The sequence below is a fragment of the Miscanthus floridulus genome, chromosome 14 (assembly GCF_019320115.1).
Source record: "Miscanthus floridulus cultivar M001 chromosome 14, ASM1932011v1, whole genome shotgun sequence".
Taxonomy (NCBI): domain Eukaryota; kingdom Viridiplantae; phylum Streptophyta; class Magnoliopsida; order Poales; family Poaceae; genus Miscanthus; species Miscanthus floridulus.
Window position 1 is genome coordinate 12,668,353 of NC_089593.1, and position 72,089 is coordinate 12,740,441.

Here is a 72,089-nt window from a genome sequence, read left to right on the forward strand (position 1 = left end):
CCTGAGCAGTTTGTTCGCTCTCCTCTCCATTCCTCATTTAAGAAGATGGAGCACGAAGATTATGACCGAAGGGGGAAAGGAAGATGAATGAGCAAAGAGACAAGGATCCACCTCGCTGTGGTCGAGGGAGGTCAACAGCAGTAGGCAGTAGTGCAGCTCCAAGGGGACTTGGTGACAGGGGGAGGCATGAGCAATACATTGAAGATGAGGAGAGGCTTGAGATGATAGGTCAGACCACTGATGCCATTCCTGACACCCCACAACATCTCTCTGAGTTTGATGGCAGATACATGAGAGATTTTGAGGGTGAGATCATCATGAGACCTCTAGATGATTCCTGCCAGCATGTAGTTGTCAACTATTTCAAGAGTTGGAAGCTGGTGGAAGTGGCAAGGGGGATCAATCCCTATGTAGTGCGCAAGGATTTGGGCATTGATTATAGATTCTAGAATGAGTTTCATTCCAACTTTTATACCACTGCCATTCTTGCATCCAAGAAAACCAAGATCATCAAGATACAGTATATTGATTGGGATGAGATGCAGAAGGAGGAGCCTGAGTTTGACAAAGTAATCAAAATTTGTGATAGGTTCTAGCTTTCAGACTTCATGGGTTTCCAGTATAACTGGAATGAGGAGGTCCTAGCATAGTTTCATGCCATATACTTCTATGACCAGATCTCTGATGAGATTCACTGGATGACTGATGGTCGGCATTACCGAGTCAACTTTGTCACTTTCAACCGGATTCTTGGCTTTGGAGAGGAGCACAGAGGTTACACTTACATTCATGATGTGCCTCGAGCTGAGATCCGTGACAACAATTATATGTGAGAGATAGAAGGATTGCAGATGGCAAGAGGAGTGGTCTACATAGCTTGTATTACATCCTCAACAACCTCATTAGGAACACCATCAACCCAAAGGATGGAGCAGCCTCAGATATTAATGGCTATGTGAGAAATGTGTTGGCTAGATTTGCTCCAGGTGGGGACAGGTTCAGTGTCCCTAAATTCATGTAGACTGAGTTGAGATTTGAAGTGGAGGATGGAAGGAGGGGGCTGCCCTATGCCCCTTACCTCATGTTCATGATTGAGAGGGTCACTGTATATTATTTTTGGAAGGATGGGATGCACACCGTCTATAAAATTGAGAAGACCCAGCCAGCTGCAGCTACTCAGGGAGCGGGGAGCTCTCATGCTCATGCAGATATCCTTGAATCTTCCCACTCTAGGTCTCGCAGAGGAGGCAAGATGAAGAAGTTTGAAAAGTGGTTGAAGGCAATCTTCGGCAAGTGCACCTATGTAGCTGACAGAGCATATGAGACACAGCTAGAGCAACATCAGCAGCGTGGACAGGACCTTCCACCACTTCCTCCTATTCCACCTCCTCCACAGTATGACCTTCTAAGTCTCTCCGACATAGTTTCAAATGATCAGGATGATGATATTAATTGGACAGACATCCAGGGAGATGACGAGTAGGTGTTGATCTTTCTTCTTTTCTTCTCTTTTTGGTGCTTTATGCCAAAGGGGGAGAAAATTAGAGGGAAAATCAGAGGGGTCAACAATTTTTCGACGCCATGGTCAGCAGCTACGCTTCATGTCCTATTCGAAGAGCGTTAGTCTTCGCTAGATGGAAAGTTTGAGAGTCGCTCAAAACTCTAAATTATGGAATAATGCTACTATTTGACTTTTTATGTGGGATATGGACATATATTAGTCTATGCTGTCGCTTGTGATACAATTGTGCTAGAATGTATATCGTTATATGTATCACATGCTGTGTGGTGTTTGTTCTGATCTGTGATGTTACAGCAAGTGCGGCAGTGCCGCACCCAGCTGCAACAACAAACTATGTTGTGCATAAACTATCATTTGCATCATGTTTTACATACCTGACACAGTATGCAGCACCCCACAGGAGAATTGATGTAGGGGGAGCCCCATTACTTTCACTAAAATGTGAATCTTGGCTTCTTATGCCAATTAGAGAATTCAATTCTCTATTCACATACTTAGGGGGAGGCTCTACACCCATGGCTCGAAAGTCTCAGTATTTATTTCATAACTTTTGTAAGCTCTAATTGGGTTGTCATCAATCACTAAAAATGGAGAGATTGAAAGTGCAATCAAGCCTTAATTGTGGGTTTTGGTGATAATGACCATGCAATTAGAGAACTAATGAGATTTATCGAGATGACAAGCAGAGAATTTATATTCGAGGATGCTACATGAAATGGAGGAGCCCCCAATTACAAATATAGATGGCTTCAAACTCAAAAGAGGTTTAAGATTCTTTTATATCTTGAATTTGAGTATAGGAAAAGTTGTACTATAAAGAGGGACACAATGCTTAAGCTGATATGTGCTACCAAGTGCTCAAACAATCATAAGCTTCCTCAGATTCACAGCCAAGACAGTCTACACTTCACTATTACCCTTGTTGTCTTGCGTGGTGCGAGCTCTGACTCGCCCGACCCCTTGGGTGCGAGCTCCGACTCGCCCGACCCCTTGGGCGCGGGCTCTGTCTCGCCTGACACTTTGGTCGTGGGCTCCGCCTCACCCGACCCCAAGGTCATGGGCTTCGGTTGGCCTGACCCTTTGGTCGTGGGCTCTGTCTCACCCGACCCCAAGGTCACGGGCTCCGGTTCACCTGACCCTTTAGTTGCGGGCTTCGGCTCGCCCGACCCTTTGGTCGCGGGCTCCATCTCGCCCGACCCTTTGGTCACAGGCTCTATCTTGCCCGACCCCATGGTCGTGGGTTCCGGCTCGCCTGACCCTTTGGTCCCGGCCTCGTCTTGTCGAACCTCTTGGGTGTAGTGTTCGTTGAGGACTGGGGGTATATATACCTTTTTCCTTTTCTCCCCAATGGCAATCTGCGATTTAAAGTGACCGTTGGGAGCTGGGGGTATATATACCATTCCCCTTCCTTCCCAACCCAACCAACGAACTAACCTGCTCTCTTCTTCTTCACTTCAGCACACTCAAAATAGAGCAGGAGCTCTCTCTCTCTAACTCCATTGTTGACCTCAAGCCCTCAAGCAAATCCATTGATTTCCCCATCAACCCTTTAGGAAAAAGGGTCTCAAACTCGATTAGAGAGCAGCTCCATTGATTCCCAAACTCTAAAGAGCACTTGGTTCACGTTTTGGCCAGCGGTTGTGTTTGTTACTCTTGGAGCTTGGCTCCTAGCCGGCTAGAGCGTCGCTCGTGGAGCTTGTCAACTTGTGTGGCAGCCCCAGGAGGTTTGTAACCATCTCTTGAAGCTAGTAAACTCACCCCTCATCTCAAGAGTTAAGTCTCTTGACTTGAGAATGAGGAAGGGCTAGAAAGCTCTAAGGCTTAGTGGTTAACCTCAACGACATGGAGGTAGGCAAGCCTTGGTGGCGAGCCGATCCACGGGATAAATCATTGTGCCACTTGTGCTTGATTTACATTACTTGCATGACATATTGTTGTTTTGGTGATTTCTAGAGTTTGAGGCTGATCTACTTGTGTGTGGTGTTCCCACCACTTTCAGCTGTCGATCTGTGATCTACTACCTTGCAGGAAGCTAAGAAATTTACCCTATCTAAATTTCGTTGGGTAGATTTTGAACTGTGAACTAGTATCTCCTGCAGGTGCGGCAGTGCTGCGCTCACAGAACGGCAGTGCCGCAGGTGAATTTGACTTCGATTTGAGTTAATTTTTTTACAGGCCTATTCACCCCCCTATAGGCATTCCAGAGATCTTACACACACGGGACATAGACTTATACTGATTGAGGTTGTCACACCTGGTTTTAAGGACAAACACGAATGCACATGACATGTATGGCATGATTAGTTTATTCATACATGCGACACCAATTACAATGATACATAACAGTGTTTATCACATAAATGACAACTTTATTACAAGAACATTACACAGAGTTCCAGCGATTTAGGGTCTCCATCTCCACAAGTGGTTGACCGAGGGTACACCAACCTAGCCTCAACATTGTCTTCAGCAAACATCATCTTCTAGTCCGAACAACTGTGTGGGGGTAGCAAGAGGGACAAAGAGAAGGGTGAGTACATCGAAATATACTCCTTAAGTGTAGGAAAGTATGACATGAGGCCAAAACAAGGAAATGATGATGACTTACTTTGGTTTACTCAAGCTCCTAAGCAACTCATCCTATATACTTAAACCTTAAGCACCTATTTAACTAGATGTGATAACCTCCAACACATTTAGATGCAAGAGACGGAGAGAGTGAGGGAGATTAAGAGAGGCAAGAGTGAGGATAGGAGTTCACCTCATGCCCCAAGAGACGTGCGTCGTGTGCCAGGCTGCGCGCGTCCCGGGGGTGCCGAGGACGTGAGATGGGGATGTGTGCCAAGCTATGCCACGTGGGACCACGTTGCTTGGGGCCACACCAGGAATCATCGGGGTGCCGCCAGAGTCATAGGCACGAAGGGAGGATGGAGGGGAGAGAGAAAGAGAGGGAGATTAGAGTTTATGGAAACACATGGAGGATTGAGATGAGGCTCTAGGGTCAAGGATCCGTGTGCCATGTGCGTGGCTATTTGTGAGGCGACAGGTGGGCGCGTGGGCCCACTTGTCATCTACCTTGAGAAAGCACACAAGAGATGCACATGGTGGGAGAGGGCGTGAACGCGTGGTCATGTGGCCACACGCGGTGCCTGGGGTCCCAGTGGTTTTCAGCTTCAGCCCTCTCCCTAACCGCTGCTGAAAATCATTTTCACCACCAGTTTTATTTTGAGATGGAAGTGATATATTATCACTAACAGTTTGAATAAAACCATTGGTAAAAATGCCGTTGAAAAAAAACTATTTCTATAGCAGTGACGTGACTGTTCAAAACAAAATAATTGAAACTATACCAAACGTTGGTTGCATATTGGGAATAAATATTAGAATAGAGGATGAAGTACCAATAAATGAGGTTTAAATGAAAAAAACCAATAGTATAAAGAACTCTTACACCGTCCCAAAATAACTCAAGCTAAGGTTTATCCTATTTCAAACCATTGACTAACTTTGACTAAATTTATAGAGAAGAGCACCAACATTTATTTATTGTACTAAATTTGTATAATATATAAAAATATATAATTATCATAATTTATTTGGTATTATAAACATTAGAAGTTTAGTTATTTTGGGGCCTGGTGCAGGAGAGAGTATCATAATAGAGCCACACAATCCTCTGCTCACGCAAGAATATATGTTTCTCATGCCGTTGTGCAAAGGCCATGCTTATGCAAAACTAGGCATTGCACGTATGGCCGGACTTCATAGCTGCTGTGCCTTTGCGTTGATACCTGTTCTACGTTCCAAAAGGGCCATAATTGTTGATTCATTCAAGCAGACAAGAGATTTGCCAGCCCAGCTCTACCTCGCTCCCGCATAAGTCGGGCGTAGGCCTGCTTGATCAGCCCATCTGCACAATCCCCGGCGCAGCCCAGATCAGGCCAGGCATTCTGCCTTGACTGGTAGTCGTCCAGTCCTTGAGGTCGTGGGTTGGTGTGTTGGTGGGGGCGAACTAACGCGCAGCCTCGCTGTCGCGGGCCTTCCACGTTTTTTCCTTTTTCCTTTTCACTTTCGCCCCGCCCGGGGAATCAAGACTCGACAGCTCCAGGTTGGCCATCGCCCACCCATCGTCGCCAGCACGGAGGAGGCAACTCACTGGGCGGCGTGGTGGCGAACCGGCCACGACGCGTCGCTGGCTGCACGAAAGGCCGGTTGCTTGACTTGATCCTCTTCTTGGGCGGCGCGGCGTCCTGTGCCGTGCTGCGTCCGCGTGTGAAAGACAGAACCGGCATACCCGATCTACATGGCCTACCGCCGGAAGCAGGGCGCCGCCGCCGACGATCGCCGGAGCTCCTATCCCCAGGCACGCACTCCTGCCCCTCCTCCTCCTCTTCCCCTGCCTGGTGTGCCCCGCTGGCTGGCTTGCTTGTAGTGGTGGCCTACCGTGCGGTTTCTTGGTTGCCGATCGAAATCTCTGCTAGTGCTACCCAAATCCAAGTCTGATCGAGCTCTGTTGTTTCATCGTACGCTGTCATCATGGTTACATACACGAACAGAATTAGGATCAGAAGAAACCAAAACTGCTTCGCCAAATGGATTGCTGATTGCTTGGTTCCTCCTAAAGTCCTCAATTAGATGGATGTTGTACCAAATCATGATGCGCATATATACCTTGTCGTTGGCAATCTGATACGCGCAATCGCATTGTTCCTGACACGGCACTAGATGCCTAGATGGCATGGCAAGAGCTAGCTAGCTCCAGAGCACCACGGTGAGTCCACAACACCCTCATGATCTGATACGCTTTGGTTGGTTTGCCTGTGCAGGACTCTGCTTCGTCGCATGGCTACACATCGTTCAAAACCGTCGAAGAGCCCAAGCTCGGGCTGTGGCAAACTCTGGCGAGCAAAGCCAAGGGAATCCTCGACGACGACGGGTTGGCGCATAAGAGTGAGGACTTGAGGAAAGAACGGCCTCGTCCTCGTAGCAACACCACTGCAGCATCCAGCAAAGATCAGGTGAGGCAGAAAGTGTATCTGAATATCTGGACATGCTAACAGTCACAAGTGGACTTGTCGTGTATGGCATTGTTGTCTCTCTTTCTTCAGTAACGTCCCAGGTTGCCTTTCGGTTTACAACTATTGCCATTTTCTGTAATTTTAGGCCCCTAACTCTCGCTGGTCATTTGAGAACCACTGGAAGGCCGGAGATGCTGCATCACGGATCAGACCAGAGGCTCTTTCTGCTTCTGTCAACCAGCTTAGTGGAAAAATAAAAAATGCTTTGGAAGTAAGTAACGTGCTTTTACTTAACTCTGTGCTTCTCTGTTTTTATCTTCTTCAGTCATATAGATGGCATAAACTTCTGGAGCCATCTGTGCATCTCTTTTTTTTCCCTCTCTTTCAGTCATATAGATGGCATAAACTTCTGGGTCTAAATTGATCACCTGTTGCTTCCTTTGTTTAACAGGAAGGGCTCACAATTGTGGATAATAAGACTTCCAGCATTATTGAGGAAACAAAGAAAATTCAAATTAGAAGGAAACCTGCCGGTTCAAGTTCTTACGTGCCAAATTCAGCAGTAGATACAAATACACTCAGCACTCCTAATGTTTTACTTCGTCAGCCTGAATCTGCTGCCCAGGAGACTGGACTGAAAGCTTCTCGCGACGTAAGGTGCCACATGCTTATATCTTGATGACAAATATATATTTTATTTTACATCTTCTATGCGGAAAACTAGAATTTTCTTTTACATACATGGGAAACCCTTCAACATTTCGTGGTCCTTATATTTGCATATCAACATCAAAATCTATGTTTTCTAGCGACTAGTCTTAAATGGGGGACATCATTAGTTTTCGGTATAGATACATGAAAGCGTGCATATATTTGTATTTTCTGCTCAGAGAGATTTCTGGTTCTTTTGTCCATCTACTGAGTTGTAAGTTCTTGATGATGAGACTTATGGATGTGAGTGCGGTCAAGACTCGAGAATTGTCAGGGATACCTTCTAATGTTGCCTAATGTTTTCTTATGATTTGTAGCATTATCAAAACATTAGCATTGTGACCATCTAATTAGCATAGTAAGCTCTTTTCTGTCCTTATACTGAATTAGCATAACTTTTCTTTCCCTAAAAACATAAAACTAAGGTGAGAATAAGCAATTTGTCCTTCTCGCTATCAGTAGATGAATTCTCCAGATAAGTAAATGGATGATTCCTCTGTAGTATCTAGTATCTACCAGCACTGATCCCTTTCTCTTCACCCCTATAAATTGTCTCAGGTTGCTAATGCAATGGCTGCTAAAGCAAAACTTCTACTCGGTGAACTGAAATCTGTTAAAGCAGATCTAGCTTTTGCGAAGCAGAGATGTGCTCAGCTAGAAGAAGAGAACAAGCTCTTGCGAGAAACAAAGCAGAAAGGGACCAAAACTGAAGAAGATGATGACTTGGTATTTTTTTCTGATCAAACCTATCTGTTATTATGTCGAATGTCTCTTGGTGAATTACATACATCTTGATTTTCAATTCATCAAGAACAGGTGATAGTTCACCACCAAACTGATAAGAGAATATTACTACATGGGAATCTTGGAATTAAATTATATAAGTTGTTATTAATGTTCATTCCATTTTTGAACAATTGCATGAATTTAGATTCGTATGAGAAGTTTGAGTCCAGTATCTCGTTTCATATTAACTATGAAAACTGTTGGTACTGTCACTTGTTGTTTGACAACATCTAAAGAGTATCACTGCATCCTCTGAAATGTGGTATATATATGTATATATATATGGTCTTGTACTTGTGAACCAGTGAGTGCAATCATTTTTCTCCACATCTACTGAATAGTCCCTCTGAACTACCCATTGCTGAATCAGATTCGTGTGCAACTGGAGACATTGCTGGCAGAGAAATCAAGGCTGGCACAGGAAAATTCAACATATGCCCGTGAAAACCGCTTCTTGCGTGAGATAGTTGATTTTCATCAATTCACAACACAAGACGTTGTCTCGTTGGATGACGGCGATATGGAAGACAGTGAACCAGAAGAAGACAATGACATCATATGTGCTCAAAATGTGTTGCCCGTGATTGAAGAAAATTCAGTAGATGAAGAACACTCCCCTGTCCCCTCCAGGCCAGAATCTCCATTGGTCAGCCCGGGAGATCCATCATCACCCAAATCCAGCAATTCTCATAATGCCTCAAAGCCAGATGCTGATGCATCTGATGTAGCATGATGCATGCGACTTTGGTGCCTTCACCATCTTGTTTGGGATTTCAGCTGGCTTTGGTTGTGAGTTGCGTGCGTGTGCATAAATTTTTGTCCATTCTTTGTCCACACTGGTGTGTAGTTGGAAGTTGTAACATATTTACAGGTTTCTGCCTTTGTATAGAGCGCATATAGTTTGTTTTTTTTCTCCATGGGGTGTTCTATGGAAAACTAACTCAATGCTGTCCGTGGGAGTTTATTGTGCATATATGGTTTGGTTCGCATGTAATTACCTGTGAATTTGACTGTTATAGGCCAAGTGAAAGAACATATGGAAGAGTGAGGTTGTTACTTGCATTGCATGTATCTTTTAGTTCTGGTGTGCCGATACCTTCATCTCATATAGATGAGTGTACATCTTCCGTGGTGTCTGTGCTGTCACCTGTTAGTCACCCATGCTGGTAATTTCAGCCCAACCTTTGTGATGCTGATCAATAACACACATACACAACCCCCAAATTCAGATCAGTGGATCTAGTGGTGGAGACGCCGTCAAAGATGGTCAGTGGTAGGCGGGGTAGGGGGAGCAAGGTCAAGTCTTGCACAACCATATCCCTCATGTGGGGAGATATGATATGCAGGGAGGAAGAAAGAAGGGTTGTCGTCGAATCAAGATCTGACACTCTAAAAATCATGGATTAAATATTTCCTTTTTTGATGCATCTACAATATAGTTTTATACTTATTTGAATTGTTTTGACTATTAATTTAAACACTTTAAAATCCTAAAATTGCTTTGCGACAGTGGTCAAACAAAGTTAATTATGCGCTTAGTAGTTTCATCACCAAAAGCTCTGGCCCATGCATGAAGGACGAAGTCGATGTCGAAGTAGCCAAATAAACAAAGAGGTTGATGTCGAAGGATCTAGTTACACTCCCCTAGATCTTTTGGTAGTCATAACTTCTTTGTACGAGAAACATGGCCATAGTCATCTCATCATGTGCAAGATGCTGTCAGTTCATAGTAATATTTGTTTGTTAACCATAACCTTTATTTGCACAAATGATGAAACTAACCAGAGTGCGCTACTAAGCAGCCAATGGGTGAGGCTGATAGTAGTTGTAAGAAGAGTTGAAATCATCGAGATCGAGTGTTTAAGTTGGGCCATGGTAATTAGCGAGGGAATGATAGAGTTTCAATGCAATCATCAACCAAGCCATTGTTAGTTGCAGACACGGCCAGAAAAGGTTAGGAAGGTAGATGACGCTTGAGGTAGTGATGCACCGAGTGAGGAGACTCTTTTTGCTATATAAATTTTGGTACCCACTCACCCAACGACATGAATAGTTTAGTTCAAATTAAAACGAACAAAAAAGGAAATATATAACAGGATTTGGCAAACATACACAAAGTTCGAGATTTGGCGCAGCGACTACTACTATGACAACCCTTCACTTGTATTCCGTGTTTCATAGTCATCTTCTGGCACTATGACTACTACAACACCCTTTCTCGTCTCAGTTCGTGGTACGGAGTATCAAACTTCGGGGTCACAGGTGATGTTCATTTCAACTTGATCATCATCGACTTCTCTTTCTTGACTCCTAATTCCATGGGTGAATTCTAGACTGAATTTCAAATTCTTGTCCTCCTCTTCTTGGCTGTCACAGGTTGCGATTAGTGTTAGGTCTACCTCTATGCGGACTTTGAGCTGCTGAGAACCACAGTCAGTGGTGCTTGCCTTGATCTTACCATACACGGCTTAGCTTCTAGAACCAAGCTCTTTGAGCTTCAACCTGACCTCAACATTGGTCTCAATAGCATGTTGGGAATCACTAAGTATGTGATCTCCAACTTGCGGCTAGGGCCTGCACAGATGGTCTGTGTGTATTCCTCAGGTTTATCATCGTCACCCCTCTTCGTTGGTGATGGCGTGCAGTTCTGGGACATCCCTGATTGCCTGCCGGATCTGGGCGAAGACAGACACATGTCAACATACCATGTCGAATACGTTCCAGTGATGCAAAGTTCTAGAGGATGCTGCCGAGGTCGGCCATCCACGGTGTGCTGAGGACGATGTCGATGTCGACGCCAAGGTCCACCACGAAGGTGTCGATCTTGAACGTCTTGGTGTCGATGTGGAGGGGCACATTGAAGCAGGCTCCTTGGCAGGCAATCTCATTGCTGCTGCCAATGAGTATCATAGTGTCGATGTGGTGCTCCATGAGACCAACTAGGCTGGCGAAGTTGTTGTCGATGATGTTGTGCATGTCGCCGGTGTCGACGAGGATGCGCACACCATGTTCCAGGAGAGCGCCTTCAAAGAACATGGTGCGCCACCCATGCACACCAGACATCTAGGCGCCCATGAGCATGATGAGGTCTGGCTAGACCTCCTCCATGTCATAGCCGTTGACGAGCGTGAGTCGAAGAGGTGCTTGCACTTGTGGCCGCGGGTGAACTAGTTATCATAGTTGAAGCAGAGACCCATGCGATGACATTCTGCCATCTCCTCGGCGATGAGGCGCTTGAAAGCACGAGTCGGTGTAGTAGATGGTGTCGTTGTTGCCGATGCTGGTGCGCGAGATGCAGTCCATGCTGAGGATGCCATTTTTTGAGGCAGTGGAGGACGGGCTGCAATACGTGCTGGTGTTGTAACTATTTTGGTGAGGTCAACGACGATGGAGTTTCATCGCTTATATGCCCTTGCCAGTGGCATAGCCTTCTCCATGTCCTGAGGATTCTAGAGCTCCATGTCTGTCTTCAGTGGCTCCAGCGGGCTTGCCATATAGATGTTGACTTGCTGCAGCTCGTCGAGGGGCTCGACGCGTGCCAGATGTGCCAGGCCCCCGTCCTGCGCAAGGATGCCAACTTGCCTAGCGGGTTGCACCAAGTTGAAGGGCCAAAGCACTCATTAACACAATGAACAAAGTATCGCCAGCCGATCATCGTCTTGTCCAGGGCCAGGCACATGTACCACCGCTGTGCTCCACCTGTCAAATGAAATGAGGCACACTAGACTTTGTCATTGTTGGGGGTGCACTAGCCTTTGAAGAACTGCTTGAAGCTGTTGATCCATGGAAGTAGATCCTCCTTGGTGTTATGTTGGAAACGACAGCTTATGGTAGTGGCATTGGGGAATCAGGAAGGATCTTAGTGTTGCAGTCAGGTAAGGAAGTGGAGGTGGCAGCAACATCTTGGGTGGTGCATGTGTCTTTGGTGGGATAACCAACAAATTGTTCGTCACCTGCTCCACAATCTCGAGGATTGTCGAGGACTTGGAGCTCTCCATCTTCTCCATGAGGAAGGCGCGTCGCACAGTCTCCATGGCATGTTTTGTTTCCTCCTCAAGTTCCTTTGCCGCGGCGTCATGCTCCAGCTTTGCCTTGGCCGCAACTGCGGCGTCAATGTCCTCCTTGTTGCCGGTGGAGTGACCATGCTCCAAGTTGCTTAGTTGTGAGTGTCAACGTTGATAAGGTGCTCCTGCACTATGTCCATGTGAGCACCCTGTCCCATGCGCTTGGTGAGGTTAGATCCACTAGCATGTTGCACTCTCATTTTTTAAACAAACTCTATTTTCTTTTATTTCTATCCATATCTAGTTCTATTGTTGAATTTTCATCTAATATTGACTCCTCCGGGCAGGAGGAGGCCGACAGCTCTAGGGGAGCCATCGGCCCCCTCTTGCGCGCGCTTGGGGCGCCTTGGACCAGGCCTCGGCTAGCCAGAGCCCTCCTTTTGGCCTTGCTAGGCCCAGTATGGGGCAGGGGATCGGCCCGTAACAAATATACTACACTCCTTCCCATTATATGTAAGTATCAGTGTAGTCAAAGTACACAACTTTTATACGCTTTCGCCAACAATATACATGAAAGTCTTTAGCTCGGTCACTTCAAATCGGGTCCGGCAAAGTTTCTATTAGAAGTGCCTATGTAATTGTATAAATTTTGTCTAGCACTATCGCTTGGAATATTGCACCTTAATGTGAGAGTTAAATTCAAGATGATGTATTCACATTAGATAAATTGAGCCATAGCATGTGACAATGATTTGATGGAAAACCTTGTAGCTAAACACTGGTCTTAACTGTTGTTTTTTATCTAAATTTTTAGTATTTTAGTTATCCCAAAATGAACAGACGATATGTTCAGATGAAACTGACACTACCTAATAACTAGGGCAACCAAACCAAATCATGCAAAAGACCTAATAATCTTACAAAAAGACCAAATCATCCCAAAATGAACACACGATATGATCAGCATTGCACAACTTGAGGAACAAAGAGGATTTTCACCATACCATGTCAGACCACAAGAAAACTGAGAAGCTACAAGGCCCTCAGCAATCTTGCTAATTTCCTCCTTCGACTCTCTCAGGCAGGCCCAATAATCTTGCCTTCCCCGTGTCCTATGGCTAGGTCTTTTCTGCTAAAAAAACATGGCAACCCTAGCTCATCTTGTGAGATGAAACTCAGGATGGAGGAGGGCATGGGAAGAAGAACGTCGCCGAGGTGTAGACCAAGGAAGAGAAGGTCTAAACATGGAGAAGAGAATGCCAATTGGTGGCAGCTCTCGCTGTGACCCAACTCTGTCTCTCCTCTTTACACGGTGGCTATGAATCTCGGTGGAAACTCCCGTCCAAAAGTTTCCCTTCATTATTGGTTTTCATTTCTTTATATAGGGTGTATGTAGACCCCACCACCTCTCTGTCTCTAGAACACGATGTTCACTTCTGAGTCTTGTTTCAATGGGCCATTCACCTGCAATCGGCGCACTAGCCTGGCCGATCGGCACCTGACATATTTTGACTTGTTCTATCTTTTGTGGTTTGTAATTTTTATCTTTACCTAATACTAACAAACATGCCCATGTATTGAATGAAACTTAATACGTTTTGAAATCGGACTTTATGTCATCAATAGACGCAAGTTGGGTCTATCCTAAATTCTGATTTGGTGGGGAATAGGGGTATGATCACTATTATTTAATCACAAGAGAACCAAGAAGGTAGTCTAACTAAAGAAGATAACAGGGCTAGTTGGGTGGAAGATAGCAGGGGTATGCCAAAGAAAGATGGGGATGGTACTCAAGAACCAAGAGGGGCCAAATCTAGATTAGTGAGAGAACTCAAAATACTTAGTTAACATGAGGATGTTACTATGGAATATCGAATGGGAAAGCAGGCTAGAGTCAGACAACTCAAGGAGTTAATCAGTAAAGAGAAGATTGACATTGTGGGTATACAGGAGACTATCAAGAAAAGTTTCTTTTACAATGAATTAAAGGGGTTCACTAATGGGGTTCCTTATATTTGGAATTGGATTCCTGCTTATGGACATTCAGGAATTATCTTAGTGGGAGTCAAAGATGATAGATCAGAAATAGAGGGGGTGGAATAAAGGGGTCTATTACTTGGAGGTGATGATCAAAGATAGGCTAGATAATTTTAGATGGGGATGGGTAGTAGTTTATGGACCTGCAAATCATGATTGGTCAGTAGATTTTTTAAAGGAGTTGGATATGGGTGTTATCAAAATTCTCACTTGTCTATGGTTATATAGGTGGGGATTTCAACTTAATTAGGAACTTCAAAGATAAGAGTAACCACCAAGGCAATCCTAGACTGATGAGGATGTTCAACAGTTTCATTGAAGATCATCACCTGAGAGAAACTAAGAGGACTTGACCTAGATTCACCTAGTCAAACAAATAGGAGCAAGCCATTTTAAGTAATATTGATACAGTTCTGGTGTCTACTGATTAGGAACAACATTTTCCATTGTCCACTGCTATTAAATAATGGGGCAGATGACAAGATGTAGTTAATGTCAAGCAATTTAGACCAATTTGCTTTCTGAATGTTAGCTTCAAGATCTTCTCTAAAATATTGATGGATAGGCTTACTAGGGTGGCTGAAAAACTGATTGATAAGTGCCAAACAACCTTTATCAAGGGAAGATATATACTGGACGATGCGCTGATTTTACATGCGACAGACACGAGATGAAGAGGAAGAAGTTAAAAGGAGTAATTTTCAAAATAGATTTTGAAAAGGCATATGATAGTGTCAATTGGGGTTTTCTAGAAGAGGTGTTGGTGAGAAAAGGATTTGGCAACACATGATTGGCTAGATAATGAGTACTGTACAGAATGGTAAAGTATGCATTAACATCAATGGGGTGAATGGACCATATTTTAAAACACATAGGGGACTAAGACAAGCAGACCAATTATCACCTTTACTTTTTAATTTAGTAGGGGACGCTTTAGCACACATACTAAACAAAGCAAAGGAAAAGAAACACCTTAGGGGTTTGGTTCCTCACCTGGTTCTTGGTGGTTTAACCCAGCTTCAGTATGTAGATGATACTATCCTATTCTTGGAGTATGATGAGCAAAACATTACAAATTTGAAGTTTTTATTATACTGCTTTGAATGGCTGACATGTCTTAAAATCAATTATCATAAATCAGAAGTGGTGGTACTAGGGGTTGAAAAGGAAGACTAGATCAGGGTGCCAAATATGTTAAACTGTCAAGTTGGGATACTGCCTTTGACTTATTAAGGGATTCTAGTGTCTGATGGTCATTTGGGGATTAGCTGTTTCAGTAGAATGATAGGTAAAATGGAGAAAAAGCATCAACCTTCGAAGGGGAAGAACATGACATCAAGGGGTAGACTAATCCTAACAAACACTTCTTAGTAGTCTGCCTATATATACTATGGGGATGTATAATCTAAAGGAAGGGGTCCACCAACAGATGGACACCATTAGAGCTAAATTATTTTGGCAAGGGGGCAGTGAGAAATCTAAATATCACATGGTTAAATGGGAGAATGTGTTTACCCAAGGACTTTGGTGGGTTAGGGATCATGTATACAAGGGTGTGGAGGATGCTCAAAGCTGATGATAATGATGTCTGTTATAACCTTTTGAAGAGGAAGTATCTTAGAAGGAAATCTTTCCCACAGTGTGAGTTTAGCAATGGGTCTCAATTCTAAAAGGGATCTATGAGAAGTCTGGGGTATACTTAACCAGATCTATTTATAGAAATAGAATGTTTAGAGGTGTTGTGAACAAGAGGATGATTAAACTCTGGAAAAACAAAGCTCCAATGAAAATATGAGTTTTCATGTGGATGCTCATTCAAGATAAACTACAAAACTGGGGTAAATCTAAAGAAAAAGAGGTGGAAAAGTGATAGAAATTGTTGTCTATGTGGGGGTACTAGAAACTAATGAACACATTCTTCAACTGTATCCTCGCTAAAACTATTTGAATGTGTTTCAAAGTGGCTTTGGGCTGGGATAAATGCCCAACACATATTCAGGAAGTATTTGATTTATGGATTGCTGTACAGTCTCATAACTATCATATTAAGTTGTTCATCTTTTCTATATACTATGGAGGATCTAGAATGTACGAAATAGAATGAGTATATAGAAAGTCTTTTGGGGGTCATCGAATGAAGAATTTGACAAATTTTTTGCTCTGTTATAGAAGTGGTGTATACTTTTGAAGGGGGAAGGTGCCAAGTTCATAGAAGACTTGCTCAAGAGAATGAAGACATGGCTACAAGATTTCTAGCAGCAAACTGAGAATTTAGAAGTTTTTGAACCATTGGAGGGGAGCCCCTTACCTATTTTTTTATATTTTTAATAACCTAGCCCAGAAATTCATCCCCGTGGGGATTTGACAGAATTTGGAAGTCAAAGGACTGATTTGACTAGAAGCTTAGTTTTATGTTGGCTTGTAGTTGTAGGCTCCATTAGTTATCTCTGCTGGCTTATTGTTGTTAGCTTAGTTGGCTCTTTTTTATTTTCAGCTGGGTGCTGCTTGTTTTCTCTCGCTGGCTGTTTGTGTTGCAAGTGTGGTTGGGTTTGGTAGGATCTTTCTGGCTTGTTTAGCGTTGTGAAGTTGTTGAGTGGTAGTTGGCGCTTGCTTGTAAGCTGGCATCCCCAGCATACTTAATGTTTTGTGTTGCTTTATAAAAGCAGGGTTTTTCTACATAAAAAATCTCATTAGCCATTGATTTCTTTATAGCCAAGAATTTCCTGTCTACTTCAAATGGAGTAGCTGTATATGACAAAATGTATTGGGATCCCAAAAATTTTATGGCCAAACTTGTCTAGCTTTGACTAAAAATAATAATGGTGGCCTACAAAATGTCTACCGAAGGCTGATAATATAAAATATTTCTTTGACTAAAATTAAGATGATGCCTTACCAAACTTCCAACCAAGAGGTGCAACCACCCCCATGCAAGCATTGATTTTGATGATGAGCATATTAATTGCTAGTGAATAACTTCATTGATGTCTTCCTCCTTGACCCCCTATATAAGATGCCCTGGCACCCTTCAAAGCCCCACAACCAAAAAATTATCAAAGGGGCAAGGCACAAGTCTTTCATCTTTTACATCTTCAGGTAATCGATTAGCGTATGATCTTCCATAGCCTAATGTTATAAATATCTATTTGTGTTCTTTCTCCTGCATAGTTGCATTTGTCTTGTTTCACCAAGCATGATATATCTAATGGCACCTATCAATCTTGGTCTTGTGTGTGCTTAGCCATGAGTTGGTGGAGGAATGATAAGAATGGTGGCTCTGGTGGCAATAGTGCGAGGAGGATGCCTGGCACTACCCACCGGGAGCATAGAGGTTAACCATGGCAATGATAATGAATTATCATCATCTAGCTCATGTGTATCATTAGATATTTCATCAGATGAAAGCTTGGTGCTAGTGCTCGCTGGTTGTAGATGGTGCTGGAGGTACTGCATGGTAAGCAAGAAGGAGTTCCCCACCTACATCAACTGCAAGCAGCCCTGCCCGGATCAGAGGGTCCGGTCCACCAAAAGACGACGCGCGGCCCGGCCAACCTGTTTGGAGTCCCGCGCAAGGAGTCAAGACAGATTTGGCGATCAAGCAAGATCCTGATCGGTTAGAATAGGAATCCTTATTCGGCCACCTATGGCAATTGTAACTGGCTAGGATTAGGTTCCAGATCTGTAACCCTGCCCCCCGGACTATATAAGATGGGCAGGGGACCCCTCTAAAAAACATCTCTCATTGACATACAGCAATACAATCAGACGCAGGACGTAGGTATTACGCCTTCTTGGCGGCCGAACCTGGATAAAACCTCGTGTCTGTCTTCCGTCACCATCTTGTTTATGGCTTGCGCATCTGTCTGCCGACAATCTACTACCTTGGGCATACCCCTAGGTAGACTGCCGACCATATTTCGTTGACAGTGGCGCGCTAGGTAGGGGGTGTGCATACTGCTCTCCAAGCAAACAAGATGGTCATCATCCCCGGCTTCATGGCTACACCGAACGGCCTCACGTTCACCATCGGTCAGATCACCTGGACCACCGACTCCGATGACTTCATCGCCACGATCACGGAGGAGGCGCGGATTCAATCTGCGTCGACCGCTGCTTCACCTGCATCGGCTACGGCTCCGACCACGGTGGATACAGCTCCGACCATGGGGGATCTGGCTCTGACCATGGTGGATCTGGCTCCGACCATGGTGGATCTGGCTCCGACCATGCCCGCATCGCCTTCAGCCACGCCGACAACCCGTCGTCCGCTTCCCCGCTACAAAGGGAAGCAGATCGACAACACCGACCTGCTCGACTCCATCGATCAGGTCGGCACCAAACTTGCTGAAACCCTAGCTCTGGTAAGTTCAATTCAAAGTGGACCTAATGAGCAGGTAACCGCTTCCCACAATAGATCTACCTAACCAACTCAGGCCAGTCGTCCTGCACGACTTGGTACAGATCTCGTGGTCATATCTACTCCTGAAGGGCGCTCCGCTCGTCGCCGGCCAGCCTCCGCGATGGGTCTCCGGCTCTCTAAGTACGAAGCCTCGACGGAGAACTACCAGGCCCAGCCCTACAGCCTGCAAAACGTTGCCTCCAACTACGCGTATAATGTACAACGCCGCTCGGATTTGTGTTTCATACATCGACCTCGGCCGAGGCCATGCAACTTCATCAACATGATCCGGATTGGAGATTATCAAGAAGGATCCGTCCACACAGTCCAAGAGGGTGACTCCAGATCCTCATCTGGCATCGCATCTAATGCCTTCGTCCACACTGAGCTCCAGCATCACGATGATGAAGGCGTCGAATACGATCTGGATATCCCAGACCACGCCCCGGGGTTCCCACAATTCCTGTCTTTCCCACCAAGACGAGGGGATTTGATCAATATTGTCAGTAATGACGAACCACCAGCAGTCGGTGAAACAGAACAGGAAAGGATTGCACACGAAGCACGCAATATTGACCGGTTTAATCACCGACAAATCGAAGCCGAAGCAGAAGAGGAGGCACGACGCATAAGGGTCCAGCCATGTGACCTCAACAATGCCTTCGACAGGGTGGGGGACAAACAGGTCTTCAGGATTCCAAGCGCCAACATAGCCGTTGCTATGGCGACAATGCAACGGCTACCCAATACCCCAGAAACTCAGGCAGTTCACGATGAAATACAAGCCTATCTGACGGCTACTATGGCCCAGACCGCAGAGATTGTAAATCAAGCTCGGGCTCCATCCGTCTCAGTCGAGTCAAGCCACAGCCGCCAGTACTCAAGTCGCTCACAGCCAGCCAACCAACGTGGCTCGCGCAACAATGACCCATCAGACAACCGTCAAGGCGGAAATGGTGGCCATGATGGTGGTCGAGATGACAACCGCCGACGAGAGGACAACCGCCGCAACGTCCGGGACGACAACCGCCGAGACAACCATGATAATCGCCGCGATAACCATGGTCGCAGGGCTAATCTAGATGGCAACCGAGATCGCCGCGATGACAATAACGATCTCCGCCATTACCTCGGAGGACGTGATCTACGCGATCGCATCAACCAGAGAGCCAACGATCGTGCATCCCACAAAAGCTATCGCCGTATGGAATATGATACTGCCCATGGCCCACTGGGTTTGAAGCAGTTTACTCCGCACCTTCGCCAAGTCATATGGCCCAAGAACTTCAAGCTCGAAAAACTTCAGAAGTATGACGGCAAGGAGAACCCCAAATTATGGGTCATGCTCTACGAAACCACGTGCAGATCAGCCATGGCTGACGAGCACGTCATGTCTAACTACTTTCCAATCGTTGTTGGTCATGCAGGTCACCAATGGCTGGTCAGCTTGCCGGCAAACTACTTCGATTCCTGGCAAGAACTCAAGCAAGCTTTCATCGACAACTTCATTGCCACTTGCGAGCAACCCGGCAACAAATATGATCTGCAGCGGATTCGAGATCGGAAAGATGAGCCGCTGCGCGAGTACGTCCGGTGTTTCTTGGAGATGCGCATCAAGGTCCCGTCAATCTCCGACAGCGAGGCAATCGAGGCTTTCATCACTGGCCTCCGCTTCCACGACACTCTAAGGGACAAGCTCCTCCGCAAGAGGCCTGAATCGGTCACAGCGCTCCTGGACACCGCTAAGAAATATGTGGATGCCGACGTCGCTAAAAAGATAATTATCGAAGAAGCAGCAAGGGTTCCACGCTCCGACCACCCCCCACACCGCGACGACTATCGTGGCAACCGTGGTCGGAACGACAATTTTGACCGCCGCAACCAGCGCAACGACTCCCGTGACCAGCGCGACCAACGTAATCAGCGGCGTAACCGCCATGACGATTACAGGGGCAAGCATGCTCGGGAAGACGACGGCGAGGTCAACACCGTCAAAAAAGGGGCGGACATCATAACTACGAAGAAGACTACGCCAAAGCATTGAAAGGGCCCTGCCAGCTCCATCCCAAGTCAAACCACACCATGGAGAACTGCCGTGTTCTCAAGTCTATCTACACGCGTCAACAGGCTCCAGATACGTCCGACAAGCCTAACGATGCAGGGGAACAGCGCAACGAGGACAACGACGATGAAGACGCAGATCCCCGTCACAAGTATGTCAAGCCAACCGATCACGTGCACACCATCATTGGAGGCAAAGTGTCCATCGAGACCAAACGAGAACGCAAGCTGCTCGCCCGCGCTTGCTTGAACGTGGCCAACACTGACAACCTCATCGCAGATCCACGGCTCCCTCCTTGGTCTCACCGTGAGATCTCCTTCAGCAGAAAAGACCAATGGGCCGCAATACCTGAACCAGAATGTTTTCCCCTGGTCCTCGATCCTTGTATCAATAAAGTTCAATTCAACAGAGTGCTGATTGACGGCGGCAGCTCCATCGATATACTGTTCAAGAACAGTCTGCCTGCCCTGAAGATAACCCAGGCGGATCTCAAGCCATACGAGGCACAGTTCTGGGGTGTTCTCCCGGACAGAGCTCTACACCTCTCGGGCAGATCACGTTACCTGTGTAGTTTGGGACCCCAGACCACTTCCGCACCGACTACGTCAACTTCATGGTCGCTGACTTCGATGGCACCTACCATGCTATCATGGGTCAACCATCGCTCACCAAGTTCATGGCCATACCTCATTACATGTATCTGGTGCTGAAGATGCCTACTGAGAAAGGAGTTCTAACTCTCAGGGGCAATGTATACACAGCTTATACATGCGAGGACGACAGCTTCAAAGTAGCAGAGGCTCACGACCTCTCTATTCGCATGGCCGAGACCATGCTCGACACCAAGAAGACCTCAGCCGACCACCTAGAGATCCCAGAGCTCGAGGCTCCATGCAAGAACACCAAGTCCAAGGAGCACAAGGTGATCTAGCTGGTCGACGGCAATCCCAGCAAAACGGCCCTTATCGGGGCCAACCTGGATCCCAAATAGGAAGACGCGCTCATCAGGTTCTTGAGGAGCAACGTGGATGTGTTCGCATGGAAACCTGCTGACATGCCCGGTGTACCTCAGAACTTGATCGAGCACTCCTTGAATATCAACGGCAAGGCCAAACCTATCAAGCAGAAGCTATGACGGTTCGCTCACGACAAGAAGGAGGTGATTAGGGCAGAAGTTACATGGCTTTTGGTAGCCGGATTTATCAAAGAAGTGTATCATCCGGAGTGGTTAGCCAACCCGGTTCTTGTACGCAAAAAGAATAATGAATGAAGAATGTGTGTTGATTACACTGATCTCAACAAACACTGCCCTAAGGACCCCTTTGGCTTACCTCGCATAGATGAGGTCATAGATTCAACCACCGGTTGCGAGCTGCTTTCCTTTCTCGATTGCTACTCTGGTTATCACCAGATCGCTCTAAAAAAGGACGACCAGATCAAGACATCTTTTATCATGCCTTTCGGCGCCTACTGCTACACGACCATGTCGTTTGGGCTCAAGAACGCTAGGGCTACCTACCAACGTGCTATACAGGCCTGCCTCAAAGACAAGATAAAAGACGACCTCGTTGAGGCTTATGTTGATGATGTTGTTGTCAAAACCAAGGAAGCACATACCCTTGTTGACAACCTGGAACGCACCTTTGCAGCCCTTAACACATTCCAATGAAAATTAAACCCAAAGAAGTGTATCTTTGGTGTTCCTTCTAGCATACTACTTGGCAACGTCGTCAGTCACGATGGCATACGCCCTAACCCGGAGAAAGTCAAAGCTGTCTTGGACATGAAGCCACCCAAAAAGGTGAAGGATGTTCAGAAGCTTACCAGATGCATGGCCGCTCTCAGCCGTTTGATATCAAGATTAGGCGAAAAGGGATTACTGTTCTTTAAACTGCTCAAGGCATCTGAGAAGTTTGAGTGGTCGGAGGAAGCAGATGCTGCCTTCACACAGCTAAAACAATACCTTACGTCACCTCCGGTCCTCACTGCTCCCAGAGAAGACGAAACACTCCTGCTTTACATTGCGGCGACTAATCGAGTGGTCTCCACTGCCATGGTGGTCGAGCGCGACGAGCCCGGCCATGTCTACAAGGTACAGCGACCAATCTATTTCATTAGTGAGGTGCTCAATGAATCCAAGACCAGATACCCACAGATCTAGAAATTGATCTACGCCATACTGATAACATCCCAAAAGTGGAAACATTACTTCGATGGATATCGTGTGGTGGTCATGACTGAGTACCCTCTGCGAGACATCATTAGCAACAAGGATGCGAACGGGTGCATCGTCAAGTGGGCAATGGAGCTATGCCCCTTCTCCTTGGAATTCGTAAGCCGTACTACAATCAAGTCTTAGGCACTCGTCGATTTCATCATCGAGTGGATAGACTTAAGCACGCCTACCTCTCAGGGGCCCGATGAGTATTGGAAGATGTACTTCGATGGTTCTCTCAACATCGATGGCATAGGAGCAGGAGTCCTTTTTGTGTCACCATCCAAGGAGCAGCTCCGGTACATCCTCAGGATTTATTTCCCAGCATCTAATAATGCCGCCGAATACGAAGCATGCCTACATGGTTTGCGCATTGCGGTCGAGCTCGGTGTTAAATGTCTCTATGTCTACGGAGACTCGGCTCTGGTCATCAACCAACTCAACAAGAACCGGGACACGACCAGTGAAAGGATGGATGCATACTGCAAATCGATCAGAAAGCTAGAAGGCAGGTTTTATGGCATCGAGTACACACACGTGGTCCGGGACAAAAATCAAGCAGCAGATACGCTATCAAAGTTAGGATCATCCTGAGCCAAAGTCCCACATGGTGTATTCGTCCAAGACCTGCTCACGCCTTCCATCAAGGAGGAAGATCCCACGGTCGCCAAGCCTCTAGACAAGCAATTGGTGGCTACGGTTCCAGCGTCGAGCACCACTGAGCCACCTCCGACCACGCATGAGCCTGACTGGAGAGAACCTTTCATCAGGTACCTGATAGATGGCAGCGGTTACACTGATCGAACAGAAAATGAGCGCCTAATGCGTCGCAGTAAGCAGTATCTGCTCGTCGATGGCAAGTTATGGCGCAAGAATGCAAAGGAGGAAATCTTGATGAAGTGTATAACCCGGGAGGATGGCGAACATCTCCTGGACCAAATCCACTCTGGCTCCTGCAGCAACCATGTAGCCTCGAGAACGCTGGTCGGCAAGGCTTTTCGAGCAGGGTTCTATTGGCCGTCAGCGGTAGCTGATGCAGAGAAGCTAGTCCGGCACTGTGAGGGTTGTTAGTTCTTTGCCAAGAGAATCCATGTACTAGCACATGAGATCCAGACAATACCAGCCTCTTGGCCCTTCACATGCTGGGGGCTGGATATGATCGGGCCCTTCAAACCGGCTCCTGGGAAATTTACATGTGTCTTTGTGCTAATCGACAAATTTTCTAAGTGGATAGAGTACATGCCTCTGGTACAGGCATCCTCAGAAAAGGCTGTTACGTTCCTCGACCAGGTCATCCACCGCTTTGGCATACCCAACAGCATCATCACTGATCTAGGTACTCAGTTCACCGGGAACGCTTTTTGGGACTTCTGCGATGAAAGGAGCATAGTAGTAAAATACGTCTCGGTGGCGCACCCTAGAGCTAATGGACAGGTCGAGCGGGCAAACGGTATGATTTTGGACGCATTGAAGAAGAGGATGTACAGAGAAAATGACAAAGCTCCCGAAAGATGGCTCAAAGAGTTACCAGCCGTGGTCTGGGGCCTCAGAACTCAGCCCAGTCGTAACACCAGCGTCTCACCATACTTTATGGTTTATGGCGCTAAGGCAGTCCTCCTAGCAGATATAGCTTTCAGATCAGCACGGGTAGAGAACTTCGACGAAGGCAAGGTCAATGAAGTACGGGAGCTAGAAGTGAATAGTGCAGAAGAGAAGCGGCTCGATTCTTGCATACGTACAGTCAAGTACCTTGCTGTTTTGCGCAGGTACTACAACAAGAACGTTAAAGAGCGGTTCTTTGTGGTCGGGGACCTAGTCCTAAAGTGGAAGACGAATCAGGCTGGTGTCCATAAACTCACAACTCCATGGGAGGGGCCCTTCATGATCAAGGAAGTCACACGACTAATGTCTTACAGGTTAGCTCACCTAGACGGTACGGACGTACCAAATTCATGGCACATCGACAAGCTTAGGCGTTTCTATGCTTAACTACTGAGATATGTACTCCGCTTGTACTTTCGATTTAATTCAATAAAGCTATTATGATTTCTCCGACCACTATGATTGTGCCACTTCAAATTTTACAGTTATTCTAACTTAGCCAGTCAAAGCCAACCACCATTCCTTCACAGGTTTTCAGAGCAGGCCCTGTCTCTGGTTCCTCTCAACGTGTGCATGGGATCCGCTCTCTACGCTATGGGTGATCGGCAGGTCCCCCCTGGTTTGACTTGTTTGCGTCTACGTGTGCACAGGTCACGCACCTCACACTCCGACCACATGCCAAATCAGGGCCATACAAACTTTTCAGGATGACGTGTCGAGTAAACTGGTACAACTAAACAGAACGCTAACATGTTCTCACTTAGTTACGCCAACACGAGTTTCAAGCTTAAATACGTTTTATACAAAACAAATAAGCTTATAATGATATACAGTTACGTTATTACAAGCTTGCCTGAAGAGGTACAAGTTTACAATAACACAACTACATCCTTCTTCTACAGCTCTAGCCTATCCTGTTGGCTGGTCGGGGCACGCGGCACCTGCTGCTCGCTACTTCCGACATTCCGCTCGAGTCTCGGGGACTCTTGTACTGGTCGAGCTGAAGAGGATGGTCCCGCCGATGCCTGGCTGGTCGAGACCGCAGGCTTCGCCGGTTGGCTCACAACTGATGGCATTTCCAGCTGGCTTGTTGATGCCGTACCCTGTACAGGTGTTGTCCTACCTCCACACAGGTTAATGTCGCCAATTATCTTTGAAGACAGGTCTAGCTGGGTCATCCGAAGCTCCTCAGCCTTGTCTGGATTTACCTCCTTCGGGTACCCAGCCTCCAGGCGCTTGAGATCGATCAGGGGGTAGTGGGCACGCACCATGCTTAGCACATGTGCGCCTGTGTACTCACCCGCCTCCTTCACGAACTCTTGGAACCATTCCCATGCCTTTCGGCATCTCTCGACCAGTCCGAGCTGCGGCGTCCTTGGCGCTTCCTCTGTAAGCGCTGGGTCGATAAGGTTGAGGACGGGCAAAATGCTAGTTGCCACTTCATGGCACCAGTTCTTCCATGTGTCCCAATCCTCGGTGATCTCTAGGCATCGCGCCTTCCAGCCATCATGATCTTTCATCACAGTTTCCAGATGCTTCTTGGCATTGACTTTCAAAACTGCAAACCACACAAGATATTAAAATGTCACGCCATGACAAGATAACGCGGGCAACAGAATGAGCAAGGTGGTCTGGAACACTTACTTTTCAGTTCCTCCTTCATCTTGGTTGTGCGGTCCTAGAGTTGCGACTGGTCGTGTGCCAGTTTCTTGTTGTCCTCCTTCAGGCGACCACACTCTACGGCCACATGGCTATTCTCCTCTTGGAGACGGACTACTTTGGCTTCTAAGCCTGCACTACAGCTGTTACTACCAACAATGCAACAACACGTGTCATGCACTTGCTGTGACAAAGTGACAACTTACTTGTTTTTTCCTGCTCTTTGTTACTGAGCTGGACGACCAGGTTCTGGTTCTGTGCCTCTTGCTCCGTCCTCTCCTGGTTGGCGGCTTCAAGTTGGTGGTGCAAGCATTCCACCTCGGCCGCCAGTTCTCTATTGCTTACTGTGATCCCCTCAATCTGGTCGAAGCACTTCTTTCGGTACCTTGCGGTCTTCATCAAGTCCTGCATATAAAAAAGCTAAGTTAGACAGTTTGACTGGATAGCAGGATCAAGTGGTCAAGCCAAACATACCTGGACTTCCATCACTAGACGTTTTGCCGCTCGTTCAACTTTCATGGTCTCTTCGACCTCTAGGATTTCCTCATGCATAACCCATTGGTCGTTCCGCCAGCGCGATACATATACATGTTGTCGCTTGTCCTGGGGACAGCTCAGGACCTCTTCTACTTCGTCCTCTTCGGCCTCTTGTTCGGGTAGCGGCGCTGATCTAGAGTTTGCAGTCTCTGCGATCACTATGGCTTTCCCACGGGCCGTAGCATCAGCAAACGTGCTCTGTGCCACCTCTAGCTGCTGCTCCTCGGTTCGGTCTGATACCCTTGGCGCCGAAGTATCCCCCTCAATAGGGTTAGTGCTTGGAGCACTTGTACTTGGCTCGGCTCTCCCCTCGACCAACTGCTCGGGGACTGTCATCTGGTCGCTCATCTGCTGAGGCTCCAGCGGACTTTCTGCTACAGGTTCCTCCATAACCAGCTGCTGGGCAGTTTTCTCTGCCATTGCTGGTGGAGCCATGCCGCACCCGGCTAGTTGGTTAGGATTTTTGGTGGTTGCCGACCTAATATATCAGAGATAAGTTCAGAAGACAACATTATTCAATATAAATTGTAAGCTTACATCAAGGTTACAAATACTTACAGCTTGGAACCACGGAATGATGTGGAGAAGGCGCATCTCTTTGTCCGTGCTTGCTCCACGTGCTCTGTGGGTGCTACCGGGTCTCTTTCCACTACCAGTACCGGTGCCGGGGCTTGATGCTCGACCCCTTTGCCGCTTGTCCTCTGCATTGCAGTGGTCGGTGATGCGAGTCCCACTGGCATGGAGGAGCCACCCTGCTCCATCGACTCCAGTTGTCTCCTCCTCTTTCGAGGGACGAGTCGAAAGATGTCTGCATCCTCTATTTCATCATCTGATAGCGTAAAGATGGCCTGACGACGCTTGCTGGCCGCCGGCCGCTTGCCAGCAGCCCTGGCCGTTGCCTCCTCCCCAACCCCAAGTACGGCCCAGTCGACGTCTTCGATCCTGGCGCTGGTCTGGGCGGTTGGGCTGGCAACTTGCGGCCAATCCACACTAGGGGGTGGAGACACGAACACTGCTGCTCTATCACGACCATTACTCTAGGAAACATAAAGGCAACAACACAGTAAGTTTCTGTTACAACATAACTCTACGGGTACAAGGCAGCATAATTTACCTTTGGGGGAGGTCGGGCTAGCTTGAAAGCGTGCTCGACGTCGCTCAACCTGACATAATTTGGATCAGCTAAGTTGAATAGCTCTCCAATCCTGGCTTTGACTTCTATCTTGTCAAGCGCCTCTTGCCTGGTCCTAGTTGGGTCTGCGCTACCTTGGTACTCGTAGCCAGGATGTACCCTCCTTTGGCAAGGTTGGATCCTTCGGCTGATGAAGTTCCCGACCACGCTCGGACCATCCAGTTTCTTCCATGGGATCATCTCAAGAAGTTCTGAGATCTGTTCCAAGTGCTCGGGCTTCTCCAACCAGCTGTTCTTCTTCTCCGGAATGAACCCCACGTCGCATAATGTGATCGTGTTCGGCTCTTTGCGGATGTAGAACCACTTCTTGTACCAGTCGTCCAACGATGTGTTCCAAGGGCAATGCAAGTACTGGGCCTTCATCCCGTCACACAGATTGAGGTACACACCTCTGGCTATCTTCGAGCCGCCGCTTCCTTTCTTCCACAGACAGAAAAGATGGCGAAAGAAGTCAAAATGGGGCTGGAAGCCACCATATGCTTCGCAAAGATGAATGAAGGTGGAGACAAGAAGAATCGAGTTGGGATGCAGATTGCAAATCCCAATCTCATAATACAAACAGAGCCCCTGAAGGAAAGGGTGCACTGGAACCCCAAAACCCCGCTTGAAGAAATCTTCGAAAACCACAATCTCACCTGGTTGTGGATCGGGGTACCTTTCTCCTTCCGGCGCGCGCCATCCTGCGAGTGCCTTGTTGTGGAGTACTCCCATGATGACGAGGTCTTCGATGGTCTGCTCGTTGCTTCTTGACTTCCACCACTCCTTCGCCATGACTCCAGCTTTCTTCTGAGCGTCACTCTTCGCCATGAATCCGCCCTTGTTGATGGAGGTGGATATGGTGGAGGGGTGATTGGTGATGATTTCAGAGGTATTAGGGTTGGCAAGAGGAAGAAGAAGGCTGCAGCGGCGAATGGTAATGGGGATTGGTAAAAAGTAACTTACCAGTTCTATATTATAAATAACCAAGAGTTCCGCCGTTTCGTCCGCCCAAGATTCTTGGGAGACGTGTGCACGCGCCGTAGATGGTTGTTTTCACAACCTCGAGATCTATGCCAATATACGTGCCCCTTCGTTACCAGTGTGCGCGCCTCTTCATTGCTAGTGTGAGAGGGCCCACACTGACGCACCTCCTTACAGGTGCCAAGCGACTATTTGCTTGAAAGGACAAGAAGGCAGTATGACGTGCTATACCCGTCTGCTTTTTTGACCAGACGTGTCAGATTGGACTTGATAGAGTAAGAAGATAAATAAATACACCAAATAATAGTATAAGTGCCATTCGTTTCTTCGCTGCATGTCTCATGCTCAGGGATGGTCCAGACCACTACCGTACTCGGGGACTGCTCCGACCACTACTGTGCTTAGGGACTGCTCCGACCACTACCGTGCTCGGGGACTGCCCAGACCACTACCGTGCTCGGGGACTGCCCAGACCACTATCGTGCTCGGGGACTGCCCAGACCACTACCATGCTCGGGGACTGCCCAGACCACTACCGTGCTCAGGGACTGCTCTGACCACTACCGTGCTCGGGGACTGCTCCGACCACTGCTGTGTTCGGGGACTGTCCCGACCGCTACCATGCTCGGGGACTGTTTCGAAGAATGCTCGGCGATTGCTCTCCTCGGCTACATGTGATTTGTACTCACATACAGTTGAGAGACATTTATTTAGACCTTGCTACAAGACTTATATTTTGTCTTCCAGCAAGCTCGGGGACTACATCAGTACGATGCACCTGCCGGTGCATCTCGTATTGATTGTACGACGATTGGATTCTTAACTCCAGTAGAAATTCTTTTTAGACCCTAGCACCACATGCCTGCGTCACCTACTACCAGGCTCGGGGACTAAGTGGGCACACTTCACCTTGCGGGGAATGTGTTTATTTAATCGACCCCTATGCTTTGACTGATTGTCGGGATTACTATCGTGCTCGGGAACTGTCCCGACCACTGCTCGGAGACCGCTCTCCTCGGCTACATGTGATTTGTACTCACATACAGTTGAGAGACATTTATTTAGACCTTGCTACAAGTCTTATACTTTGCCTTCCAGTAAGCTCGGGGACTACATCGGTACGATGCACCTGCCAGTGCATCTCGTATGGCTTATATTATGATTGGATTTTCGACTTGACTGGGAATTCTTTTTAGACCCTGGCACCACGCGCCTCCGTCACCTACTACCAGACTCAGGGACTAAGTGGGCACACTTCACCTTGCGGTGAATGTGTTTGTTTTTCGACCCCTACGCCTCTGGTGATCAAGGACGCTATGCTTCAAGACGCACTTACATTTCTTTTCAGAAATACAAGTGGGCACACTTCCCAGGACGGAAATCTTTTTCTTTTTTCTTAAGAGCACCATACATTCTTCAGACAACCTACTTCTCCGGTGACAACGGTGGTCAGAGATGTCAAGAACTCAAGCCTCACTGTTCGGAGAAGGTTAAAATGGCGTGTCGCAACATAATACATGGTGCTCGGGGACTAGCTATGGGGGTATTAACCCCTATACCCTTACGGCTAGGCTTGGGCTGGCCCAGATCAGAGGGTCCGGTCCACCAAAAGACGACGCGCGGCCCGGCCAACCTGTTTGGAGTCCCGCGCAAGGAGTCAAGACAGATTTGGCGATCAAGCAACATCCTGGTCGGTTAGAATAGGAATCCTTATCCGGCCACCTATGGCAATTGTAACTGGCTAGGATTAGGTTCCAGATCTGTAACCCTGCCCCCCGGACTATATAAGGCGGGTAGGGGACCCCTCTAAAAAACATCTCTCATTGACATACAACAATACAATCAGATACAGGACGTAGGTATTACGCCTTCTTGGCGGCCGAACCTGGATAAAACCTCGTGTCTGTCTTGCGTGACCGTCTTGTTTGTGGCTTGCGCATCTGTCTACCGACAATCTACTACCTTGGACATACCCCTAGGTAGACTGCCGACCATATTTCGTCGACAGCCCTGCCTTACCAGCTTCAGCAGTAACAGGAAGCATGGCTAGAGCAAGTAAAGGGGAGACCGACAAGCTAGAGGTCCTACCCACAGGATGCTCATGTGGATGGTTATTTGGACGTTATGTTTGATATTGAGGCATGCTAGGAATGACCTTCAATCGATCATTCATTGGACATGGTCTATTTGGTTTGTAGTAGGCTAGCTGGTAGAGTCTAAGCTTAGTTCCTTATATGCTATATTTTTTATGTTCTTGTATGGGGTGTGGACTAGGTGGTTCTTAATGTTGTGGTAATAATGATTGCAGTTGTCACAATGCTCTGATTATTGAGTTATTTTAAATATTTGCTTCAAACATGCTACTATGAATTTGAACAGGTTGTTGGGTTCTTCTATGATTATTTGGTGATGCCAACATGTCAAACTAGTCCAGTGAACATTTGTCATGACATATTACTATGAATTTGAATAGATCCTTAGGTTCTTCTACATTTATTTGGTGATGCCAACCTATCAAATTGATCCAATGAATATTTGTCATGGTATTTAATGGAATTTTGCATTAACCTTCTTCAAAAGATAGCCTATCAACAACATGATCAAATGTGTTGTTCCAGGTGAGAGCCATTGTGTATCTTTCACTCATTTCCATTCCATTTTGCTCTAGGAGGTGATAGATTGAGAAATAGTATTGTAATTCCCCAACCCATTAGTAGCCTATGTCGTTGAAGTTTTGGCTCATGTGGCCCAATAGTCATGTGAAGTTGTGGATTAGTCCCACATTAGTTATTTAGGTGGGTAACAGTCAACATATAACCCTTGTTGTTCCAACCGTAGCACCTTGGGTGTCATGACCCAAAGTCATTCCAAATGAAACCCTCCTCGGGAACCTCCTTGATAACCTTACACAGTCCCTCTTAACCCACGAATCACTTTATCATCCTCTCTAAAGGGTTCCTAGTACTCTCTACTAGGACAAGGACTCCAAATTCGCTAATCAACCTTATCGGTTCTCCCTAATCAACCTATCGGGTATCGATATTAGGGATACCCAAAGCAAGTAAGTTAGCGCCCACATTGACTTCCCTGGATGGCTCGAGATGTATTAAAAGGTCATGCCCGACCCCAAGGCCATGGGCTCTGTCTCGCCCGACCTCAAGGCCATGGGCTCCGTCTCGCCCGACCTCAGGGCCGTAGCTCCGTCTCGCCCGACCTCAAGGCCACAAGCTCTATCTCGTCCGACCTCGAGGCTATGGCTACGTCTCGCCCGACCCCTTAGATGCGGGCTTCGTATCACTCGACCCTTGGGTGTGGGCTCCATCTCACCCAACCTCGAGGCCACAGGCTCCGTCTCGTTTGACCCCTTGGATGCGGGCTTCGTCTGGCCTGACCCCAAGGACGTGGGCTCCATCTCACCTGACCTCAAGGACGTGGGTTCTGCCTCGTCCGACGGGGACCCATACCGCCGCCAACCACTCTAGGTCCAAGCGTATGGGCCTGGGTCAAAACTCTGATGCCAGGGAAGAGGCTGGCACACCTCGATGTAACCCGTGGCCATGACGGGCCATACCTGGGGATTCACATCAAGAATAGTGTCGGACGTGCTGGTGTTGTTCTGCCTAACCCTCGTATGAATGCTGACAGGCGCGTCAGTTCACCACGACGTCTGCCGGGACGAAGTGGAACGCCATGACTGACAGATGACGCCTGTGTATGGCCCCAGTGATGAACAGGGCCATGACATGGAGCTATCCCTGTTGACATCTACAGGATCAACGGGGCCCGCATGAAGGAGAAGAAGGATCCGGTAGCCCTGGAAGCCTTCTTCTCTCTCTCGTTCTTCTCCTTTTCCTTATCTGTAACCCGCACTTTCCCTTAGCATATAAAAGGGGAAGCAGGGCGCCCCATGAAAGGGGATTGAAATATGGACATGAGATCGGAACACAAGAGCACGACACGAGCACACGGCTGAGCGACAAGTGAGCTCTCAGCACCCGTTCACTCCTTCCACCAGAGACTTGGGATTCTCTCCCTCTCTTGCCTATTTATAACCCCTACTATAAACCATGTGCCGGTAACATGAGCAGCAGTGAACTAGACGTAGGGACGTTCTGCCCAAACCAGTATAAACCCTTGTGTCCTCCGAGCACACCATCCGAGCTAGACGCGCAAATACAACATTGACAGTTGGTGCTCCAGGAAGGGGCCTTTTGCACGTCTCGACGTCCACATCAGGACTCAGATGGCTAGTCACGGCATCAGCTGGGTCCTGAGTGCGCACGTGCGCTTTGGGAACCTAGACTTCATTGTTACGATGGAGGGAGAGTTGGCGCAGGTTCCCATCATCGTCCAACCTCTCCACTCCGCTAGCCACGATGCGATCGCCAAGGCGCTTGAGCAACTGCAGCTGCATGCATCGGAGGCCTGCATCCTTGGGAGCAACCAGCTCCTCAGCTTCGATTACGGGAGGCTAGAGCACCAGCTCAGCGCCTTCCTGGGACCCCGACCATCTCGGGAGGACCTGCACCATCTCACCTTCTTGTTCACCAACGTCATGACGCAGCTTACCGGAGGAGAGCCGCTCTCCCCAGAATGCCTCATCCGGAGCGCCCCGACAGCAGAGACCATAGGCCACCTTTGTGGCGCAGCACATGCCCCCATCCCAATGGATGACAAGTTCGTGGGGATGACCGAATATGTCGTGGAATCTTTCCACGACCTTCTGGCGGGAGAATTAGAGTCGCCCTCCGACTTTGACACTAGCAGGGGAGCCATCACCCCTCGTGAAAATATTTTATGGCAGATACCCCCGAGGGATACACCGAAAGCATCCACGAGGGAGGGGTCACCCCAACAGACGACCTCGATGACAAGGTCAAGGAGGATGCAGGGGCCCCACCTCGCCTACGGGTAGAGCAGCTGAGGGCACGACACCAAGAGCTCGAAGAAGCATGACTCTAGCTCAAGCAGGAATGTGCGGGGCTCGAGCGAGAGATCGAGCGCCATAGAAACGGTGGGCATGTGCACACCGTGGCCCGCGATGTGAACCGGAGGATCATCGAGGACGACGAAGCCTTCTCACACTTCACCCGGGCAAGCCAGAACATCACTGCCACGGCGGCCTTGCTCTGGGGGCTTTCGAAGCCCGCGACACCCGAGGATCGTCGAGCCCATCATGTGATTCGCACGCTACTTGAGCGTGCGATGGCGCAACAGGCCAAGAGCTCGCTGTCCCGACGATGCGAGTTCGATGCCAGCCAGCACACGCCCTCAGAGCAACCCGACAGGGACATGTCAGTCCACCAGGCGCGGTGAGGCGGCAGGCCGCGTGCCTCGGCTTTGGTGCTTGAGCGTCTTGGCCTCCACCGTGACGCGTGCGACACCCTAGATGCTCGTAGGCGTGCCCGCGGTGATGAGAGGGAGGAGGCTAGCAGCAGCTACCATCCTCGTCATGGCGGATGCTACAACAGCGGCGAGGACCGAAGCCTAAGCCCTAACTTGCCGAGACCTCAGGCCTTTGGCCGACACATCCTCAACGTCATCTTCCCACCGTAGTACCCATCGCTGACCAACATCCCAAAATACTCCAGGGAAACAAACCCTAGACTGTGGCTTGAGGATTATCGGCTTGCTTGCCAAGCCGATGGAGCGGATAGTGATAATTTCATTATCCGCGACCTTCCATTGTTCCTAGCCAATTCGGCGCGAACGTGGTTGGAAAACCTTCCACCCAACCGAATCCAATGTTGGGCAGACCTAAAATAGATCTTCGTGGGAAACTTCCAGGGAACCCATGTGATCTCAAAAACTGCCGACAGAAGTCCGGGGAAACTCTTTGCAGATACATCTGGCACTTCTCCCGGCAGTGCAACGAGCTGCCCAACATCACCGATGTAACGTCATAGGAGCTTTCCTATTTGGGACCACCTACGAGTCCCTGGTTCACAAGCTAGGACGTAAGGGCCCGTGAACCACCAAGGAGCTCCTCGACATTACCAACAGCCATGCCTCGGGCGAGGAGGCGGTCGGGGCGATTTTCAACCGCCCCAAAGGCAAGGCAAAGCGGGGCGAGGACGCCGGTGAAGGTGCCTCCAACCGCCCCAACAAGAAGAAGAACAAGCAGCGACGTGAGGGCTCGCTCATGGCCACTACCGACCGCAAGGGGGGGTCGGAAGCCCGCTGAGGGTACCCCAGACCACTTTGAGAAGCTGCTCGAAGGGCTATGCCCGAACTATGCTTTCTCCGTCAAGCACCTATACAAGGACTGCGTCCTCATGAAGCGGTTCTTGTCTGGAGGCTCCAACAAGGGGGAGCATAGGAAGGAGCCCAAGCCAACCGTAGACGCCGAGGGGTAGGACGGTGGATTTCCGACGCTGGATGGCTGCCTCATGATCTTTGGAGGGTCGGCGATCTATGACTCCCAGCGCCTCATGGGGTTCGGCTGCTACCTCAGGTAGCAGTTGAACAAGCCTATCGACATCGTCGGACTGGCCCAGCCACCGTCGCCGCCACCCACTACCGACAAGCATCTAGTAGGTCGCTCATCAACTTCCACGAGTAGAGAAACAACTTTCGGTTCGCACCCTTTAGTTCCGGTTGTGTTGGGATTCGGGACTAATGTGATCATTAGTCCCGGGTCTAAATTTTACATGCACTGAATGCCCTTTAATCCCGGTTGGTAACACCAACTAGGACTAAAAGCCATCCTTTAGTCAAGGTTGGTAACACCAACCCAGACTAAAGGTCTCCCACCCGGGACTAAAGGTCCCCCGCGGGTGAATTCAAAAGGAGAGTGCCCATGACTTTGTCACATGTGGTGTGCACTTGAGTTGGTAAGGAAGTTACGCGCGAGCCAAGGGATCTTGGGTTCGAATCTCACGCACCGCAAGAGAGGTCTCTCAGGATTTAAACTATTTTTTTTATTCTGAGGATGGGCTTTAGTCCCGGTTGCGTGACCCGGGACTAAAGATCCCGGCCTTTAATCCTGGATCCGTAATCCCGGTTGAAAAACCGGGAATAAAAGCCAGTTCCCAACCGGGATTGAATCCGACCTGTGTACTAGTGGTCGTTAGCTAATGCATGCGTCCTTATTATTAGTGATTAATTACAATGCTCACTGAATTATAGTGTATTCGCATGCATGCATGCATGCATGCATTTGATATGTTCATCTCTTTTGTGGATTAATTATTCAGGGTCGTCTGCACCTCCTCCGCTGCTGGTCGGCAAGACGATGCTGGTCGCCGCTCTAGCACTGGCTGCCGTCGCCATTATCACACTGTTCAATGCATAATTCCTCATGCATTGATGAACTCATCATATATATGGTCATATGATCTATGTCGTAGTATATCTGAATTGTTTGTGTTTGTTTCATTCCTATTGTTTGTGTTTCTTTGTAATCCCGTTGTACAGCTGCATGTAGACAGGGGCGGATCCAACGGCGAAACCGGAGCAGTGGAGCCCCTATGAATTTTTAGGCAAAGTTCTATAGTGTAGGTGGGGCTGAGACTTAAGATCAAGCAGCAGTCGGAGGTACGTGAAAGATGAGCCCCCTAAATTTTTTTCTGGATCCGCCGCTGCATGTAGATGCATGTATTTCACTATTTTGCACCGCGTAGAACCTCGGGTGGATGGAGACATGTATGCCCAATCCACACCGTGGCCGTGGCCGCGACTCGCTCCAAATTAAAGTCCATGTATGCACGTTTTGATCCTAAATAAGAGCAAGAAAAACGCATGCAAAAACTAGAACTATTACTACTGCGAGTTTACTGTGTCATTAGTCTGTCTAGAATTACTAGGGGGTTTCATGGGGCTGTTTGGTTCCCACCGAAGTTTGTCACGCCAGACATGCGGCAGCCACAGAAAGCTGGCTGGCTGGTTTGCGGGTAAACTATGGCAGCCACAAGCTTCTTCAGTTTATTTTTTGTGTTGATTCTTGCCACTGCTGTGGTGGCCATTTTCTCCACTTTGCCTTGGGTCGCGCCACAATTGGCGTGGCTGGCGCTGGCCAGGGAGGCAGGGACCAAACAGTCCCTCTCACTGCTACATAAAGGGTTTGTAGGGGCGGCTCAAGATCATTTGTAGGAGCGGTTTGGTCAATCGCTCCTACCAAACCGTCTCTACAAATCATTTATTTGTATAAATTAATTTGTAGGGGCGGCTGATAACACCAGCCGCCCCTATAATACCTATTTGTAAGGACAGTTCAGTCTAGAACCGCCTCTACAGTATATTTTTTCGTCAAAAAAAAATTCAAATTTATAATTCAAATTCGACCAGAACCGTCCTGTTTGTTTCCGCGTATTCCCGCGTTCGCGTTGCGAGTGAGCAATCAACGTTCCGAACCGCGTTCGCTCAACGTCCCACCGAACGCTCCACGACCAACGTTCCAAACCGCGTTCGCTCAAGAGTATTATATAAACTACAAGTACAAGAGTATTATATAAACTACAATTACAAGTCCAATTGATAAGAATATATACAATCCATCATTAAATAGACATAATTCACAAGGTAAAACCAATGTCAAATTCCATACACATTGTTATCAACGGCCTAGAGCTAGCATTTCAGTCTCACGAAGGTGTTGGTACTGAGGATTTCTACCTAAGTCAGATTCTCGGTCATGGTAGGTGCCTTTGACGTGTACAATCTGGTCCAATATGAAGTTGTAAAGGTCGTCGACGAGCTCTAAGAGTTGGTCATCTTTGTATGTGCCTCTTTTCATTTATTTCTCTTCTTTTCACTACAAGAGAACAAGTTTCGGTTTAATATTTCATACCATGTACGAAGTTTTTATACTACGGGTGAAGAGATTCAAACTTACCCTTAAGAGGTGTCTCCTGTAGACACCGGTGTTACTCATCATAGAACATACATAGTATCCACAATGTATACTCTCAGGCTTCTGCTTGGGGCACTGTGTGTTTTGCATATGTAAATGTTAAGTAATGCTTTTGACAGTCATGTAATGGAGTACTGAAGAAGTAAGTTACACTTACCGCACATAGTGTTTTTATAGCCAGCTTTTTCTTCCTTACTGGATCATGCCTTCCGTGATGTTTAGTGACATAGAACCTAAATGCCCTGTTCAAATTATTTTAGCAAATACAATTTGTTAGTATCCAAAAGTGAACGTTACAAGTATGTATACAAACATATAAGCTAATGAGGATTGTCGATATGTATATGTCTTGAGAATCGATATGAAGTCTTTGTATGTCACCGGGTCCCTATCTATTGAATCAAAGACCCACGCCATGCTCCTCCCGATATCGATGCCTATACAAATCCAGTGGTTGCTGCATGGATTTAATCATAGAACTAGATAAGCTCTTTTGCATCGAATAAAATATATCGAGCAAAGCTTTAAGTATAGAGTTGAACTTACTCGAAGTTGTATGGTAGCCATATAGTAGAGTGATGTTGGAGAATTTTAAAAGCCAGGGCAATGTATGCCGAAACCTTAAGGGACTCTTCCTTTAGTTTCTTCATACGGATGTGCTCTTTCTCCCGAAGGGTCTTTCCAGCAGCTAGCTCTTTGTCATCCAGCTTCCACTGTTTAGGATAATTAAATTTGTTTGTGCTATAGCTTGAGGGTCATTGTTCTTGTACCGGCTGGCCCCACATCGGGGACATTTATCCAGTGACTTGAACGTTTCGCCACGAAAAAGTATACAGTGGTTGAGGCATGCATTGATTTTTTCAACCCCCATTGTCAATGGACTTATGACCTTCTTCGCTTGGTATGTGTTGGCGGGAACCGAGTTTGGTTGTGGCAACACCCATGACAGGAGACGCAATAGATCATTGAAACTACAGTCTGACCAGCCGTACTTAGCCTTCAGGATGAGTAGCTCAAGCACAAAACGTAGCAATGTCCAATGTGTCGGACAACCCTTTCAACACCATACACAGTCTCCTTCGATACTTTTGTCACCCTTTCCAAATTTTCTAGACGTTTCGGGCTCTTTAGTAAAATCTCTGGTCCAAGGGCTCGAATCATGTCCTCCAGATCATCTTCATTCCCGACACGTGCTCCATCATCATTATTGGCACCACCTTCGTCGTTACCATCCCAACCACCAGCATCACCACCTTGTTCATTGCCAAACTCGGGATCCATTCGTGCATCAAGCTCTGCTGAATATTGTGACAGAGATTCTAGGGTTTCGTCGTCGTATTCCTCCTCATCCTCATCGTTAACAATAACCGTTTCACCATGATGAATCCACACTGTGTAGTCCTCAACAAATCCTCGCATAATCAAATGTGATCTGATGATAGTCACATCTGTCCATGCCATACGGTTCTTGCAATCTTTACAGTGACAAATAATTATATCCTTATTCTCTATCAACGTCGTTGCATGCTTCTTTGTGGCTTCAATAAAGTTATCCACCTCTTCACGGAAACCTGCCTTGAACCTTAACGAACCATACATCCAAGAGTTCCTGTACTCCATCTTTTACAACAACAATAAAATAAACATTAAAGGACTACTTATTCATATATATATATATATATATATATATATATATATGAATCAAATTAATTATTACTTAAGAATAATTGTATATACTTCAGATATATATGAATATAAATCAAATATAATTACATGAAGCATACAAACACACCATGATAGAGGAAAATTAATTAATGACCCATTTATCCATAAATAATTAAAATACATATTTGTTGATTACAATAAACAATTTTAAAGACAACAATTAGCAACAATTATATTTTACCCAATATCTTTCATGCAAATCCTAGTCCAATTTCATCAAACATAAATTTACAAAAACAAAATTAATAAAAAAACCAAACCCTAGATCTAGATCTACATGCACATGAAACATCTATAAAACTAACTAATTGTTCACTAAAATCAAGAAACATGGACCAAATAAGGGTATGATCTTGTTCCCCTACCTAATTTACCCAAGTACATTCAAAACTTGGGTCTAATTTGCTTCATAAGTAGCTCAAGCACCATAGAAGAGAGAGAAAAGCAAAACTCTAATTACTCACTAATCAACCATTAAAACTTTAAAAAAGTATGTAATATCATTTTCTTACCTTCTACAACCTCTCCACCAAAGGATTTGAGACCAAAACCTTCTCCCTTAGTAGAGCAATTTTTTAGAGGTGCCCAAGGCCTCCCCACCTTTTTTCACGGGTTGGAGTGAGTGACCCGATGAGAAACAAGGTACTGCAGTTTGTTTTATATGTAGGTCATTTGTAGAGTCGGCTTGTGATTTAGTCGCCCCTACAAATCGCAGGTATTTATACGCGGGGCATTTGTAGGGGCGGCTCAATCACCAGCCGCCCTACAAATAGTAACACCGGGGGCGGCTGGTGAGTGAGCCGCCCCTACAAATCTGACTCATTTGTAGGGGCGGCTCGTATCACCAGCCGCCTCTGCTGTTCTATTTGTAGGTGCGGTTAGTATCGTGGCTCCGGAGCACGTCACTGTAGGGGCGGCTCCATCACCAGCCGCCCCTACAAAGAATTTCTCCCGTTGCTACAAACCTTTTTTCACGTAGTGTCTATCTGCTAATTTTTTTTTCGCAATAAGGGTTTGTACCTGTTACTTGAGGTCTGTAACCTGCATGCTGCTTCACTAGAAGCCTCCGTTCGTCACTGCTATGTGGATGGTACTGCAGGCACTGTCACTATATTTAAATTCAAATTAAAAGAAAAAGAAAAGGTACCATGAACGACGATAGCTAGTAAATCGAAATATTTTCAGGCCAATAGCAGCATTTTGCTAGTGCAAGATGCCGAATTCCTGAATAATGCGAAGGGAGGGAGCTATAGTCGATATGTTCAGTGTAAGTTAACACCGTGAACCAAGGAGGCCTCGTTTCACTCTGTTAATTACTTCAATTTGTGTGCCAACATCGAGTGGAATGATAAGTAACCCTTTATTCACCACTACTACACACGACAAAGAATTGCAACACGTACGCGCCACCAACCAAATCATCAAAACACAAAGCTAGAACAGCTGGGATACACTACACCACAGCAGTTTACTCTCCCCCGTCGTGCTGAGGGAGAGGGACGGATGATGATAACAATGCAATGGCGGCTCTTCTAAGATTAAGAACGACTAGTAGTGATTGAGAGCAAGAAGCATGGGTGTCAGACATGAGTATAGAAGTATGTGGCGCAAAAGCCCGGCAGTATCGACCTCCCGGCGTTGCCGTGGCTGGAGCCTGGAGGACGATGTGGACTCGAGGCTGGTGCCCCTGCCCCCGCACTGCCTGGACTTGCTGCGCCCCGTCAGGAGACGTATTTGCAACTCCCGTAACCTGCAATATAATCCAGATTCAGATACGCCATGATAATTGTTTAGACCAAGATTTGAAAGAAGAATTGCAGGACCTCGAAAGCTCCCAAGATTAAGTTATTAAGAAATCGATTGCGTAAAGGTCGGTATCAGCTGATTCGAATGCAGTACTGGAATCGGCTCTCTTCAGATAGTGCCAGCAGATAACGTGGAGCCCGTGTGCGTGTAGGAAGAATAAAGCGTCGCTAAGGAGCCCGTGTGCCGACCACCCATAACGCAGAGGGCAGACGCTCATGCACGTGTAGGGGGGAGCCGGAGACAGGGCCGTCTCTGGTGACATCGGAGCGTCAACATGACTGTTAGAGGGTTCGGAAAATCGCTTGGAGAGCAAACATAGAGAAAACAACTCGGAGAAACATTATAACGATATACGAAGATTAAAGAATATTTAGAAAAATATTAAGGCGTGACTTAGCTTTAGACAGAATGTCTGGTTGGCCTTAGTCAGATCAGATTCGGAGAGATCAATCACGTAGGACTTGGGCGGCGTCGAGGTCGGATCCCGAAGGTATTCGTACGGCAACAAGCAAGGGAAATCGTGCTTGCCTGCTTAAGGTGTACGTATATGCATATACGGGTACAAGCCTTAATTAGCTTTCATGCCTTTAATATAGTACTCTTTCCGTCTTCATGGCTAGACGTGCATGGCAGGTGCATCGAGACCGGATTCTTGGGAGCCGCCGATGGCATCGGCAAGTGACGTGTAGACGACGGGGTCCTCTAACGCCGGGTTGCCACAGGACGACGGTGACGAGATCGACGCTTGTATTGAGATCAAGATGTAGATGAATTCTACATGCATGCGTGCATGCAGATGTAGATATATCAAAATCCGGATCGCGTGGCCCTTCACGAATGCATGCTGATGTGTACGCCTCCTCCTGGGTGACGGCTTCGAAGTGTGTCACGACCAAGTCCGATCTATCGGGCTGTCCCAGGCTGCGGAGAAAGCACAGGGCCACCGCTAGACTCGTCTTGCCATGACACCGCGCCGTGAGTGGCGTCGTGATGTTGCCTCGATCAGCCGAGTGACCACAAACGACGTAGATCTTGAGGTACGTCATCTGGTTCGCCATGGATCAAGTGCATAGTCCCTACTTAGCGCGTCAACTATTGACAAAAGATGCTCGGTAGTCTTCCGATGGGTATCCCACAAAGATAGATTGATCGGTGGGGATGCGCGTAATCAGGAACCGGATGGTGACATAAGGTGCAGAGACAACGATTTAGACAGGTTCTGGCTATCTAATCGACGTAATACCCTACGTCCTGTGTCTTTGGTGTATTGTATTGATCTGGATGACCATGTAGATGTATGGAGATATCGACTAGGGAACCCCTGCCTCTCCTTATATACTCTGGAGGGATATGGTTACAAGAATAGTATTTTATTTGGTACTATACAATAGCTTGCGGTACACGTCGATCAGTGCCGTGCACGCCTTAATCTTGTGGGCTAGGCCACCTCTGATGGTGCGGCCCATGTCTTGTCTTTTGGATACCGAGGGCCATACCCCCACAATGGTACTGCAGGCACTGTCACTATATTTAAATTTAAATTCAAAGGAAAAAGAAAAGGTACCATGAACAACGATAGCTAGTAAATCGAAATAATTTCAGGCCAATAGCAGCATTTTGCTAGTGCAAGATTCCGAATTCCTGAATAATGGTGAAGGGAGGGAGCTATAGTCGATACATAGCAGGGGTCTACAAGTGTTAGTGGCCCAAGGGTAACTGACTGTTCAGTTGGATCACATCCTCGCTAGCCTGCCTGGACGATAACTAACTTCTCCTTGGATAACTGCCACACGGTAAGTCTGATCTGAAGAAACATTGAACTAGTTGTGCAGGACAAGTTGGGAGAATTTTAGGGGTGATAAGTTAAGAACAAATGTTCAGTGCACGTAGCTAGGCTGGGCAAATGTTCAGTGTAAGTTAACACCGTGAACCAAGGAGGCCTCGTTTCACTCTGTTAATTACTTCAATTTGTGTGCCAACATCGAATGGAATGATAAGTAACCCTTTATTCACCACTACTACACACGACAAAGAATTGCAACACGTACGCGCCACCAACCAAATCATCAAAACACAAAGCTAGAACAGCTGGGATACACTACACCACAGCAGTTTACTCTCCCCCGTCGTGCTGAGGGAGAGGGACGGATGATGATAACAATGCAATGGCGGCTCTTCTAAGATTAAGAACGACTAGTAGTGATTGAGAGCAAGAAGCATGGGTGTCAGACATGAGTATAGAAGTATGTGGCGCAAAAGCCCGGCAGTATCGACCTCCCGGCGTTGCCGTGGCTGGAGCCTGGAGGACGATGTGGACTCGAGGCTGGTGCCCCTGCCCCCGCACTGCCTGGACTTGCTGCGCCCCGTCAGGAGACGTATTTGCAACTCCCGTAACCTGCAATATAATCCAGATTCAGATACGCCATGATAATGTATATATATCAGTTGCAGTTCAGAGATCATGCAGGTCAGATTGGGAACTTACTGGGGTCACTGGAGGTGACCTCGCCGGTGCCCTTGAAGTCGCAGTCGTAGTCGTGCAGGCCATTGGCCTGGTAGAACGCGTTCATCACGTACGAAGCACGTTGTTGGGGTCGAAGCACGCGCCGCCGCTCTGGATCGGCTTACAGTCGACATAGCCACAGGCGTAGTTGATGTTGTTCTGCAGGTCGGTTGCGCTCGCGCCGGACTTGGCCACACACCACTTGCCTCCGCCTGACGGCGAGGGGGTTGGTGACGGTTGGGACTTGGCTTCGGAGATGGATTTGGCGATGGGTTTGGAGATCCAGACTGCAAAGCCAGATAGAAGAAATGAGTTGTCAGCACCAGAGTGGAACAACCCATTTGTCCGAATAAAAAAAAATTAGAAACTGAATGCACTCATATGAGGGTGAGGCTAAGCATCATTTCTCCAATCAAAATTCCCCTGGTATGAGTTTGAACCGAGATATGCTCATTTGCACACTTGGTCCTTATTAAATCAATTCTTTGTCATAACCTTTTTTTTTGGGGTAAACTTTAGCCTGACAAGACTCTGCAATTATACTTATGACTTTAGCATGTGACGAGATACAAACGCATGCTCTCTGCAGTCTGGAGTCTGGCACCAGCCAAAAGGCCAAAATATGCCCTGCCCAACTTGATCGCACGCCGGGTGTTTGGTTTTACAGGAGCTCCTAAAATTCACGTCGTATCGAATGTTTAGACACATGTATGGAGTACTAAATATAGACTAATTACGAAACTAATTGCACAACTTGCGACTAATTTGTGAGACGAATCTTTTGAGCCTAATTAGTCTATGATTTGACAACGTGATGCTATAGTAAACATGTGCTAATGACGGATTATTTAGGCTTAAAAATTCGTCTCGCAAATTAACCTCCATCTATGTAATTGGTTTTACAATTAATTTATATTTAATGCTCCTTATTAGTATCTAAACATTTAATATGACATAAATTTTAGAAGCCCCTCCTAGCCGAATGCTAAAGAATGCAGACAGCCCCACCTTCCCCACATGGTGGTGCACTTTGCCAGGGCATCAGCAAAAGCGACAAGCTTGAAATCGCTGCCCTGCCTCATTCTTTAGATTGGGCGTGGCCGACAGCAGCTGGCCACCGCGCTGACGGGCTAATGGGAGCACTGGTAGGTGGTGATGGATGGATGATGATCACATGGTATGGTATGGTATGGTATGGTATGGGAGGGGAGTATCGAACGCAGACGCCGCTCTCCTCCGTGTCCCACCCCCGCACACGCGTGCCGCAGCCCGCAGCGCACAAGTTTTTCCTTCTTTTTGATTCACACCCATCTGTGACTTACTGCTGGGCCCCAGGCATACCCTGTGTTGGGTCCGCCCGTGGGGTGGGTGGGTGGGTGGATTTAGAATTTGGATGGTGCCAACGCTACTGAGCACGCGCCGTGATGTGACGTGACAACTCACAGCCCATTTTATCTTTTCCACCGCAAGCCTTTGTTTAGTTGCCACCCCGTAACTTTACACATGTTATATCGAATGTTTGGTCACGCTAGGATGGTTTTCAAGTCGCCTCCCCAGGGCCTAGGTGGGCCGGCAAAAGAAAATGTATTTTATTTTATATGTAGTCGCGTCGCTGCTACGCCAACCTGTGACCGGCCATTCAAGGAACCACCGGTTCCATTGCTTATAAGTGTGCGCACATCCAGCCTTTGCAGCACATTGTTCGTTGCATTGCTAAACTGTCCACTGATCAGTCCACCAACCACTCAAACCAATCTCCTCTGCGGCCAGCCGAATCCATCTCTGCCGGTGCCGGTGGAGGAGATGGAGGCGGCGAACTGGCTCCTCGGCCAAGTCCTCAACAAGCTCTCCGACGACTTGGTGAAAGCCTACGTGTCCAGCACCGAGCTCGGCCTCGACCTTGACAAGATCGAAAGGGAGATGCTCTACACTAGAGCGCTGCTGGACGAGGTCCAGGGGAGGGACTTCACCAACAAACCTGCCCTGCAGGGGCTGCTCGAGAAGCTCGGCAAGAAGGCCGACGAGGCTGAGGATGCTCTCGACGAGCTACACTACTTCATCATCCTGGATAAGCTGGACGGGACTCAAGAGGCCACTCCGGACTTGGGCGGTGGCCTCGGCGCCAAAGCTCAGCATGCCCGCCATGCTGCTCGCCACACTTCTGGTAACTGCCTCTCATGCTTCTCTTGTTGCCGTTCAAAAGACGATGTTGCTGCTGCCATGTCTGTTGACCACGGTGGCCATGTTGAAAAATTGCCATTCAACCGGGTGGAAATGTCCAACAAAATCAAGCAGCTCATAGAGGAGCTGCACTATAACTGTACTCCTGTCTCTGACTTGCTCAAGATAGTGTCAGGCAGTAACCCTCAGCCACACATGCCTGCCTTCACTAAAAGGCCCGACACAAGCTCTCAAATCACACAGGAGAAGTTGTTTGGGAGGGATGCCATCTTTCAGAAAACTATAGAGGAGATTATCAGTGTGACACAGAGTGGTAAAACATTGTCTGTTCTTCCTATAGTTGGCCCAGGGGGTATTGGAAAGACTACCTTCACCCAGCACTTAGTCAGTGACCTAAGGATTAAAGAATGTTTTCCTGATATTAATGTCTGGATATGTGTATCGACTAATTTTGACGTGCTTAATCTCACCAAAGAGATCCTGAGCTGCCTATCTTCAACTGAAAATGGAGGAAATAAAATACCAAATGAAACTACTGCCAACTTAGACCAGCTTCAGAAATCCATCGCAGAGAGGTTGAAATCCAAAAGGTTTCTACTTGTCTTGGATGACATATGGGAATGTAGCAGTACTGAAGAGTGGGAAAAACTATTAGCTCCATTAAAAAAGGACGAGACCAGTGGTAACATGATTCTTGTCACAACTCGGTTCCCAAAAATTGTAGAAATGGTGACAAAAGGAACTAATCCAATTGACCTCCGTGGTTTGGATCCTGATGAGTTTTGGAAATTCTTCCAAATATGTGCATTTGGTAGGATCCAAGATGAGCATGGTGATCGAGAGTTAATTGGTATTGCAAAACAAATAGCAGATAAGTTGAAATGCTCTCCACTTGCAGCCAAAACAGTTGGTCGGTTATTGATCAAAAAACCCTTTCAGGAACACTGGATGAAAATTCTTGACAACAAAGAGTGGCTAGAAGAAAATCATGACAATGATATTATCCCAGCCTTGAAAATTAGCTATGACTACCTTCCCTTCCATCTGAAAAAATGCTTTTCATGTTTTTCCCTTTTCCCTGACGATTATAAGTTTCAGAAGCTTGAGATTATTTGTTTTTGGGATTCAATAGGCATCATAGACTGTACTAGGAAGAATAAAAAAACTGAGGACATAGGATCAAATTATTTGGATGAATTATTGGATAATGGTTTTCTTATAAAAGGAGATGATAATTTGTACGTAATGCATGATTTACTTCATGATCTTTCAAGGACCGTTTCATTAGAAGAATGTGCCTATATCAGTTGTTCTAGTTTTGACGCAAATGAAATCCCAAAAACTGTTCGTTACCTATCCATTTTCATGCATGATACTCTTATTCAAAATTTTGATGAAGACATGGGTAAATTGAAGGAAAGGATAGACATTAAAAATTTGCGGAGTTTGATGATTTTTGGAGAATACAGTAGGTTACGCCTAGTCAATATTTTAAGGGACACATTTAAGGAAATAAGAGGTCTTCGTGTTCTATCTATATCCGTGAACTCCCATAGTTCCTTGCCACACAACTTTTCAAACCTTGTCCATCTTCGGTACTTAAAACTTATTTCCCCTTATGACTCAGAAGTGTCCTTGCCAAGCACAGTGTCAAGGTTTTATCACTTGAAATTTCTAGATGTTAACCGATGGGGAAGTGGTTGTTCTCTGCCTAAGGACATTAGCCGTCTTGAAAATTTACGCCATTTTGTTGCTTCGGAAAATTTTCATTCCAATGTTCCTGAGGTGGGGAAAATGAAGTTTTTACAAGAATTGAAAGAATTCCATGTCAAGAAAGAGAGTTTTGGCTTTGAGCTAGGAGAGTTGGGGAAACTAGAAGAACTTGGAGGAGTGCTCAATATACATGGGCTTGAAAATGTAACAACCAGGCAAGAAGCTAAAGAAGCCAAACTGATGGCAAAGAGAAATTTAGTTGAGTTGGGATTACTTTGGAATGAGAAGCAAGAGTCCACTGGAGATGATATCCTAGATAGTATCCAGCCACACTCTTATATTAGAAGATTTCGCATTGTAAATCATGGTGGTGTAGTTGGTCCTAGTTGGTTGTGCAGCAACATCATATACATGAAAAACTTGGAGACCCTACATCTAGAGAGCGTGTCATGGGCCAACCTTCCACCTATTGGACAGCTTTATCACCTAAGAAAGCTGAAGCTAAAAAAGATCACTGGGATATCTCATATTGGACCTGACTTCTTCGGTGGCACCACAGAAAAAAGTTTCACACACTTGGAGGAAGTTGAGTTTCATGATTTGCCAGAACTCGTGGAGTGGGTTGGGGGAGCTAACTGTCATCTGTTCTCAAGGCTTGAAAAAATCAGCTGCACGGATTGTCCCATGCTCACTACGCTGCTATTCTCGGGTTGGCCTATTTCTTTTACAGAAGAGAACACCATATGGTTCCCTAGTCTTCATGATCTTCACATTTATAGATGCCCAAAGTTGTGCCTTCCTCCCTTGCCTCACACTTCGAAGGTATCCCGTATTCATACAGACTGCTTGGCTTATTATCGTCCTAGCTTGAACATTTGGAAGCCCTATGAATTATTGGTCTTCCACAATCTTGGTGGTGTACAAAGGTTGACAATTCGGGATGCATCATGCTTCTCATTTATGGATCTTCAAAAGCTACACTCCCTAAGATATATAACGGTCAGTAGATGTGAGGAAACGTTTTTGAGAGGACTGGATGATGGTGTTGTGCTCCACGAAGTCCAATCTCTCGAACTCACACAATTTCCTCTTACCAGAAAATCTTTGTCAGATTTGTTCAAATGTTTCCCAGCTCTTTCTCGTTTGTATGTGTGGGCATCATCAGATGAGGATCAAGAGGAAGTGGTACTGCAGTTTCCACCCTCCAGCTCGCTGAGAGATGTCCACTTCGAAGGGTGTAAGAATCTGATCCTGCCTGTGGAACAAGAGGAAGGATTCTGTGGCCTCTCGTCGCTCGAGTCCGTGACCATAATCTATTGTGACAAGCTATTCTCTCGGTGGTCCATGGGAGGAGTTGCATCTCAGACTCAGAGCATCATCTATCCTCTCCCTCCGTGCCTCAAGAAACTCAGCCTTAAGGGTAAGCAAAGCACGCTGCCGATGGCTCTGCTCGCGAATCTCACATCTCTTACCAGTCTAGAACTATTTAATTGCAAGGATATCACAGCGAATGGGTTCGATCCCCTCATCACATCCAACCTCGAGCATCTGTGTGTGTACAATCGGAGAGGTGGTGAGGCTGAGCCATATTCTGTAGCAGCAGATGTACTTGCAGCGGTGGCAAGGACCCAAACAATGCCCGCCGGTTCCTTCCAACTGGTGAGCCTTGATGTGGACAGCATCTCCGCAGTGCTTGTTGCTCCCATCTGCAGCCGCCTCTCCGCTACCCTCCAGAGGTTATCCTTCGATTATGATTGGTGGACAGAGAACTTCACGGAAGAGCAGGACGAGGCGCTTCGGCTCCTCACGTCTCTCCGAATCCTGTGGTTCAATGGCTGCAGGGCTCTGCGGTCCCTCCCCCAAGGGTTGCATCGCCTTCCTTCTCTCCAGGAATTACGTATCTGGGGGACTCAAAAAATCAGATCGCTGCCCAAGGAGGGCCTCCCCGATTCACTGCGACTGCTAGACATAGTTCATTGCAGTCCCGAGATTTATAAGGAATGCCAGAAATTAAGGGGAACAAGGCCAGATATAGATGTTAATTGCTGAGGCGGAAAGCTGAACCTTTGCTTCTGCATGCCTTTCACACCACGCTCAAATCTTCGGTGTACATCGATCTGCAGGTTAGTTCCAAATTAAAAGAAAACACCTTTTGCTCCTCTATTTATGATTTCATTAAGTGTGCAAACTGATTTTTTTATTTCTTTTGTAGACTGAATTTACGATCTATAATTTCAGCTCCTCACATCTCTCCAAAGCCTGTCGTTTGAAGACTGCAGGGCTCTGCTGGCCCACCCTCCTCTCCAGGAATTACAAAGCATTGCAATTCAAAATATGAGATCGCTGCCCATATCTGATTTATGAGGAATGCCAGAAATTAAAGGGAACAAGGCCAGATATACATACAATTGCCTTCCTTCATTCCTGACGCGGAAAGCTGAATCTCTGCTTCTCCCTGCCTTTCACGCACTCTAACTCTTCACTGTACATCGATCTGCAGGTTAGTTCCAATAAAAAAACAGCTTATGCTCTTGGATTTGTGGTTTCAATGACTGTGCAAACCAAACTGTTTTAGTTATTTTTTGCATATAGATATGACCCATTGCCATATGCTTCTGTGTTACAAGTGGATCATATCATGTCCAACTATTTATTTCTTTATCCAACAAATTCAATCTCTCCTACAATTTCAGTTCCTGGATCATATCACTCTCTACCATTTTTCCTGAATATTGCATTATTGCACTCAATCTCATACCGTGAATTGGTACTTTTAGGAGGAAAAGAGAATTGTTTCAATGAATAAAGATCATGGTGCATATGCCTTGTTGATGATACTTTCTAGCAATTTTCCTCTTCAGGTACAATATTGCATCATTGCACCCTTCTTTAGTTTTATTTGAATCTCATGCCGTGAATTAGTATTTTTCAGAAGGAAAGAAAACTGGCTCAACAAAGACCATGTATTGTGGCATATCATGAATGGCTGCTGACTGTTTGGTTCCACCTTATTATATTAGACGCCCTAAATCATGACACGTAAGCTACTTTGGTGATCTGAATATCTGATATGCACAATCACCTTGTTTGTATCACAGCACTAGTAGTTGGCCCACAGCACAATGAGATGATATACTGGTTTTCCTTTGCAGGACTCTGCTTCATCATAATGTCACACATCGTTCAAAATCATAAATGAGCCAACCTTGGGTTCTGGCAAACTTTGGCAAGTAAAGCCAAGGGAATTCTTGACAAGGATGGCTTGGCGCCTACGTTTAAGAACTGAAGGAAAGAACAACCATGTAGCAACACGGTGCATCCAGAAAATATCAGGTGAGGCAGCAACTGTATCTGAAGATATTGACGGTCACAAATGAACCTTTTGTGTTTGGCATTGTCTCTCACTTCATTAATATTATTCTAGGCTTTCTTTCCTTGTAATATCAGGCCCGTAACTCATGTTAGTTCATTTGAAAACAACTGGAAGACAGGAGATGCGGCATCACGAGTCAGACCTTTGATCATTTGAAAACCACTGAGGCTCTTTCTGATTCTGTCAACCAGCTTAGTGGGTGGAACAATAAAAAATGCATTGTAAGTAATGTGTTTTTACTTAACGCATTTGTTTTTGTTTCTTTATTTCTATCAGAGAAATTTTACGATGGTTGGAAAAAACATGGGTCATCCATTGGGTAAGATGGGACGGTGGAAAAATAGAAGGTACCCAACTGAAAGTACCTAGAGATACCAAACATGTGGGGATAGTACCAAATTAGGTGGGGCTAGTACCAAAATATGTGGGATAAGATCTATTTTCTATTTTCTATTTTATTTTCAAATAAGGGTAAATCCGTCATTTTAGTCCTTTTCTTCCTCCTCCGTCTCTTGGACCATGGTCTTCTCTCACCCTTCGAAGCTTTGACCATGGAAAGTGTCACGCGCGTGCTATCTCTCGCTGGATGGCCACGGCCACTGGCAGCCGCACCTGCCCGGTCGATTACGTGCTATTCCCAGCGCCTCCCGAGCCGATGCTGTCCTTGCTCCTCTTCCCTATGCAGCCAGCAGCAGAAGCTGCGCGACCGGGCGAGCAGGCCACTGGCCGCCGTGCGCTTGGCCTGGCAGCAGCTGTGCCGTCGGGCTAGGCTGTCCTCAGCTGCACCATAGTAGTCAGTAACTGTCAAAGGTGTTGTGATTAGTAGCGACATGAACACAAGCACCTCCTTTACTCGTACATGACGGCGGCGGCCCAAACACACAGGATGCCCGAGGTCTTCTGTGCGGGATCGATGGAGATGCGCAACTGAGCGGCGGCACCGGCGGGGGGTCAGAAGTGCCCTATTAAACTTGGGCTGGCAGCAGGGTTATGTCAAGTTTGAGACGGACACAACCTCAATTACTAACATACCCTCTGCAATATATTTCTCAATTAATTACTTAAAAATAGAAAAAGATGAAAGAACCTAGAGGTGTTAAGGTACTTTCCCAACCATCGTAAAAGATCTATTTCTATAAATGGCATAACCCTGAGCTGTATTGTAAATTGGCTTCCTTTCTTTAACAGGAAGGGCTCACAATTGTGGATAATAAGAAATCCAGCATCATTGAGTTGAGGAAACAAAGAAAATTCAAATTAGAAGGAAACCTGCCAGTTCAAGTTCTCATATGTCGAATTCAGCAGTAGATACACATAAACCCAGCGCTCCTGACCTCTCACCGTTAACCTGAATCTGCAGCCCAGGAGACTGAACTGTACGCTTCTCGCGATGTCAGGTGCCACATGCTTATATCTTGATGACAAATACGATATTATACATCCTCTATATAGAGAAACATTTAGTCCTCATTGTTGTCAGATCAACAATAAAGTTTATGTTTTCTAGTCTCATGAAATGGAGTACAGCATTAGTTTTCGGTATAAGGAAAGCATACAGATGTTTGTATTTTCTACTAAAAAAATATTTCTAGTTCCTTTGTTGATCTACTTGTTTCGGGTTCCTTTATTTTAGTTCCTTCACCCATCTACGGAGTTGTAGCGTAGCCGAGACTCGAGAATTGACAGGGTACCAGCTGAAGTTGCCTAATGTTTTCTTACAATCTGTAGCATTATCAAAACATAAGCATTGCTCCTGCCAGATTTGTTTAAAAAAAAGCATCATGACCATCTTAATAGCAGAGTAAGCTCTTTTCTGTGCTTACAATGAATTAGAATAATTGTTTTTTTTCCTTAAAACATAAATTTTGTCTTTTCGGAAATTTTAGATGAATGCTTCAGATAAGTTATTCTTTTGTAGTATCTACCAGCAATGATCCCTTTCTCTTTCCCCTATTAATGCTTTCAGGTTGCTAATGCAATGGCTGTTAAAGAAAAACTTCTACTCCATGAACAAAAATCTGTTGAATCGATCCAGATTTTGCAAAGCAGAGATGTGCTCTGCTAGAAGTATAAAACAAGCTCTTGCTAGAAACAAAGCAGAAAGGGGACAAAACTGAAGATGATGACTTGGTAATCTTTTTTCTGGTCAAACTTGTTTGTTATCATGTTTAATGTCTTTTCGTAAATTACATACACCTTCATTTTCAATTCATCAAGAACATTCAATAGGTGATACTTCATCACCAAACTGATAAATGAATATTACTACATCTGAATCTTGCAATTAAATAAATTATATAAGTAGCTATTAGTGCTCATCATTTCTGAACACTTGCATAAGGGTTGAATTTTCAGTACTCTGCTTCTTTTGAAAATTGAGCATTACATAAATTTAGATTCATATGAAACTATATTATTATATGGCGATGAGAAGTTTGAGTCCAGTATCTCGTTTCATATTAGCTATGAACTGTTGGTACTGCAAGCTTGTTCTTAACAACATCTAAAGAGTATCACTACATCCATTAAAATATGGTATATAGTACATGGTGTTGTTCTTGTGAACCGATGAATATAACTTATTTTCTCCATGTTATACTGAAAGAGTCTCTCTAAACAATCCATTGCTGAAACAGATCTGCATGCAACTGGAGATATTGCTGGCCTATGAATCAAGGCTGGCACAGGAAAACTCAACATATGCCTGTGAAAACCGCTTCCTATATGAGATAGTAGATTTTCATCAATTCGCCACCCAGGACGATGCCTTATTGGATGATGAGGGCACAGATGTTGGAATATGATCCGAATTCTAACGTGGGTCTTGCGAGGACACTTGGAGGGCCCGCGGTTCAGGTTATGTGCTTAGCCGATTGGTTTTCGTATTGGACTGCAGTCTGTTCGTCCTATATATACATCTTGAAAGCCGCACAGAAAGAGCACAAGACTCATTGTGTATTCTCTGTGTTTTGTAAACTCTCATCATTATATAGTGAAGATCGCTGGTTGGCGCCCGTGGTTTTTTTCCCGCAAGGGTTTTCCACATAAAAATCTGTGTCTTGTGTTCGATCTTTATTTGCATTATTTGCTAACAACAAAAGATGCATGACCAACATCACACTGTCCTCTTCTTTGCTGAAAATGTGTTGTTGAAAGTGCATCTAGCCCTTTAGTGGGTTTTGGATGATTGAATGACAACGTGATTAAAGAACTAACCCGTTTGCTAAGTGTGGACAGATAATAGGTTATCTCACAGGTACTTAATGAAAGCTAAAATGATGTGTTATTGTGTAAACAATCTAGTTCAAGCACAAGACAACAATGCAAATAGAATTCATGCAAAGGCTTATTTATTGTGGGATTTCCATGTTCTATGTGAAAGCAAGCTTGTAAGAATTAATTAATGAGACATAAGGGATTGCATATGGATTGGTCTCATATTTGAAGCTTGCTAAATTGAAATGAAAAAGATAATAATACATATGAATGAATGATTCAACACAAGATGTGACTTAATGGCTTGAGATGGTGAAGATAGCAAGGAAAGGCTTCGAGGTACTAAGCAAGGGTGAAGGGCAAGCGACGGCTTGGCGGCCGAAGAACCTAGCTAGGGTGAAGAAGAAAGTACTTGCATTTAGTTGAGGTACTAATCAAGCTAAGATGGTCATATTGATGTGAAGGATCAAATCTATATTGGACAAGTTGATTAAAGTGACTTGATGCATTTGGAGTTATTCATATTTGATGAATGGAATCAAGTCACATGCTCAAGATGGCTATGCTCAAGTGAAAAGATCAATATTGACATGTTGGCACCCTCACTTGATGAAGATTGAAAGACACGGCATCAATTTAAAGAAGATCAACTCAAAAGGTTTAATTTCGTTTTTCTTTTGATCTTGAGTTAATAGGTATGCCGTACTATTAAGAGGGATGCAAGTTTAGGTGGTCTGAGGAAGATAGAGTGCTCAAGCATAATAATTAAATCAAAAGAGAGACACTCTAGCACTTCACGAGCACAAAGAATAATTTTCTGTGACTGTCGGTGTCGGAAGTCCCGACGTAAGCCGGAACTCCCGACAGTCGGAAGTCATGACTCTTGCCGGAAGTGCTGACTCCCAGTCACTGCCTGTGCGATGACTGTGGATGTCGGAAGTCCCGACGTGAGTCGGAACTCCCGACAATCGGAAGTCCCGACCCAAGCCGGGAGTCCCGACATCGATGGTTCTACTGACCTGCTGACTGTGCACGTCGGAAGTCCCAACGTTCGTCGGAAGTTCCGACCGTCGGAAGTCCCGACGTTCGTCGGAAGTTCCGACGTTGGCTGTCTCGAGTGGACTTTGACCTCGCATGAACAGTGTTTTCTTCATACGTCGGAAGTCCCGAGATCTGCGTCGGAACTCCCGACGTAGATCTGAACGGTTAGATTTTGCCTTGGAGTATATATACCCGTCTCCTCCATTCTAACCGTTGCCCACTCATTTCATTGCAACAAACACTCGGCCAAAACAGCCCCCAAGCATTCTAGGCTCCCCTCTCTTCACTCCTTTGCTTCCAACTTTGATTCCCAAAGGGTTTGAGTGATTGGAGAGTGGATTGAGTGAGAAAAACACTTTGAGCAAGCTTGAGCACTTGATTTCTTCGTCAAGCCGGTTTGATTTGCATTTGTTACTCTTGGGGATTTTCCCCTAGCCGGCTAGGCGTTGCCCAAGAGCTTCCATCTTGTGGAAGAGCCTTGGGAAGTTTGTATTACTCTTGATTTTTAGTGAAGAAACTCAAGTGACCTTTGTGGTATCCTTGAGTGAGGCAAGGAGGTGGAAGAGACTCCGACCTAAGTGGTCACCTCAACAACGAGGACGTAGGAGCTCCTTTGTGGGGCTGCCGAACCTCAGGATAAATTCTTGTCTCCCGCGTGCTTGTTGTTGTTGTGATTTGCTCGAATTTACATGTATTTGGTTATCTTCCTCTCTCTAGCTATTTCTTAGGGTTTGGGCCTCGATCTACGGAGTGGTGGCTTATCAACGTCAAGAGAGTGACCCAACACCTTACCTTACCACTAGGAAGTGGGTTTGTAAGTTATCGGCATCACAAAGTTCATTTTAGCACTTGTAGTTCATTTCCCGTAGGGGTCGGAAGTGCTGACAGTTTGCGTTGGAAGTTCTGACCCAAACTGTCAGGACTTCTGACACGTCGGAAGTTCTGACCCAAACGTCGGGACTTCTGACACGTCGGAAGTTCTGACCCAAACTGTCGGGACTTCCGACATTAACTGACTAGTGCATTTTGATTCAACTCTTTGGTTGCCGTTGTTTGGCTCCCTAGGTTTATCTAGTATCTTTTATATACTTTGTGGCTAACTTGTGAGGGGTTGTATTACTTTGATTTGGAGTTTCCATTTTGGAAACTCTTATTACTAATCGTTTTCGCTTTTAAAGGTGTTGATTTTTCAGAAACGCCTATTCACCCCCCTCTAGGCGACATCCTAGATCCTTTCAATTGGTATCAGAGCGAGGTTCTCACCTAAAGCTTCACCGCCGTGAGAAAAGGATGTCGACGCCTATCGAGTTGGAGCCGATGCTTCTCCAAAATGATGGTTCAAACTTTCTATCTTGGTCAATTCATGTACTCAATGCTTTTAGAGATATTAGTCCTCTTGTTGAGCATATTGTGTTTGCAAGCATACCTTTTCCTATAGTTGATTGGAGCAACTATAAGAATTTATCAAAAGAGGAAGAAATATGCGTGCAACTCAATGCTCAAGCTATTAATATCATTTTGAGTACATTGAGTGCAGAGGTTCAAGATGAGGCAATATTCAATGGACAACCACCTCCAGAGAGTGCTCATCTCATTTGGACCAAACTCATTGAGTTATATGGAAAATCCAAATGCGATGATGCACTTGAGGTCGAGTCAATGGAAAATATGTCCATTATGTCTTCATGCAGCGAAGAAGCCTCACAGGATCTCAAGAGCGCTGAGCCGGAGCAAGAGGTGCAAGCTGAGGTGACTGTGCTGTCTACAAGCGCATGTCGGACGTGTCCGGTATCCCTACCAGACGCGTTCGGTATGGCTGAGGCAGCCGGACAGCAGGCAGTCTATGATGATGAGGCTCAAGCCCGGTGGCGGCCAAGTGATGAGTCAACCTCAGTATCTCATGATACTCATCACTTGTGTCTCATGGCCAAGAAAAGCAAGAAGAAGGCTAGCAAGAAAGATCAAGCCAAGGAGATAGCACGAGTAGATGATCAAGAAGAGAGTGATATTGAAATTGAAGATAGCTACACTCTTGATCATCTAAGCAACAAAGACAAGCTCATTCTCATGAAGCTAGTTGAGAAGAATGATGAGCTAGAGGAAGAGAATGAGAAACAAGAGCAATCTCTTCAAAATCAAGAAAAGTTTCTCATCTCCAAATTGCAAGAGCTAAAGGGCATAAATGAGAGGTATGAAAAATTATCAATTGAGCATGCTTTAGTTACTAACTCCTCTTCTAGTGTTTCACAACTAGAGAAGGAAAACTTTGAGCTCAAGGCAAAATTAGATGAACTCTCAAGCAAATATAATGTGCTACAAGCAAACTATGTTCATCTCAAGTGCTCTCATGAAGAATTAGTAGAATCAAGCATCATGCTTGAGGTGGCTCATGAGGTTGTGATTACAACGGTAAAATCATCTCAACCTCCTACTCACACACTCACTTGTACACAATCTCAATTGAATATTTCTTGTGCTAATGAGTGTGCTTCTCAAGCAAGCCAATCTTTGATTGAGCAAAAATTTATAGAAAACATAGAGCTCAAAGAAGAGGTGAAAAGATTAAAGAACGATGTGATTCGATTGAAGGGTAAGGAGAAAGCACAACCTTCTCAAGATAACCGTGATAACATGGTGAAGAAGCTTGAGAAGGGTTCAAACCTTGCTTCCTTCAAAACCCAACAAAGGAATCACATTTCAAGCAAGGCCAACACAACCAAAAGCAAGAAACATGGAAAAAGTATGTGCTATGGTTGTGGATTGTATGGACATGAGTGGGCTACGTATCCACATAAGAATTGGGCCAACAAGGTTGAAGCCGCCACTCAAAAGGCTTCAATCAAGGAGGCCAAGCAAGTGAAGAGTGATGGACAAAGCGCTTGTCTCATGAGCAAGAAATTGGGGCATCCTACCAAGAAATGCCCAATATATCAAGAGTCAAGAAAGGTAGCCCAAGTTGCAACAAGAAGATGCTATGGATGCAATGAGATGGGCCACAAGGTTGATAGATGTCCATACAAGCAAAACAAGTATAAAGCAAACAAAGGTCGCATATGGGCATCTAAGCTATGATTGCCCAAATGGTAACATCCCTAAGCCGAACACATTTGTTTATGATAATATGCTTAGGAAGACCACAAAAGGAGTTAGCACTAGCAAGGTGATGTGTTCACCACAAACTAGTACTAAGGCCATTTGGGTACCTAAGCACTTGTTGACTAACCCAAAAGGACCCAACAAGAGTTGGGTACCAAAATGTGCTTAGGTTGATAATGTAGGTACTTGGTGGTGAGATGAAAGCTTCGGGGTGGTTGAGCAAGTAAATTGAAAATATTCACTCAATCTATCAATCAATTCTTATCATAATCTCATATATGGTTGACCCGATGATAAATCAATGACCATATCGTTTACTTCATCTCTACCATTGGTAACAAGTACCTAAAGACCTTATAGGATAGCCACTTTGTGTTTAGTGCTCAATGGCTCACAAATAAGCATATTTGTGAAAGAATTGGAAGTGACTAATTAGTTTTATTTAATCATTATCATATTTGCCATGTGATGCTTTTAATGGATCTCTAGTAGAGCAATGCATTTGTTCAGATGCAGGCATACAAGAAGTACTAGAGCTAAAACGAAGAATCACAAGCAGCGCTTCAATTGTTTCTGTCCTGCACCTACCGGACGTGTCCGGTATGGCCAGGGCAGAAAGGAAAAGTGTTTATGTTCTTCACATGCCAGACGTGTCCGGTATGTCTACCTGACGTGTCTGGTATGGCAGGAACCAGAGCACTAATTGGGATGCAATTGAGGTTTGATCCATATGATTTCATATATCCTTAATTTGCTCAGAAGCTTGTGATCTATCAAACCTAAGTGGGTTGTGAGTATGTCTCAACGAAATTTAAATATGGCAAATTACTTTGTGTGGGTCAAAATAGAAAATTGACTCCCAAATTCTTAAAAGAATAAAGTGCTTGTTGAAAGTCATTCAAACTACTTGTGATACTTATTTAGGGGGAGCTCAGTTTCTATTTTGCACCATTGTGGACTAACAAATTTATCTAGCATTACTTGTAGTCCTTTAGATGAAAATTGATTTCATATATGGTATGATTATTTGACAAGTAAGGTCAACATGATGTTGTAATGCCATGTATTATCTCAGTGGTGATACTGTGGACTAACAAATTTATCTAGTATTATTTGTAGTCCTTTGGATGAAAATTGATTTCATATATGGTATGATTATTTGACAAGTGAGGTCAACATGATGTTGTTATGCCATGTATTATCTCAGTGGTGATATTGTGGGCTCAAGGCAAAGGTATGTATTTACATACATGCATTGTAAGTGCATCTAAGGCCCTTTATATGCTAGTGTGTGCATTAGTGTGATATAGGATAGATGTTTTTCAAAATCCCTAACTAGCATGTGTAGGTGGTGTGGTTTTTGAAAATCATGTGGTCTTTGGGTCTTTGTGACCTAGTCATGTCATATTGTGATTATTGCTACCCTTGGTTGATTATTTGCCTAATCACATGTGACATGGTTCTCTCAAGTCCATAAAAATCCCTATGTCCGTCTAAAATCTCTCTCAAGTTTTTGAAAATCATAAATTTGCCAAATATTCGAAAAAGAGAAAATCAATTCTTGGCTAATTCATGTCCCCTAAGTGAGAATTCTAAGCCTATTTCAATTGATGCAAATATTATGCCTAGGAAGGTTTGTTATTGTACCTTATTGGTTAGTATTGCAAAAATTCCGCTATTCATACTATGGCTATGCCTAAGTATGTTGCATCTAACATGAGAGGACCCAAACTAGTTTAGGGTACCATCGAAAAGTGGATGATCATTTGTAGGTACCATGGCATTGGAGACTTGATTTAATGGAATTATTATTGTTCATCTTATGTTGAGTCAAGTATTGAAGCCTAGTGCAATTCTATCCCAATGCCAAGTCAAAATTGAGTGAAGTCCATATGCTATCAACATACAAGTGTCATATTCAAGTTGTGGGAATTTATTGATATATTTGAAGGCCTGCAAATAAGTGGAGTTGAAGCTTGCAAAGATGATCATAAGCTATCAAGGTATATCTCTTGTTGATCAAAGTTTATTTGGGTGCATATGAGTTAATTGAATTGGATATATATGCATATGTTGCTTGCTATGAGATGTTTGAATGGATTAAATGCTTAAGTAATCAAGTTTGAAGTTGGTTTGATTGGATATGTTCATAAGATTTCTTCTAGTAAGTGGTTTGAATGGACATATGTCTTGTGAGAGTATTCAAACAAGTTGATTTCAAGTTTGGTTCAATTTAAAGAAAAATAGCTCAATTATTGAAATATGTCAAATATTGAAAATCTGAGCTAGCAGTGATCACAGACATGTTTGAGTAATCAAATCTATTTGTATTGGCTTGAAATTTGGACTGCATGCTCTACACTTATGGTATTAGTTGCTGTGCAAATTTCATGAGATTTGGATAAGTGATACTTCGGATTTGGAGTAGATCTTGTCAGCTATAGTGCAACAGTTTTCAGCATGTAGCGGTGTGGAAAGATGTAAAATCTGGTAGCAATATATAAGTCAAAAGAAGCTCAAATTTTTACAGCTACTATAAGACTTAGTGTGTCACATCTTCACCAAATTTCATGGTTTTTGGATATGTACTTTGGGAGATATGATTTATTCTTTGAAGAGTACAGAATCTGCCAGGAAAGTGACAATTATTGGATTGATCAAAAGTCACTTAGATTCAAAGGTCCTCAAATTAGAATCATATCTATAAGTGATTGAGGTACCTATGTTTTGGTTTTGGTTTGAGATAGAAGCATGACAAATGATGAGTACAAGACAATTTGTTTGAAGAGTGTATCTGGTACACATTTGGTACTCAAGCTAGAGATCAAGACCAAGATCAAGATAAAGATGAAGTTTAAGTTCTAGTGATAATTGGAGATCTTTTGATAGAAACAAAAGGACTTAAACAAGTAGAAAGAAAAGGACTTAAAGAAGGATTCAAAGTTATTCATCAAATTAAGTCCAACAATATGGATCAATCAAACAAAATCTTTCAAGTGGATCAAGTAATTTTCTTTTAAGTTATTTCAAGTAAGTATCAAGGATGGTTCTTTGGAGAGAGGTCACTTTGCCCTAGGCTTGGATGGCTAAAATCAAAGTGGTAATCTAAAGGGACATTTGAGGTACTTGGTTGAAGAAAATCAAGAGATTGGTCTAGAAAGCAAGCAACACCCAAAAGAGAACAAGTCATGAAATTTTAAGTGATATCATGAAATTTCAAGTGGTATTACAAGTGGTGCATCTTTTAGTACTCTCAAGCAAGCAATGATCAAAGAAGAAGCAAGCCAATCACAACAAGAAGAGTGCACTTGATCATTAGTGATTCTCAATTCATATGGGTGAAGAATAGGAATTCAAAGAATTGGTATTTATTGGTCTTCGCCAAGCTTATAATTGGACTTCATGGTGCTATTGGAGAAATAAATTGAAATCTATATGACTATCTTCCTCTCCAATATAGCAAAGGTATCATTGTATTATGCATGATCATTTTTCATCCCTTACTAATATGCGGTTAGTGCATATAGTACATGCTTATAGGATCATGCATTACAAATGAAAAAAATTTAGACTCGTAGAATACCACTATTGCTTGAATGATTATATAATCTAGTGGTTAGTGTATGAGTTTGTTCATGAGCTAGTAAACCAATGTACTTGATCTATTTTGAATTGCAAACAAGTGACAAGTACAACCTCTTTAAGATGACAAAAGGGGAGAGTTTAATACAAAGGGAGAGATTAGTACAAAGTTTGAACCTTAAGCACCCTTTGTGCTTTGTGTGACAGCTTGTAGCCCCTTTGTCCTTAGTATGTCATTGTTGGACCTTTTTGGTGATAGATGACAAAGGGGGAGAGAGACTGATTAAAGCTTCAGGATAGTTTCATTTGCTTATCTTTGTACCTGAAGATATGTACTGCAGGCTGTCGTTTCTTGTTTTTGAGCTTCATTGATGTATCTTGGATTTGAGATAGATTGTATCATGTGAGAGATGAGACTCACTTATGCTTTATCTATGTATCTCTTGAGATATGATCTTTTTTATATATCGGTGGTTTCTGGACTTGAGAAAATGTGTAATGAGTGCTATGTGTGAATTACATGTGTTATATTTATTTTCATAAGGACTATGCATGCTAGAATGAAAATATTTGATGTGATGCCTTTATATTTATTCTTGTGTGATATATCTTGTCATATGCATCACGGTTTAACTTTGTCACACACACATGCACCCCACGGATGCAATGATTTAGGGGGAGTCTCCTATATGTTTTAGTATGTACAATTGACATTTGAGGTTATTTTGTGAATTCTAATCATAAGCACATATTAAGGGGGAGCCTCTCATAAATCATTGAACCCAAAAGTTTAAATGTTTATATCATTTTGTAAGCTTTAATGAAGTTGTCATCAATCACCAAAAAGGGGGAGATTGAAAGTGCATCTAGCCCTTTAGTGGGTTTTGGATGATTGAATGACAACGTGATTAAAGAACTAACCCATTTGCTAAGTGTGGACAGATAATAGGTTATCTCACAGGTACTTAATGAAAGCCAAAATGATGTGTTATTGTGTAAACAATCTAGTTCAAGCACAAGACAACAATGCAAATAGAATTCATGCAAAGGCTTATTTATTGTGGGATTTCCATGTTCTATGTGAAAGCAAGCTTGTAAGAATTAATTAATGAGACATAAGGGATTGCATATGGATTGGTCTCATATTTGAAGCTTGCTAAATTGAAATGAAAAAGATAATAATACATATGAATGAATGATTCAACACAAGATGTGACTTAATGGCTTGAGATGGTGAAGATAGCAAGGAAAGGCTTCGAGGTACTAATCAAGGGTGAAGGGCAAGCGACGGCTTGGCGGCCGAAGAACCTAGCTAGGGTGAAGAAGAAAGTACTTGCATTTAGTTGAGGTACTAATCAAGCTAAGATGGTCATATTGATGTGAAGGATCAAATCTATATTGGACAAGTTGATTAAAGTGACTTGATGCATTTGGAGTTATTCATATTTGATGAATGGAATCAAGTCACATGCTCAAGATGGCTATGCTCAAGTGAAAAGATCAATATTGACATGTTGGCACCCTCACTTGATGAAGATTGAAAGACACGGCATCAATTTAAAGAAGATCAACTCAAAAGGTTTAATTTCGTTTTTCTTTTGATCTTGAGTTAATAGGTATGCCGTACTATTAAGAGGGATGCAAGTTTAGGTGGTCTGAGGAAGATAGAGTGCTCAAGCATAATAATTAAATCAAAAGAGAGACACTCTAGCACTTCACGAGCACAAAGAATAATTTTCTGTGACTGTCGGTGTCGGAAGTCCCGACGTAAGCCGGAACTCCCGACAGTCGGAAGTCATGACTCTTGCCGGAAGTGCTGACTCCCAGTCACTGCCTGTGCGATGACTGTGGATGTCGGAAGTCCCGACGTGAGTCGGAACTCCCGACAGTCGAAAGTCCCGACCCAAGCCGGGAGTCCCGACATCGATGGTTCTACTGACCTGCTGACTGTGCACGTCGGAAGTCCCGACGTTCGTCGGAAGTTCCGACCGTCGGAAGTCCCGACGTTCGTCGGAAGTTCTGACGTTGGCTGTCTCGAGTGGACTTTGACCTCGCATGAACAGTGTTTTCTTCATACGTCGGAAGTCCCGAGATCTGCGTCGGAACTCCCGACGTAGATCTGAACGGTTAGATTTTGCCTTGGAGTATATATACCCGTCTCCTCCATTCTAACCGTTGCCCACTCATTTCATTGCAACAAACACTCGGCCAAACACAGCCCCCAAGCATTCTAGGCTCCCCTCTCTTCACTCCTTTGCTTCCAACTTTGATTCCCAAAGGGTTTGAGTGATTGGAGAGTGAATTGAGTGAGAAAAACACTTTGAGCAAGCTTGAGCACTTGATTTCTTCGTCAAGCCGGTTTGATTTGCATTTGTTACTCTTGGGGATTTTCCCCTAGCCGGCTAGGCGTTGCCCAAGAGCTTCCATCTTGTGGAAGAGCCTTGGGAAGTTTGTATTACTCTTGATTTTTAGTGAAGAAACTCAAGTGACCTTTGTGGTATCCTTGAGTGAGGCAAGGAGGTGGAAGAGACTCCGACCTAAGTGGTCACCTCAACAACGAGGACGTAGGAGCTCCTTTGTGGGGCTGCCGAACCTCGGGATAAATTCTTGTCTCCCGCGTGCTTGTTGTTGTTGTGATTTGCTCGAATTTACATGTATTTGGTTATCTTCCTCTCTCTAGCTATTTCTTAGGGTTTGGGCCTCGATCTACGGAGTGGTGGCTTATCAACGTCAAGAGAGTGACCCAACACCTTACCTTACCACTAGGAAGTGGGTTTGTAAGTTATCGGCATCACAAAGTTCATTTTAGCACTTGTAGTTCATTTCCCGTAGGGGTCGGAAGTGCTGACAGTTTGCGTTGGAAGTTCTGACCCAAACTGTCAGGACTTCTGACACGTCGGAAGTTCTGACCCAAACGTCGGGACTTCTGACATGTCGGAAGTTCTGACCCAAACTGTCGGGACTTCCGACATTAACTGACTAGTGCATTTTGATTCAACTCTTTGGTTGCCATTGTTTGGCTCCCTAGGTTTATCTAGTATCTTTTATATACTTTGTGGCTAACTTGTGAGGGGTTGTATTACTTTGATTTGGAGTTTCCATTTTGGAAACTCTTATTACTAATCGTTTTCGCTTTTAAAGGTGTTGATTTTTCAGAAACGCCTATTCACCCCCCTCTAGGCGACATCCTAGATCCTTTCAGTTGTTGTGGTCGAAGAAAATTCAGCAGATGAACACCACCACCCTATCCCCTCTAGGCCTGAATCTTCTATGGTCAGCTTGTGTGGACAATCATCGCCCAAATCTAGCAATTTTCATAATGCCTCAAAGTCATATGCATCAGCATCTGACTTAGCTTCACGCGTGTGTGTAACACCCGGTTTTAAGAATAAAACCATATACACACTATATGTGAGCCCAGGAAGCCAAATCTCACATATAGCTACAAATAAGGGCAATATCAATAGACAATGCTCAATATATAACGTACTTAGTATAGAGAATATAACCTTAGATAGCAAACAGAGAAAAGAGAACTCCGATCTTCGGGTGTACTCCAATTCCACAGGGACAACTGACTGGTTGATCACAAGCCTAATTCCTCCAAACTCTAGCAATCTGGTACCCATCCGGGATTTTTTCAAAGATTTAAAAAGTAAAGCAAGCGTAAGTACATGTCGTACTCAACAAATATAACATGGGGTTCATGAGGCTCAAAAGGCTGACACTGGTTTAACTGCGATTAGCTTTTAATGAGTCATCTTTTAGCAATTGGGTGGCAACACGTTTATTCACAAGCACATATAAACACATGATCAGGTAAACATGAATAATGAATAACAAAAACAATAATCATTAGTGAGCATCTTTATCATTAGTATCATCAGTGTTCATCATCTATTCCGTAAAATGTTCCAAGGCCGCTCGTGACCTGGAGCACGACTGATATACCAGTTTTACACTCTGCAGAGGTTGTACACTTTCACTGTGAGTCGTGATTTACCCTTTCGCCCGAGGTGATCAGCCTCTTGACCCACTACCAAGGAAGGTCAGCACGGTTCACTATGAAGCCTTTCAAAGGTTCGTCTAACAAGTTAGGGCCATTAGATTCACTCGTCAAAAAGATATAGGAACCCCCCTGTCGAATGTCACAATTCCATCACGGCTATACTCATAAGAGTAGAGGTTGTCCTATACCCGATTCGTCAAGCCATTCTTATGCTAATAAAGATAACCTCTAATAAGCTAGAAAAGGTCCTCATACTGAGCTAAAGCCAGAGCCATATAACCCTCACAGTTGTACTGTAAGTCCCGGATGATCACTTATAGATAAGTCCTTAGGAGAGGAATCTAGAGCACCATAAAATAGCCCAATGCTCTAGCCCCTTGTTCCATGTTGCTAAAAAGCATCTTTTAGTGTTTATTGCATAATCCATTAGTCAAGTTACAAGATCATGGTTGTTGTTGAGCACTAGCTTCATACTACCCAATGCAATACCCCATAGGTATCAAGGCACAAGGTACAAAGTACTAGGAAATCCTTAGTGGTAGTCAAGGTAGACACATGCAGTATGAATTAAATGATTAAAGGTGTATAGGACAACAAGGAAGATCCCATGCTATACTTGCCTTATAACTCTGATCCTTCTTCAAGTCCAAAACTTCAAAGGAACTCCTTCTTGATCAACACGTAAAGCTCACCGACTAGACAAAATCGTAAAGCACCACACAAGCATCCATGCAATCATACATGAAGCAAACAATAGATCTAAATTAGAACAATACATCAATCATAGAAAAATAAATAAAAGAGTGTGAAACATGATTCTACGCATCACTACGAACACACAGTCGCGAGAGACACGCTAATTAGAGCTACGGTTTGAAAGAAACGGCTACCGAAAGATCTACTCATAAAAGAAAATATAAAACTATAAGTTTCACGTGTTTTAACTATATAAAAGCTTATATAAATTGAATTAAATCAAATTTAGATTTGAATTATAAAACTAAAGTAAAACATGTCATATTTTGCTTATAAAATCCGGTTGCATAATTATTATTCAAGTTAGGAGTTAAACCATGAAATTTTATAAATAGTGACATGATAAACATTGTTACTAACACGTATATCTCGTTGTAATGAATCTAGCACAACTTGAACGGGTCAATTCGGAGCTAAAACATAGAAGATATGAATTAAACAAGATTTCCTTTGATAAAATAATAGATTAAATCTAACCTCGAATTTTAAAAGTTGAAAACATATCTAATAGTAGTATGAACATGTAGATTATGAAATTACGAACCTAACGCAAGTTGAACGGGTCAAATCGGTGTTAAAACGAAAAAGTTATGGCCTTAAGAAAACTAGTGGCAAAACTGTAAATAGATGAAAACGTATTTTGAATCTAATCCGAAAGAAACTACGTTTTCAAAAGAAGAAAACGTATTACGGGAATACATCATGGACTAGGGGTTAATTTGCCGAAAACAGAGAATCTCTTTAGCAAAAAGAACAGCGAAAGGGTATGTTCTAATCTAGGCCATTGATCTCAACGCGGACGGCTCAGGATGATCGTAAGTATATGTGTATTTCTATTGTATTTCTAGATTTGTTTTCTTAAAGGAAAGCGGCTACAAAACTCATGCATGACCTCATGTGATGTCATCAAGCTAGCTAGCAAATTGAAATAGGGCGATGCATGCACGGCTCACGGCCGGTGGCACCATGTACGGCGGCGACCAGAGCTCGCCGGAGCTCGGTGAAACCAGCGCAGAGGCCATGGTTAACTAAACAAAGAGCACTGGGAGATAGAGCGGAGGATGGCATGCTCACCTAGGTGTTTATCACGGATGGAAAAGGCTTGGCAGCGTCGCGGGGCTCAAAGAGGAGGACGATGGCTTCCTGCGTACCACGGCAGCGATGTGAGAGCAACAGAGACCGAAAGAGAGAGAAAGAGAGTATTGGGGCTTCATCACCTTGAAGCAGGGCTCGGCAGCGGGTCACGAACGGTGGTGAAACGGCAGGAGGCGTCAATGGCGATGACGGCATGCTTGCTTTCTCTGCGAGATCCAAAGTCACACAGAAGGCGAGACTACAGCAGCCCCTGGCAGTGTAGATGCAAAACACGGATGCGGCTAGGGCTTCGGCTCTTATAGGGGCGACTAGGCGTGCGCTCCACGTAGACAATCCCGTGGATTTCGGGATTCGACGCCGGTGTCTCGCTCGGGCAGGAGTTCAGCTGGGGACGGGAGGTAGGAGAAAGGAGGGGAGAGGCTGACCTGTGGGGTCCATGAGTCAGAGAGAGAGGGCGGGGGGCCGGTTTGTCATACACACAGAGAGAGGAGGTGCTCACGCGGGCCTCGGCTCGCTACTGGGCCGACGCCAACGGGCCGGGCAGAGGCAGAGCGGGTTGGGCTGCGGTCTTGCGGAGCTGAGCGGCCGCGCAGAAACAGAGCTGGGCTTCGCGAGAGAAGGGAAGAGAGAAGCGGGAATGGGCCGGCTGGTCGCTGCGCCAGAAAGCAAATGCTTGCTCTCCTTTTTTCCAAATTGTTTTTCCTAATACTTTTTCAAATGGATTTTGAATTCATTTGAACCTTGAATCAAGACCACATTTTAATATTATTTCAAATATACTTTCAATTCAAAGTAAACTGAGCAATTTTGGTAAGTTTTTAAAAATAAATTTTTACAACTTTTTTTAAATGTTTTTATTTCCTAATTTTCTTTTCTTTTACTTCAAAGCCAACTTCAAAAGCATTTTAAATTCATTTCGAATTTTGGATTTAACCACTCATTACAATAAATCAAATGCAATGGCATGTATGCACAAACATGTTGTTATCTTATGATAAATTTTAAATTAATGAAAATTTTTATTTTCCTATGTTTTCATGAGCACATAAATTCAAAAATTACCTCATTTTACATCTACTTCAAAAGGAGCAAATTTTCGGGTGTTACAGTGTGACTTTGCCATCTATGATGGGTTTTCAGCAAACATTTTTCAAAGAACCTTCTAAAGAGGTGTATCCTGTTCACGTGGTAAACTAAATCCACACACCTTACCTGTCATAAGCCATTGTTGAGCTGATCAGCAATTGGAGTCGTGTGATAAGCTTAATTAACCTCCTATTTGTCGTGATCTTCACAAATCAACAAGGCGATCACTAATGACCTGGGCTACATTATATTTGCATCATAGTCTAACGAAAGGCGTGATTACCATTGTTCTAAAACAAAAGAAAATGCTGCATTAAACCCTGTGAATTCCTTTTAGTGGGCAGTATCTGCATGCTGCATGAGATCAAGCAAGCGACCGATTGGCCATGCTCCACCTGCCATTCAGTTCATTGGTGAGGAATTAATCACCAACCATGTTGGCTGGCAGACAGTATGGCCAGAGGCCATACTCCAATTCATCCATGATAGGCAATGGAGTCTGAAACTTTTTAATTCAGTCGAACCAGCGAGCGCCCCCACGACCGCCGCCGCCGCTCACCTGCTCGCCGGTGGCCTTGCGGGCCTTGCCTCACATGCCCACCCCCCGCAGCGGCCTCCTGCGCGCCTACGCCTAGGCCGCTCGACGTAGTTCCGAGCGCCGGCGTCCGCGCGCCCGCGCTTGTGCCTCGTCGCGGCCTTGCGTCCGCTCGCCCACGCCCACGCCCATGGTCACGACTCTTCCCCCACCCCTATGCGCTGGACCGCTCAGCAAGTATGAGGCCGGTCTGATTCCTCATCACCGCTGCCCCTTCCTGGAGGTACATTCGCTGGCGTTGAGCTCCCCTTCATGGCTCGACAGGTTTGCTCCCCTGGTGCCCTCCTCGAACTTGAGCAGGATCCTGCTCTGGCAGAGTTAGTCAAGGATTGGGATTTCTCTCCGGGTAAGAGATTCGAAGCTGAAGTCCTTGACAAGTTCTCTTCATCGGTGCATCACCCATCCTCGTCTCCGGATGGCTCCTTCTTCATGCTTGTGGTTTTTTGAAGATACCTCTTTTGTTTGACTAAAGAGTCCGCTACTATGGCTATTCATTGTTGCCTGGGTGGCTCTCCTGCTGGATTCCATGTTACCTATCTGCAAGATCAACATTTTCGCTTTTCTGTTGCCTGAAAGCATGTGGATTTGTTGGTTTGTGCTCTCAAGAGGATTACCACTGATCACTTTGACATCTACTTCCACATGTGGCGTGATGGGGTGAAAACTAGGAACTCCAACAGAAAAAATGGGAAAAAGAAGAGAAGGATAGCTGGTCGACTATGGTCAGGCGTAAAAACAAACGCAACATGTCTTCCAAAAGAGTTTCTTTCCATAAAAAGCTCACTAAAGATTATCCAATACATAAATCTCGTCCTAATAGGGAGCTTTCTTTGGTGATCACGATTGGTGGTATCTTCTGCCCTGTTATGAAAGACTCTTGCAAGGTTTTTGGGGAAACTTTAGTTTCTTCAGATGCTCCTGTCAAGCATGCCTGCTCCTGCTCTCCAATAGCTACACTGACCCATGTCCCAATCCACCTCAATCTTGATCATGCTGCCAAGACCCACTAGTCAGTAAGGTTTAATGATGGGTTGCCTCCCTAATGTGAACACTTCAGTTTTTTCCCAAGTCATGCAACCCGCCTCTGCTTCAGATGCTTAAGTCGGGCTCATCTTGTTAAAGATTGCCGAGGGGGAGACTCGCTGTATTTACATGGGATACCAAACTTATATTCAATGGTGGACAAGGGAGGACAAATTATATTCAATGGTCCCTTGGTCCCAATGCACCTGATGAGGCCTTGCCTTCTATGCTCGGCTCCCAAGACTTGACTGGTTGTATTCCCTCTAGTAATCAAGAGGTCATGGAAGAGGATCAAGGTTCTATTGTGATAGTTGATGCTACTTCATCCCCTGCTACCCCAGCCCTTCTCTAGCCTAGGCAGAGCAATGAAAGGGAAATCACTATTGATAAGCAGCCTGACGAGAAAGAAAACTTAGTGATTGAACTTACTGGAATTCAACAGAACCAAGCTCTAGCAATCAGCAACTCTCTAATGCCTATTATGATCAATAACATGTTCGAAGAGCAAAGGGATTGTGAACAAAGAGAGGCAATCTCTAGCTTTCTTGCTGCTAGTTTGAGATAGATTTTCAATGTCTAGATTGCGCCAGGCATAGGAACTCTGAGGAATCTGCCCATCCCAAGCTCTCTTATCCAAATCGACCTTGCCTCCCTAGAAATCAACTCCCTCAATACCATTCTAAACTTCGTTGATCATAATACTACTGCTACTATATCTGTTCTCTCTAACACTTTGTAGATAACCCAATTTCCTGAAACCCATAAGTCCTTGCCAAGTCTTCAACCTCAACCTATTGATCTCTACACAAGAAGTGCTCCCATAACTAGAGTCTATTACAGGAGAAATTTAAGGGCAAGGCTAAGCGACTCGAGAAGGCAACTATTAGTGTGGAACTTTCTTCACAACATGACGAAAACATCTTACCCGCTTCCCCCGAAGAATACGTACCATCTCACTCAACTGACATTGGTAGTATGGACAAGGGCAAAGATAATGTGGCAAGGAAAAAGAAATGTTGCACTCCTGTTTCCACCCAGATGCTCAGAAGAAGCCCAAGGTTCATTGAAAAGCTTAATTGGTGTAAACCTGCTATGATTTCTTCAAAGAAGACAACAAACAGAAACAAAACTAAGGGCAAATAGATCAAATCACAAACTGATCTTTTGGGTGACATTCTTCTCCCTTCCACCTATTAGACCAATGAATTCCCTGGGCTCCCTATTATTGATAAATATAACAGTGTTGGTGCTACCTTCCCAAAAATACCTATTGCTGAAATTCAGAGGGTGGCAACAAAAATTTGCTGCATCGCTCCTTTAGAAGTGACAGCGGACTTGCTCCTTGCATCAAGGTCTGAAGATGAAGCAGGCTCAAGTAGGAGTGCTGAAATCTAGTACTGTTTTCATGGATACAAGCCCCAGCAACAACAACAACAATAGAAGTCTCAACAGATCCTGGAACATTTTAAACTGGAACATTAGAGGGGTAAACTCTGAAGACAAATGTAATTCCATCAAGGAAAAAATTGATGAAAGCGATTGTGCCATCTTCTACATCCAGGAAACCAAAAGGGAGCATTTTGATCATTCCTTTATCAAAAAGCTAGCTCCAAAGCGCTTCGATCATTTTGCTTTCTCTCCCTCTGAGGGTGCCTCTGGAGGAATACTAATTGGTTGGAATGGTTCTATCTTCTCTGGTCAAGTCGTTCAAATAAACAACTTCAATGTAACAGT

At 45.2% G+C, this 72,089-nt stretch overlaps 2 protein-coding genes across 9 annotated transcripts; both read left to right on the forward strand.

Annotated features, from left to right (window-relative positions):
- Positions 1–5,610: 5,610 nt before the first annotated feature.
- LOC136504933 (uncharacterized) lies at positions 5,611–9,103 on the forward strand. Its single transcript, XM_066499988.1, has 6 exons — positions 5,611–5,885; positions 6,349–6,540; positions 6,686–6,811; positions 6,992–7,192; positions 7,810–7,977; positions 8,408–9,103. The coding sequence occupies exons 1-6, from the start codon at positions 5,826–5,828 to the stop codon at positions 8,768–8,770; spliced, it is 1,110 nt and encodes a 369-aa protein (XP_066356085.1). The 5' UTR covers positions 5,611–5,825; the 3' UTR covers positions 8,771–9,103.
- Positions 9,104–45,141: 36,038 nt separating this feature from the next.
- LOC136502725 (disease resistance protein RGA2-like) lies at positions 45,142–53,630 on the forward strand. 8 transcript variants are annotated; one of them, XM_066497972.1, is made up of 9 exons: positions 45,142–49,606; positions 49,696–49,983; positions 50,261–50,344; positions 50,416–50,522; positions 50,636–50,816; positions 50,908–51,077; positions 52,045–52,253; positions 52,823–52,986; positions 53,493–53,630. In XM_066497972.1, exon 1 carries the CDS (start codon positions 45,393–45,395, stop codon positions 49,530–49,532), a length of 4,140 nt encoding a protein of 1,379 aa, XP_066354069.1. In that variant the 5' UTR covers positions 45,142–45,392; the 3' UTR covers positions 49,533–49,606; positions 49,696–49,983; positions 50,261–50,344; positions 50,416–50,522; positions 50,636–50,816; positions 50,908–51,077; positions 52,045–52,253; positions 52,823–52,986; positions 53,493–53,630. The 8 variants fall into 8 exon arrangements, with proteins under 8 accessions (XP_066354069.1, XP_066354070.1, XP_066354073.1 ...); XM_066497973.1 differs by having other exon boundaries at positions 50,931–51,077; XM_066497976.1 differs by having other exon boundaries at positions 50,971–51,077.
- The last annotated feature ends 18,459 nt before the right edge of the window (positions 53,631–72,089 follow it).

What these genes read in the sequence shown, in the direction of transcription:
- LOC136502725 (XM_066497972.1), top strand. Translation starts at nt 45,393, where the DNA reads ATGGAGGCGGCGAACTGGCTCCTCGGCCAAGTCCTCAACAAGCTCTCC.
- LOC136504933 (XM_066499988.1), top strand. Translation starts at nt 5,826, where the DNA reads ATGGCCTACCGCCGGAAGCAGGGCGCCGCCGCCGACGATCGCCGGAGC. An exon ending in GCCGGAGCTCCTATCCCCAG is followed by an intron (nt 5,886 to 6,348) that starts GCACGCACTCCT and finishes TTGCCTGTGCAG; the next exon opens with GACTCTGCTTCGTCGCATGG. An exon ending in GACTGAAAGCTTCTCGCGAC is followed by an intron (nt 7,193 to 7,809) that starts GTAAGGTGCCAC and finishes AAATTGTCTCAG; the next exon opens with GTTGCTAATGCAATGGCTGC.